This window comes from Onychostruthus taczanowskii, unplaced genomic scaffold, assembly GCF_017590055.1.
Source record: "Onychostruthus taczanowskii isolate IOZ18803 unplaced genomic scaffold, ASM1759005v1 scaffold138, whole genome shotgun sequence".
Lineage (NCBI taxonomy): Eukaryota > Metazoa > Chordata > Aves > Passeriformes > Passeridae > Onychostruthus > Onychostruthus taczanowskii.
Window position 1 is genome coordinate 791725 of NW_024498551.1, and position 68983 is coordinate 860707.

At 56.8% G+C, this 68983-nt stretch overlaps 3 protein-coding genes across 4 annotated transcripts in view; 2 read left to right on the forward strand and 1 right to left on the reverse strand.

The window, feature by feature from the left end:
* The first annotated feature begins 852 nt into the window (after window positions 1-852).
* Window positions 853-5439, forward strand: LOC121332156 (ras-related protein Rab-11A-like). The gene is made up of 5 exons (XM_041397292.1): window positions 853-880; window positions 4450-4645; window positions 4721-4914; window positions 4996-5076; window positions 5294-5439. Exons 1-5 carry the CDS (start codon window positions 853-855, stop codon window positions 5431-5433), a joined length of 639 nt encoding a protein of 212 aa, XP_041253226.1. The 3' UTR covers window positions 5434-5439.
* A 13483-nt stretch (window positions 5440-18922) lies between these two features.
* On the reverse strand, window positions 18923-32310 carry MEX3A (mex-3 RNA binding family member A). The gene is made up of 2 exons (XM_041397303.1): window positions 31872-32310; window positions 18923-20028 (listed from the first exon to the last, which is right to left on the reverse strand). Exons 1-2 carry the CDS (start codon window positions 32308-32310, stop codon window positions 18923-18925), a joined length of 1545 nt encoding a protein of 514 aa, XP_041253237.1.
* Window positions 32311-55548: 23238 nt separating this feature from the next.
* The window catches only part of LMNA (lamin A/C), a 22584-nt gene continuing 9149 nt past the window's right edge, over window positions 55549-68983 (forward strand). The window contains exon 1 of one of the 2 annotated variants that reach the window (XM_041397304.1): window positions 55549-56026. In XM_041397304.1, the coding sequence (XP_041253238.1) occupies window positions 55677-56026 (350 nt within the window). In that variant the 5' untranslated portion in view covers window positions 55549-55676. The remainder of the gene's footprint in view (window positions 56027-68983) is intronic. The other variant, XM_041397305.1, reaches the window with a different exon arrangement.

The following is a 68983-nucleotide window of genomic DNA, read 5'->3' on the forward strand; positions in this document are numbered from 1 at the left end:
AGCTGGGGCTGGGAGAGAACACTCAGCTCCCAGTTCACAGGACAGGAGCTGGGGCTGGGACTGGGATACAACACTCAGCTCCCAGTTCATGGGAAGGGGAGCTGGGTCTTGTACTGGGATAGAACACAGCTCCCAGCTCACGGAGGGGGCTTGTAGTGGGATAGAACACTCCATTCCCAGTTCTTGGGATGGGAGGTGGGGCTTGGACTGGGATAGAACACTCAGCTCCCAGTTCACGGTGCAGGGGGGGCTTGTTGTGGTATTCCACTGTGCTGGGAAGGAGGGTGGGTGCTGGTGAGGCTGGGGCTGAAGTGCTGCAGTGGTCAGAGGGTTTGCTAGAGCTGCTCCCGTGGTTTGTGCTCCCGTTGCTCATGACAGCCTCTCTTGACTCCTGTGGGAAGGGCTGCAGGCCCAGCCGGAGTGCACAGCGCCCTGGAGGGTGGCTGTGGCTGTGGCAGGGTGGCCCTGGCACGGTGGCTGTGGCCCTGGCTGGGTGGCTGTGGCTGTGGCAGGGTGGCTGTGGCAGGGTGGCCATGGCCGCGGCAGGGTGGCCATGGCAGGGTGGCCGTGGCTATGGCAGGGTGGCCCTGGCAGGGTGGCCGTGGCGTGGCAGGGTGGCCGTAGCTATGGCAGGGTGGCCCTGGCAGGGTGGCCGTGGCAGGGTGGCTGTGCCATGGCAGAGTGGCCATAGCTATGGCATGGTGGCCCTGGCATGGTGGCGGGCGGCAGTGGCCGTGGCAGGGTGGCCGTGGCTGTGGCAGGGGGGCTGTGCCATGGCAGAGGGGCCATAGCTATGGCACGGTGGCCGTCGCTGTGGCAGGGTGGCTGTGCCCTGACAGGGTGGCCATAGCTATGGCACGGTGGCCGTCGCTGTGGCAGGGTGGCTGTGCCCTGGCAGGGTGGCCGTAGCTATGGCAGGGTGGCCCTGGCAGGGTGGCCGTGGCAGGGTGGCTGTGCCATGGCAGAGTGGCCATAGCTATGGCATGGTGGCCCTGGCATGGTGGCTGTGGCTGTGGCAAGGTGGCCGTGGCCCTGGCAGGGTGCTGCTGGTCCCGGGAGTGCTGGGCAAGGCTGGTCCGTGGGACTCTGTGGGTGCTGTGTCAGATGGCAGGGTGGCTGTGCCCTGGCAGGGTGGCCATAGCTATGGCACGGTGGCCGTGGCTGTGGCAGGGTGGCTGTAGCCATGGTAGGGTGCTGGTCCCCGGGGTGATGGGCAAGGCTGGTCCGTGGGACTCTGTGGGTGCTGTGTCAGCCCCTGAGCACCCGTGGGTGCTCCACTCTGCGGCGCTGGGTGAAGGGAGCACAGCAGAGAGCTGAGTGATCTCCCCCAGGAGAGAAAGCCTCCTGCTGCTCCCCAGCTCCAGTGGAGGGAGAGGATCCAGGGATCTGGGCTTGTCCTTCCTGCTGCTGGACATGCTCTGACCTCACTGCTGTGCCCCGTGAGGGTGGGGGACAGGGACAGGCTCCTGGAGACACGACATTGGCATTTCTGCCCAGCACCCCCGTCCCTGCATGTGCCAGGCTTCCCCGCGCTCTGCTGTGGCCAGAGCAGGTGCTGGGGAGGCAAAGGGACATCTTGGCAGTGCCACAGCCTCCTGAGCCATAAAATCCAGGGTGTGAGCTCACCGGTGGGTGGCTGTGAGTCAGCCTACCCACACAGGCCTGCCCGCAAGGCCCCGAGTAATTCCAGCCTCCGACAGGACGTAATTCCAGCCAGCCGTGCACTGCTAGCCCCTGGCTCCCTGCACACCTCCCCTGGCTGCTGCCCAGGAAAATCCTTCTGCCTGGAGTTACTCTGGGACCTGCTGTGGGGAAACTCTGATGCTGAGTGGTGCCTGGAGTACGATGCCCAGGCAGGAGCTGTCCCAGCTGCTTTGTTTTGTGCTTCCCACCCGGTGCTGTGCCAGCTGCGTGGCTCTGAGCGGCCTCCAGTACCTGGTCCTCGTGTGTCTGTCCATCCCCTGTCGTTCTACAGGAGCCAGGGCTGGGAGCAGCTCACCACAGGCTCTTCATTCCCCTCCTGGGTCTCAGGGTGGTCTCTGGAGTCCTTAAAAACATATAGAAGAATTCAGTTTTCAATGCAAGGGCAGCTCATCCCTTCCAAAGCAGGAGCAAAGTTGAAGGGGAATGCAGTGTTCAGGGGCATGGAGCTGGGCTAGTGCTCCCAGGGTCCAGCAGCTCTCCCCCATGAGAAAAGGGAGATTGTCACAGCTGGAAGCAGCATTGTTGAGTTCCACTGAAATGGGAGCATCAGTTGTTGCCGAGCACAGTGCACATTCCAGCTGTGCAAGGCCCCCCTCCTGCACTGCTGGAGGGGCTCAGTATGGCTGAGGAGCAGCTCTGGGCATGGCTGCTCCTCAGACCCTTCCTTGGGGCCCTGTGAGGAGCTCCAGGCTGTTTCCATCCCTGCAGACGTGGAGGATGGCAGTGAGGACAGAAAGTGTCAAATGCTTTTGTGCCTGGGGTGGGGGGTGCTGCTCCAGCTCCTGGAGCCATTCAAGCTCAGGGACATGGGGGTCATCACCCCTGCAGGCTGCAGACCATGCAGCACCCACCCTGCATCCCTGGCGTGGCCCAAAGCCCTCTGGAGCCTGCCATGGAGCATGGCACTGCCAGGATGGGGATTGTGGCAGTTGAGCTGGGGAAGCAGCAATTTCCTGTTGGGAAAAAAACCGAGCTCAGATGAAAACTTTGAAGCTGGGAAAGTGCTAATGAACCTGGCCTGCATTTCCTACTGCCTTGTCCAGGGTAGTCCAGGTGGTCCTCTCACACCTCCCTGCAGTGGGCAGCAGCTGAGAAGTCTCCCCAGCAGCTGGGAAAAGGGTGAGGGGTGGGATTCTGCCCCTCTGCTCCACTTTGGTGAGGTCCCTCTGCAGAGCTGCCTCCAGCTTGGGGGCTCCCCAGCACAGGAAAGGTGTGGAGATGCTTGAAGAAGTCAAGGAGGACACAGAGATGCTCCAAGGGCTGGAGCCAGGCTGGGGGAGCTGGGGATATTCAGCCTGTAAAACAAAAGGCTCTGGGGAAATCTGAGAGCCCCTTCCAGTGCCTAAAGGGGCTCCAAGGGAGCTGGAGAGGGACTTTGGATGAGGGTCTGGAGGTACAGGACAAGCGGGAATGGCTTTCACTGGCAGAGGGCAGGGTTAGATGGGATATTGGGAAGGCCCTGTGAGGGTGGGGAGGCCCTGGCACAGGTGCCCAGGGAAGCTGAGAGTGCCCCATCCCTGGAATTTTTCAAGGCCAGGTTGGACAGAGCTTGGAGCAACCTGGGACAGTGAATCAAAGGAACAAGATGGGTCCCATCCCCCCCAGCCATTCTGTGATGCAGTGCAGGAGCTGCCCTTCCCTCATTCCCTGCCTGTCCTGACACAGTGATGGCCTGCAGTGCTCCTCCAGCTTCCCTCAGTGATCCCAGAGAGCTGCTCACTTCCCGCTGGGTTTCCTGGCACCAGGCTGTTTGGTGGCTGCCCTGCACTGAGGGTTTTGTCAGCGGGGTGGCTGCACTGGTGCAGGCTTTGCAGCATGCAGGGGAGCCACATCTACGAGCTGGAGCTGGAGGGAAGGAGTTACCCAGGACATGGAGCAGCATCCTTGCAGGAAGGTGGCTGCTGAGCCTTGGCTGAGGTAGCAATGCCTTGCTGAGGCTCCTGCAGTGTGTGGCATCCCAGTGGCCCCTTGCTGGTGCTGCTGTTCCTGTGTGCTCCCCAGCTGCTCACGGGATGGCTGTGACCTCAGCCCTGCTCTTGTCCAAGCCTGGTGGGGACACATGTCCCACAGGTGGGTGAAGTGTCTGAGTTCACCTGGGGAATGAACAGGATTGGCAGTGAAGGAATTAAAAATAACTTTAAAAATAAAACCAAAAACCTGTTGAGTCATAAACTCAACAAACTTGACTGGGGAGGTGTGTGATAAAGCTCCCCAGAGCCTGTTTCACCAGGTTTTACAGGAACCAGCCCGATCTGGGACAGGCACAAAATGCATTTAACCCACACCCAGGGACTTCCCAGCTCGTGGGCTGGACCAGCAGCAGCAGAGGAGGATGCTTCCTTTCAAACTGTGTCTTCAAGTCTTCCAGTGTGCCCTCAGGGCTGGAGGGCACTCAGGGTTGGCAAGAGGAGCCCCAGCTCTGCCTGGCCTGTGGCCTGCCTCTCCCTGCACAGGTCCTGACCCTGCTTTTCTGCCCGTTTTGGGTACATCAGTGCATATGGTGCTTTCCCATCTCCCGGGGACAGAAACTTCTGGTAACTTCCCAGTGATGGCAGGGATTTTCTCAAGGGGTATTTACAGGCAGCAGTGATGCTGCTGCGAGGAGTGGGGGCAGCTTCACCCCTCACCTGTCAGCTCCTCCTGGATGAGACGGAGCTGGGGTCTGGAAGGGGGGCAGATGGGGGGATTGCCATCCCTGCCAGGCTGCGGGATGGGGGAGCTGACCCTGTGTTTGTGCCCACCCAGTTGTGCTCATCGGGGACTCGGGGGTGGGCAAGAGCAACCTGCTCTCGCGCTTCACCCGCAACGAGTTCAACCTGGAGAGCAAGAGCACCATCGGGGTGGAGTTTGCCACGAGGAGCATCCAGGTGGACAACAAGACGGTGAAGGCTCAGATCTGGGACACGGCGGGGCAGGAGCGGTACCGCGCCATCACCTCCGCGTGAGTTTCCTCGCTGCCAGCCTGGGGTCCTTGCCTGGGGCCCTGCTGCGACCCTGTCCCCTCCCTGTCCCCCAGGTACTACCGAGGGGCAGTGGGAGCCCTGCTGGTCTATGACATCGCCAAGTACCTGACGTACGAGAACGCGGAGCGCTGGCTGAAGGAGCTGCAGGACCACGCTGATGCCAACATTGTCATCATGCTGGTGGGCAACAAGAGTGACCTGCGGCACCTGCGGGCTGTGCCCACCGACGAGGCCAGGAGCTTTGCAGGTATCTTCCCCAATCCTGTCCAGTCCCGTCCCATCTGGCTGGAGTTGCTGGCACCCACCTGAGCTGACGCTGTTCTTGCAGAGAAGAACGGGCTGTCCTTCCTTGAGACGTCTGCTCTGGATTCCACCAATGTGGAGACAGCTTTCCACAACATCCTCTCGGGTAAGGGGCAAGCAGGAAAGGGAGGGACAGGAGCAGAGATGGCTTTGGGCAGCCCTGGGGGCCTGGCTGTACTGGGTGGGATCTGGGTTGGAATCCTGCTCCCCTGCATGGGGAGAGGCGGGCATTTGCACCCCTGGAGCTGTGTGTTTGTGGAGGGAGCAGATCCCCCACTGAAATACTTACCTGAAGAATTCCTTCCCCCCCTGTCTGCTGGCAGAGATCTACCGCATCGTGTCTCAGAGGCAGATCACGGGACAGCCGGAGTCCGAGTTTGGCCCCTCCACCTCCATTGAACCCATCCAGGTGCTGCCCACGCAGCAGGAGGGCCGGCAGGCGCCCTGCTGCCAGAACATCTGAGCCCCTGGGCCGCCCCCACCGTGACCCCCCAGCGCACGGCGGCATCGTGGCTCTCACAGCCTGCACTCTGAGCAGTGCAGGGAGCTCTGGCTGCTGTTTGTGCACCATCACCCTGCCCACGTGCTGCTCCGCCTGTGTTTATGTAGGACCAACAGAACCTGGGGGAGGCAGCGCATCAGGGTCTCTCCCCTCTCTCCCCAAGGTCGGGGGCGTGCCATCCCCCGTGTCCCTGCTCCCTTTAGCCCTGCAGGCACAGTGGCTGGTGGCACTGAACATGGTGAGTCCCTGTTTGGTGACGCCCTGTGTGCAGCTCGTGGGGTGGGGGTGGAGTGGGACACTGGGTGCATCCTTCTCCTGCCTGGTGAAGCCAGCAGTGGTGTGGCCTGTCCCCCTGTCCCTGCAGCACCGAGAGCTGGGAGTGCCTCTGGGTGCTGCTGGGGCCATCTAGGGAGGGGTGTGGGAGTGACACTGTTCTTGTGTTGTGACCCCAGCAAAGAGAAAAGCTGTGACTCTTCCATGGAAAGGGACGGGAACAGGGGCTGGGGGCCCTGGCCTTTGGGAAGCCCTGAGGAGGGGACAGGGGAGCACCAGGGATTTGGGGGCTGAGGGCAGGGATGAGGTGTTGAGGGTAGGCAATGGTCCCTCTGCACAGCTCCCTGTGGGGGAGCCAGGATCAGCACTAGGGACCCCCTCAAGGTCCCCCTGGCATAGCTTGGCCCTTCCCTGCTCCAGTGTTGGCTACTGTGGCTGGTGGCTGCATGGCCCAGCCTGGGGACATGCCACCACTGGATGCTGCAGCAGCAGGATGACAGTGGCCTTGTCCCCTGCCTGGGGGACAGTGGCCACCCCCCAGGGTGGGCATCACCCAGGATGCTGGGACAGACTGTGCTGAGCCCTGTGCTGCTGTCAGGGTGATTGGCAGGTGTCAGTCAAGAGGGTGCAGGTGGGAAGGCCTGCATTGACCCAGTACTGGGAGTGTAGCCCCTGCCACGTGGGGTTTTGGGGGATTTTCTCTCCACAGCTGCCCCCAGTCTCTGCATCTCACTTGGCTGTGCCAGTAGGATCCGGGCCACGGTTCCCCCTTGGGGCATGATTTGTCAATGAAACAGAAATTGAGGCAAAATCCCCAAATAAAGCTGCTGCTGAAGCCTTTTCTGTCTCTGCCCGATCTCTCCTTGAGGCAAGAGCAGTGCCAGCCCCACGTGGGGCAGCTGGGAAGCATCCACAGGCAAGGAAGGGTGAGGAGGAGGAGGGCTGGGAGGAAGGTATGACTGCAGCCTGGGCAAGGGGGTGTCCTGCTGGGAGGCCAGAGGGGAAAACTTGAAATTCAGGATTGGAAGGGGTGGGATCCTGCTGCTGGCCCAGGGCAGTGCAGGGATGCACAAACGGGGTGCAGAAGCAGCCACAGTGTAGGGGTGCCCCTTTTTATCCACCCACTGCAGCCACCCCAGCCCTGGCAGCACCTTAACCTTGGCTCCAGCCCCCTGGCACTGTGTCCCTACACCATGGCACTGCCCCCTCCAGAGGCAGCCTCATCCTTGAGCAGGTCAGACCCATCCTTTGTAATCCCCTGACTGCAGCTGGGAGCTGTCCCCAGGTGGATGGTGGCCACTGCCCCACGGGCTGTGCTTTACCCCATGCCCACGTCAGCTGGAAAAGCCCTGGAAACGTGCAGGAAATGCCAAGCACCACCTCCTCCCACACCATCTGCCCACACCAAAACACGGTGCCAAGAGGTGATGTCAGCCCCACCGGCTGGAGAGGTGGGCATGTGGGGGATGGATGCTGCTCCACAAAGGGACAGGGCTCAGCCAAATGTCCCTGGGGCCTCACTGCCCTTGGATGTGCCATCAGCCAGGCACTGGCGTGGACACAGGCAGTGGTGAGTTCATTTAGACTCATGGGGGCACTTTTGGGCTCGGCAACTCAGTTTTGTTCCAGGCTTTTCAGTTTTGGGGTGTTTTCTGCCGGGATGAAGAAGTGGGAAGGGTGAAATGTGGCACAGGGGTGGCTCACAGACGTGGGACCTGCCAGCCCCAGCTCTGGGAGAAGCAGCTGCCTTGGAGGGTCATCATCTCCCAAGTGCTTTGATGAACCCCAAGAAGTGCTGCCAAAATCATGGGACTGGTGGGAGATGCAGGAGGGGTGGCAGAGGGAGGTGCAGCCCCACTGCCCTGGAACTCAGCCCCGCAGGGCCTTGTTCCCAACCACTGCTCCCTAAAGTGTGAACAGACACAAATCAAGAGCAGATACCAAGTTTCTTAAGTAATAATACTTTAATAAAATTAAGTTCTTAATGTAATTTAGCACATTTAATACATTAACCCTTTCCCTTCTTTGTTTTCTACAAGTTGTGCAACATCATTATTTTAATTTTATTTTATTTTAATTTTTTTTTTCCTTCTCCCATTATACTATATGCCTCAAAACTCAGACAACAAGCCTAACTCTACTTCTATGTTCGGTTATATCTCTCTCTCAGGCCTTTATTTTTGCGTAACGCCAGAGAGATGAAAATACCTGGATGGAACATGTGATCGGTTTCCAATAGTAACAATCCCGACTACAGGTTTCCTATGATGTTAAAAAAAAAAAAAAAAAGGAAAAAAAAAAAAAAAAAAAAAAAAAAAAAAAAAAAAAAGAAAAAGGAAATACAAAATACTAGGGAATGGACTTTCAATGGAAGGGCCACAGAGTCAGGGGGCTCCGTGGCCAGCTGGCTCAGCACGAGGTGGGAGAAGCGTGGGGCAGGAGCGTGTGCCAGCGCCCAGACCGAGGGACAGCGGGTACACAGCAACTTGTGCGTGTCCGAGGAGAGGAAGCCAACGTGGTGCTGTGCAAGCAAGGCCATGAAGGGCTGGGGAGGGCTGTGCTGCCCTGGGTGGGTGTGGGGGATCAGCTGCTGCAGGGAGCCCGTGGCCTGGGGTCATTCTAGCACATCTCCTGTGGGAAATCCCACCGGAGCTGCTCTGCCAGAGTCCCAAGGCAGCAGCTGGAGCCTGGGTGTCTTTGATAGCAGGGCAGAGCCAGAGGAAGTCCTCTGCAGCAGCAGAGGGATGCTCTGGGCATCCCTGGGGATTTCCTTGGCTTGCCTGGGGCTGGGATCAGAGCCGGCTCTGCAGCGCTGCCAGTCTGGGATCCGCCAGCCCTCGTGCCCATTGCCTTTCATGTTTGCTTAACACTGCTTTCTAACCAGGAGCAAATCCCGTGCTGCAGAACAGGATCCAGCCCCTGGTCCTTTCCCCCCCCCCCCTTTTTTTTTATGATTATCTTTAACAGAATTCATAAAGAAAAAGGAAAAAGGAATGCTGATGGTTTCACAGATAAGCAGAACAGCCTGTGACCATGTCTTGTGTCCCAGCTCCTGGGAGCCAAGAGCAGATCTCACTGGCCACACCACACTGCTACCTCTCACCGCTCCGTTTCTCTGCAAGTTGTTTCAAAAGCATCATCATAAGCCCAGAAAGCACATCCTGCTGTCAGCAACCCGGTGCCACCATTGGAGGGGGACTTCATTTTCGCACAGACAGTAGTGGAACTACTCCAGATTTTACATTAGTGTCACTTTACTGGGGGTGACTTTCAATTTGCTCCATTAGCAGCCCTGAAGCGATGCTGGAGCAGATCCAGCGGGGATGCTGCAGCCTGCCAGGGCTGCAGTGACTCCAGATTCCAGCAGAGTAACCCACTGGAACAGGGGAGTCACCGGGGAGGGAGGCAGGAGCTGCCCAACCTCTGCTGTCTCCTGCTGGCACGGCACGGGCAAACCAAAGTCTGCCTAGCTGAATTTTTCACTGGGTCAGCTGACAGCAGAACATGACTTCAAGTTTCTACAGGATGTGAAAACCCACACTAAAACACAGAGATTGCTCCCTAACGTCCTAGAAGGGGTTTTGGAAGAACCAGCCCATGCTGGCTCTGCTGCCACCAAGGACACCTTGCTGGGGCTCGCATGGGTGGGACGGGAGCCACTGTCCGCACACAAGTGACGATAAAGTGCATCCACTCTCCACTCCAGGGCACCACTGCACAATGTCCATCACTGACGCTTCTTCAAGTATCAAATAAAATAAAAAAAAAATGAGGTAAAACAAAACTGAAAGAGCAAACAGGCCGCCTCGCCACCCCGGCAGGGAAGGACCAGGCGCTTGATTCACCGAGCATGAACCCCCCCAGAAGAGCAGGAGCCGTCGTGCCCTGCTTCCCGAAACGCCCCAGCAACCAAGGAGGGTCCCGGGGAGGGATCTCAGATTCACAGTGCTATTTATATGCAGAAACCGAATGAGAACTGTCTTCATTCCTGTCCTGACCTATTGCATGGCTTTGCTGAGTGATGAATGCTGGTAGAGGCCACTCCAGCCCCCGAGGAAGGCAGGGAGCGAGGGGCGGCCGCCGCGCTCCTCGAAGGCATCTGTGTGGATGCTCCCAAGCTGCAGGAGATCCGTGGGTTTGCTACAGCTGAGCCACAACTCAGAGGAGAGGAGCAAAGGCCAAACCCAGAGGGAAGCAACTCCCAAGGGTGTTTTTTCTTTGCGGCACTCGGCTTTGCTAATGACAGCGTTGCCGCTTGGATGTTTCTGAGTTCTCTCCTTTAAGCAGAGATTTTGGTGCAGTGAAAAGCATCACCAGTACTCCAGAGAGAAGCGCTGGCCTCTCTGTGGAATGAGTGGAGCAGCTGGCAGGGGCATGGGCCTAGTTCCTGCCCCAGTGCTGGTGCCAGGGCTGTGTTGCCCTGCCCTGCAGTGGGTCTGCCACCGCAGCACCCTCTGCCTGCTGCCAGCTCCAGGAGCCCTTGCTCCTGCTCTCAGCACTGCAGGGACTCAGATCCATCCATAGCCAACGTGCTGCACTGGCTAGGAACAGCCTCCAGCCTCCTCTGTGCTCCTGCAGCCCAAAACCAGGCACGTGCCACGAGTGTCACTGTCCCCGAGCAGGACAGCGTCAGGGCAGCTGCCAGGGAGCAAAGCTGCGGGATCAGGGATGTCGTGGCCCATCAGGGCTGTGAGAAGGCCCTCTGGGGCCAGCAGGGGCTTTTCCAAACATCTCACCCGCAGCTCCGGCGCTCAAAGCCGATGTTTGGAGGCCAAGCAAAGAAACACCCAACGAACCAAATCTCCTGGAAGATGCCACGTGCTAAACAAGCGAGCTCACCTCGAGGTGCACAGCATCTCCCGGTGCAACGCCACCAGGGTGAGAGAGAACCAAGCAAAAGAAAGAAAACAAAGAGGGAACAAACCAACCCTAATGCCCTGGCACTGCCCGGTGCAAGGGCAGAGCCTCCTCCTGGCACCTCGCTGCCTTCCAGCTCTGTCTGTCACCTTACAGAGGGGAGATCACCCAATCTTCCTTTCCTTCTCCTTCCCACCTGGGGTGGTCCCACCTGCCCATCCCAGGATCTTCCCACACCTTTGGTGCTTGGAGAAGTTCAAAAACCAAGAACAGCCCAAGGAAAGTAACAGCAACTTTGAACGTTTTTCTGCAATTTCCTGCTCCAAGCCCAAGGCTGGAAGTCAGAATAAGGCAAAAATTAATGGCCTAAAACTTCCTTATTTTGTTCCATGACTAGCCAAATCTGTCTATTTTTATTAAAAAAGCAACATAAACCCCCAAACGTATCTTTTTAAAAAAATACATCTTATTAGATCCTTTTTTTTTTTTGTCTTTTTTTTTCCCCTCTATAAAAATAACTTCAGGACTTTGATTGACAGAAGGTACCAGTTGGTGGTTGTTATTTTGTTAGGCTTTCGGTCATTTATTTGTTTGCTTCAGAAAAATAGTACCAAAAAAAGATGGAATTCCTGGGGAAGTTAATAATGATCATGTTCACAAGTTTATTTTACATTCTGCTCTGTCTGGGATCACTTGGATCTACTATAGATTAAACAATATGGATAGTATCTACTATTTGAACTAGTTAATTTTTTTTTAATCTTTACTCTAGGATTATATGAAATAAATTTGAGTGTTTATTATTATTAACATTTTTTTAATACCCATCAACGCAAACCTTTTTTTCTTCTCATTTTTGGTTAAAAACAAACAAACAAACAGAAAAAAAATTCTTATTTTAAAATGCTTCTTTGAAAGGCAACAGAGCAGAAACATCACCCCATCACCCTGCTGCTTTGGGAGGGGAGCAGGGCTGGATTTGGGGTGTGAGGGGGACAGACTTCCCCCAGTCCCCAGCCCACAGGGAGGTGGTGGCTGCTCAGCACATCCCTAAAGGGACAAGATCCTGTGAAACACTTCAGGATGTGCTGGAGCCACGCTGAGGTGCTCTCCCGGATTCACGGAAGCTCAGCACCCAGCCAGGGGCACTCCCACTGCTCTGGCTGTCCCTGGATGGGTGTCCAGCAGCAGCCGTGCCCTCACTGCCTTGGGGAGCAGATGGGGGGGTCCTGTTCCCACCTAGGATGGGCTGGAGCTGGCTGGGAGCTCTGTGTGAGCTCAGCCCCCGGCTGTCAAAGCCCCACGATGAGCGCAGGGCTCTGGTGCGGCACCAGCTCCAAAGGAACGACCACGGATGTTCTCAGATCCTGCAGAGCAGGACTGGCACCAAACCCTCCACCCAGCACAGGAAGAGACAGAGACAAAGCCTAAAGGGGGGCACCAGAGACCACCCAGAGCCCCCAGGAGTGTGCCCAGCGGGTGTCTGTGCCAGCACGGCCATCAGTCCTGCCCAGCAAGGCTGTGGGAAGGACCACAAATCCTCACCTTGCACTGGGCTCTCTGCAACCAGACCGAGGACAAAACTGCTCTGGCTCCCCGGCGTGGGATCAGGCTGGCAGTGCTGGCAAGAGGAGGAGGAGGGCAGCAGCTGGGCAGTGCCAGCTTTGCCCTGCGAGCACCCAGCTCTCCACAAGCCCCTGTCCCAGGGAACCACAGCAGGAACAAAATCTGCTCCCCAGCCCGGGAGGTGGGGGCTTGGGTGGGGTGGGAGCCTGGCACGCTCAGGGTGCCCAGGAAGGGCTGTGCCACAGCAGGGCTGGGCTGGCCAGGGCCAGCGGGGGGTGGTGCTGCCCAAAGACTGCCCCAGAGCCAAAACCCACCCAGACCCCGACCCTTTCCAAGGGGATTCCCAGATGGAGCAGCCACAGGATGGGGGCACAGGCTTGGGTTTATAGTGGTTTATCTCTTCTACTTCTCTGTTTTTAATTACCTTTTTGTATCTTTTTTTTTTTTTTTTGTTTAAATACATCCAACTGTGTTAATTTCTTATTTGTGGAAAGGGCTATCTGCACCATAACTATCACCTTTACATACACACACGCACACACGAAAAATGAAACATATATTAAAAACACTTTTTAAGCAATACTCTGGATACAAATGTATTTTTTAACCTACATATATTCTAAACCTTCTAAACTTTTAAGGATCACTTTATCATAAAATAAAATATCCTTTTTTCTTATAATAAATTACCTAATAAAAAGTATTTTTATTAGCCCAGTTCCTTGCTACATTTACATGTAATAAATGCATTTATTAAAATAGAATATTAAATTATAAAGAAATGTTCTAATTTTAAAATCTTAATCTTTTTTTCCCTCCTCTCTCTCTCTTTAAAAAACACCAGGAAATGCATCAAAATAAACCCTTCAAACACCAAACAAAACAGGTTGGAGTATTTTGATTTCAGAGGTTAACAATATTAACAGTCTGAGCCTTTGTATGTATGAAGATTATTATTTTTTTTTTTAAGAAAGAAAGAAAAGAGAAAAAAATAATAGATATCCCTCCAGCTGAAAAATACTTTTGCAAATGGGAGCTAGGACAAGATATTTTTATAGTATCTCCTCATTAACTATAAATCCAATTTTGGTTCTTTTTTCTTTCTTTTGTTATGCATTATAATACACACTATTCTCTATATAATTCATGTCGATGAGGATGACATCACAGCATGATATTACTTTATCCCTCCGTTTCCCTTTGTTACGTTTTGTCACCCGCTGCCCCGCACCGTCCCTCGTCCAGCCGGCGCTGTCCCCCCGCGGCAGCTCACAGGAATGCAGATTGCAGTTTTGGGGACACGGCAGGACCCCGACACGGCATGGGGGGTCCCTCGCTCCCCCAGCCCTGTCACAGCTCGCTTCCACCCAGGAAAAGTCACAGGATGAGTCCCAAACCCATCACAGCCCCAAGCCCCCGCTCCTGGTTTGCAGCCGGTGCCGAAGTCAGCGGCAGTTTGGCAAAGCACGAGTGGAAATCCCAGCGCTGAACTGGGAGAACACCCCACTACAGTCCCTGTCCCCCTGTGGGGCTGAGCCTGCCTGGACCTGGACATGTCCTGAACAAACCTGGACCTATCCTGCCTGGACCTGGACACGTCCTGAACAAACCTGGACACATCCTGCCTGGACCTGGACATGTCCTGAACAAACCTGGACACATCCTGCCTGACCTGGACACGTCCTGCCTGACCTGGACACGTTCTGCCCAAACCTGGATCTATCCTGCCCAAACCTGGACACATCCTGAACAAACCTGGACATGTCCTGCCCAAACCGGGACATGTCCTGCCCAAACCTGGATCTATCCTGCCCAAACCTGGACACATCCTGCCTGGACCTGGACATGTCCTGAACAAACCTGGACACGTCCTGCCCAAACCTGGACACGTCCTGCCAGCAGCTCAGCGCCTTCCAGCGCAGCTCTGCTCTCTCTGCTCCCAGCCCTGGGTTTTGGGCACCTGCCCTTGGTGCCACTGCTTGTGCCCTCGTGTCGCTGCCTCACAAAGACCACCAGTATTCACACAGCACAGCATGGCACGGCATTGGACATGTCCTGCCAGCAGCTCAGCGCCTTCCAGCGCAGCTCTGCTCTCTCTGCTCCCAGCCCTGGGTTTTGGGCACCTGCCCTTGGTGCCACTGCTTGTGCCCTCGTGTCGCTGCCTCACAAAGACCACCAGTATTCACACAGCACAGCATGGCACGGCATGGCACGGGTCACCTCGGTCCCCACCCCGGCTCCAGCGGCCCCAGGGGCTGATGCCAACCCCGGGGATAGGGGAAACCAGCGGTGCCCGTTGGCACCAGCCCCCTCGGGGAGTGCCCGTGTCCTGTCATCGCTCCCAGGGACCCACCCTGCTTTGGTGGGATGGGATTTTGCAGGATGGAGGTCTCACAGTCCAGACTCCCACAAGGGTCTTGGTGCTCCTAACCCAGAGGGGTTAGGGGGTCCCAGTTCCACCTGCCTCCCTCCAGCCCAGGCCAAGTGGGGTGTCCCCATGGCTTCAGCACCCCGAGGGGGTTACCCCAAAAGCCTGGGAGGGATCGTGGGGGCAGCTGAAGCCAGCGAGGTTCAGGCCAGTTGGTTCACACTGCAAGAAGGGGTCACCAAGGGCATCCTCGTGGTGGGAAGGAAGGGGAGAAGTGCGAGGAGCCGGCTCGGTGGGCGCTGCAGAAAAGGGATGGGTGCAGGAGGAGGGGGCTGTATTTAGTTATCGTTATTGCTGGTGAATTAGACCAACAAGCCATTTTTAGTCACCTATCAAGGAAGATACAAGTCAGAGCAAATAGTTAAGGTCATGGGCATTTTTCTTGTTTTTTGTTTTTATTTTTTTTTTTTAAAGATTTTTATATATATACATATATTTAAAAAGAGGAAAAAAAATTACGCAAATTTGTTGTTTAAGCCCCGCAACCGGGCTCCCCATGGATGCCAACAGGCAGGGCCCAGGCTGCCCCTCTCCGGGTGCCCCACGGGGCCAGGGAGAGGCCCGAGCCCCCCGAGTTCCCTGCAGCCCCCACTCGAGGCAGAGGTAGCTCTCGGTGCATTTACAGCGCCTGTTTTTTCTTTCTTCCAAAGTTGCTACATCAAAATATGGAGTCGGTGGGGGGGGTACAGCGGGAAGCAGGGGACAGGGGAAAATCAAAATAAAACAGGGGCCGAAATACTTCTATTCATTTTAAACTAGAACTGCTACATCAAGCTTTTTTTTTTAATATATATGTATATGTATATATATATGTGTATATATATATATATATATAAAGGTTATTGCAACTGAAGATTTTATTAAAGGCCAACTTGGAGACTTGAGTAGGAACGTCATCTACAGAGAGGAGCAGCCCCCCCAGGACAGCCCCACTCTGGTTCCCAACAGCAAGCACTGGACGTTTGTTTGGGTCATGATTCTTTTTTTTTTTTCCCTTCTTTTTTTCTTTTTTTTCTTTTTTTTTTTTAAAGAAAGGGGTTTTGTCTTTTTCTCTAACATTTTTTCAGCATGCAGGAGGCTTTTACATCGTTTTCGCTTGTTAAGGTGAGGGAGGAGGTACAAGGAGCAGAGGAGAGCCCCCTGCACCTTCCCCATTCCCCACCCCCTACAGTCAGTGCTAGAACAGGTCCCCCCACCCCAGGTCCCCAACACAGGGGTCTCCTTCCCCCCTCCCCACTCCCACCCACCTCTTCACAACCTGGCATCAAATAAAGACATTGATCAAGAACTTGCTCACATTACCACGAACAGACTCCACTCAGCCAAGAACGACTACTCACTCACTAACACGGGGGGCTGCGGCCACCGCCTCCAGCTCAGCCCCTCCAGCCCCAACACCAACGTTTCTGAACGCCCCTCTGAAGGGTGGCTGATCCCCCTGCCCACCCCCCTGCCCACCCCCCGCCCCCCAGCTCTCTCTACATCAGCGGGAGAATTCTGCGCTGTGAACGGATAAAATACAACCCTGGGGTGGGGTGGGGTGGGGTGGGGAGGGCAGGACAGGATGGAGGAGGTGGCACTGGGGAGGGGAGAGGTTTCCAGAGAACAGCAGTGTCCCCCTCTCCCTTCCCTTCCCTTAACTGGGAGCAGACTGAGGCCAGATTTTGAGTGAGAATGGGTCAGTTTTAGGGAGGATGTGGCCAGCGCTGGCCAGAGCTCCTTTGCCAGTGCCACCCTGCCACGGGGAGGGACGGCTGTGCCGCAGGACAATTCGGGACGTGGGGGCTCTGGGGGTTCATCCAGAGCAGCCCAGCCCCCCATCATCCTACAGGCCCCACACGGGAGGGTGCAGAACACGGCGCCTTCCCCCAGGAAGTGCTCGCATCCCAACTCCTGGTGTGAAAGGCTCTGCTGCAGGGCCGGGACAACGCCTGGCCAGGGATTTCCTGGAGCTTTGGGGAGGAGGGGAGTACCAATCCTGCCTGACGGTGTCCCGTTAGCACGGCATCGTTACTTTTGTCTTTACTGTTTCCAAAACATCAGCATCTACTACAGCCCGGGAACATTGCCCACCCCTACGGAATAGATTACTGTCGATGCAAAACACTGGAGGCATCCCATCATCCCACCATCATTTCAAACCCTCCAACTGGTATCTGAAGATCAGAAGTGGATCTTTATCAGCACAGAGCACCAGCAGCACCTGCCCCAGCAGAGTGAGCTCAGCCCCGTCGGTGACCGCAGCCACGGCCGGCCTGAGCCCGCTGTGCCAGGGAGCAAGTGGCAGCAAACCAAGCAGGAGGGAGGATGTTCCCAGGAACACTACCACGATGAAAATAAAGTCTCCTGTAACTGAAGGGAATAAAAAATCTCAGGTGATTTTTCTTTTTTTGCTTGTTTGTTTGGGTTTGGTTTTTTTTTTTTTGATGTTAGAACTGTCTGTGCCAAGTTGTGAAACTTGTTGGTTCAGTTCTAAATCAGGGTCCAGGATCTGTGAGCAAAAGTTGAGGGGTAGGAAATGGGGAAGCGGTGGTAGTGGGAGAAAAATTATATATATGGGTTTATATACACACATATATATATATATAGGTGCTTGATTAATTAAGTGCCTATATATATATATACACACATATATTATAGCTGGGTGTACTGGTACTCAATAGGTCAATCCAACACATTTTTAACATCACAGCATTTTGGCATCCACAGACCAGCTGAACAAACCTGATGGAGTGAAGGTGCTGGCCTGCACCTTGCATGCGTTGGCACGGGAGCCAGATCTGAAGCCCATCCTCTCCCACTTCCCAATGGTTTTAAAGTATCTCATTTAACAAAACCAGGAGTCTTGAAATGATTAAAGGATGTTCAACAAGGCAATTTTTTTTCTGTTTTGTTTCGTTCTGAAAAAAATATAATATATAAAAGTGGCCAACCTCAGGAAGATCCAGGAAAAGGACAGCTGAAGAGGTTTTGGTCCATAAAGAAATACTTTTTCTTCTTTTTTGTTTTTTTTTTTTCCCCTACTTGGTTTGGGTAACAAAAGTTTTGGTCCAGTTTAAAAACGACGACAACAAAATTATCTCTATAAACTTGGGGTTTTTTTTGCTCTCTGTTGGGATGCATGTTGGTTTCATATGGGCTCATTTGCCTGTATTGCATGAACGTCTCTCTTAGGTTTTGGTGCAATAGGTATGTTTTTTAAGAAAAGAAAAGCACAATGTTCTGTGTGTGTGCGTGTGGTGTGTGTAGCTGCAGCTGGCATCACTTGGAGGAAAGAATGAAGAGTGACCTAAGGAAACGTGGAAGTCGATGCACTCCCCCCATGGACGGGAACTCGGGAATGCTTTGGAAATACCCTGTTAGTGACTCCTGATTGGACTGATGAACAAATCCCTGCTTGGATAAGGAAAAAAGAACAAAGTTCCAGACTCCACGGTGGCTCAGAATAACAAAATAAATGCTCGTCGCCTGGTGTGATCCCAGTAGGTTCTTCCAAACCTTCTTCAGTTTCACTGGCGTCGTTTTTATTTCTTCACCTTCTTTTTTTGATTTTCTTTTTTTTGTGTTTTTTGTTTGGGTTTTTTTTTAGAAAAAAAGGAAAACAATAAAAGTTCTTTAGCTGTGATTTTTTTTTTTTTTGTTTAAATCTTTGAGGTAATACAGTTGTGCCCTCGTTCTAACAGGTTCCCAGAGGTTGATGGTTTCTTTCTTGTCTTCTAAATCCCTGTCTTCCGTTTTCCTTTCTTTCTGTTGTTTCTTTCTGAGCTCCCAGTTGGGCCGACAACCCTGGGGGGAGGAGAGTGGGGGCTTCAGGCCAAGACAAAGGTGGAAGGTGGCTGGAGAAAGGCTGGCAGGGCCCTCCCTGCATCCCTGCTCCCTCCCCGCTCGATCCAGGTGGCCTGGCTTGGTCATCGCCAAGAAGTCCCAATCTCACCACCAAAAAAAACTGAACTAAACTGCTTCGCTTGCGAGATCCGAGTGTGCGTTCTGAGTACTTGGTTTACAAAAGACATTGCAGGCTGGAGCATTGTTCGCCCTTCAAAATTTCTGGCTTTGCTATTCATTTTAATTTTATTATTCACTTATTATTTTTTTTAAAAAATAACATACATTGCTTGTAAAATAATTTCTTTTCTTTTCTTCTTTTTCTTCTTTTTCTTCTTTAAATTAATTTATTCTTTCATTCATTTTTTTTTTTTTGTTCTTCAGATGTCATTATTATTATTATTATTATCATTATTATTATTATCATCATCATTTTTCTCTCACGGACCCCCCCCACTCTCCCTTCCTGCCCCCACCCCCCCAATGCCCTGCTCTGTCTCTTTAGGAAAATATTCTAATGGCCTGAGTGGCTGCCGCGTGGCAGACGGGGCACTCGGGATCAGTCCTCTCGCAGATCCTCACGGCACACTCCATGCAGAACAGGTTGTGGCCGCACGGCACCAGCGCGGCCGTGACCTCGCTCTCGAAGCACACCATGCACTCGCGGCTGCTGCCCACCGACGTCCGGGCAGCGGCGGGCGTTCCCAGCTTGGAAAAGCCCTGCAGCGGCTCCCCCTGCGACCGCCGCGGCAGCCCGGAGAGGCCGGGCTCCGGGATGGAGGAGGACGGCGAGCGGTGGGAGTTGGGGTGGATGGTGCCGGTGCTGCTGGAGCGCTGCTGCTTCGAGAAGAGCACCGAGACAGGGTTGGTGTTCTCCTGCCCAGCCCACATGGGGGCCCCTGACTCCGGCACCCCGTAGTACAAATCCTGCTTGTTCACACCGTAGTTGGGGAAGAGGTAACCGTAATTGAAGTCGTTTTGGTCGTTCAGCCGGGGGGTCTCGTAGACGGGGTCAACAGAGCAGTCGCCGATGCAGCCCAGGCTGTTCTGGCGGAAGGTGGAGAGGGGCTTGCAGCCCGGCGCTGGCGTGTGGACCCGCCAAGCCTCTGAGTAGCGGTTCTCCATGCCGGAGTCAGGGCTGCTGGAGAGGAAGTCGTTCTCGTTGTTGTACTCCAGAATCTTGCCCGTCCTCACCGCGATGTGCGTCTCGATCTCCTCGCGGGCGCGCTCCACGTTGCCCGGCGCGCCGGTGATCTCAAAGACGGGGTCCCGGTCTCGGCTGGGCGTGATGATGTAGGTGTTGGTCTGCTGCTGGATCCGCTTGATGGTGGCTCCCTTGGGGCCCACCACCAGCCCCACCACGCGGTAGGGCACGCGCACGCGGATGGTGACCTGCCCCGGCAGGGTGGGCGCGCTGCCGAAGGTGGTGCCCGCCTTGTTGCGGGAGGCCCTGATCATGGAGAAGTGCTCGGCCGCCGAGATGATCTCCCGCCGGGCCATGGCCACGTCCTCCCGCCGCCCTGTCACCATGAAGACCGGCTCCTCCCCCCTCACCGGGGTCTTGATGTAGGTGTTGGTCTTTGCCCGCAGGGCTTTGATCTTGCAGCCTTGGGAAGAGAGAGAAGAAGGCACAGCAGTTAATGAGGCTGTCCCACAGCTCGCCCTGCTCTGCAGGACACCGGGCTGAGTGGCCACAATCTCTTGTGCCACCTGGCAGCCACTGAGCAGGACGTGGAACAAGGAAAAGGCCCTATCCCCCTAACCCTGAGGGGAAATGCCAGAGGGAGGCCCAACCTCACCATTCCCAGAGACTCCCTCCCTCAGGAGTGCCATGCTCCCTCATTCCCCAAAATGGAGATCACCATTTTGTGTGCTGCAGCCCAGTACACCATCCCCCCCAACTGCTTTCCCTCAGCCATCATCCCTAAGATCTCCCTTCCACCCACCCCAACACCACGGAGTAATGGGGGATCCACCCCAGGTGTCAGTGCCTCTGTGACAAGGCCTGTCCCCAGAGCCCCAGGGTGGCCTCCCAGAGACAGTGGTCATCCTTGGGCTCTGGGGACAGGGCTGATGCATGGGGCAGCCTGGAGGTCACAGGAGAACAGAGGGATGCTGGTCCTGAAGGGCCAGTGTGGAAGCCCTTGGCCACCCTGTGCCAGCTCCCAAGGGGAGCTGCCTTGACTCCAGAGGATTTTGGTACTATTGGGAAAGAACAGAGGGATGCTTCCACAATGTGGAAGCCCTTGGCCACCCTGTGCCAGCTCCCAAGGGGAGCTGCCTTGACTCCAGAGGATTTTGGTACTACTGGGAGGTTTTGAGGTGAATACCATGAACTTCAGGGGGACAAGTTTGGAGGGGAGTTGCAGAGATGCAGCAGTTTGGGACTCCCCACTGCAGATATGGCAGGACTGCAAATGCCAGCAGAGCTAGATGACCAGGGGTAGCAGGAGGCCAGGATTTGCTTTGGGGCTGAAACAGCAAGAAATGGGGCAAGGCTGCCCTCCTGTGAACCCCAGTGCAAAGACTCCTGCTCCAGGTGCTCAGACCTTCTCCCGAGATCACTGGCCAAGTGGTGCTTTTGTGTACCAGTATCCACATCCCAGAGCACACCAAGCCCATTCCCCAAATCCTAGAACTGACCAAGCCCATTCCCCCAGCTCCTCGCAGCTCAGAAAACAGCCTTCTGCTTTCCCAAAAAGGGCAAAAGACTTTCCAGCGTGTTTTGGCTTCCAAATGATCTTTTGGAGGGTCTTGATCCAGCTGATTGGCTTCAGGTTCCCAGACGACACCAGGATGCCATCATGCAACTAAGAGTTTTTACAGATGTGGCACAGTTCTCTAAACTGCTCCTGGACCCCTCCTTGCTGCTGTCCTGCCCCTCAGACCCATCTCTCAAAAAGCTCACTTGGTGCCCCAAGGCTTTTCTGGCACCAAGCTCCAGGGCAGGCTGGGGGTTCCTCTGCAGGAGGTGTGCACTGAGCTCAGATCCCAAAGGAAAGGTAAAACCTGTGATTCTCCAGTGCAGATGAAGTGAGGTGAGCACTTTGCTGCGGTTTCCCAAGGATTTGGGTGTCTGACAGAACCAGAGGATGAGGACACAGCACTGGAACTTCTGTGAGATCCCCCAGCACCTCCTACCCCACCTTCTCTCCCCAGAAAAGACCATCTCCTGTACTTCTGACTACCTGACACCGGCAGGTTTTCCTCCACACACTCCACTGACATCACACTACAACAATGACCTGCAAACGATGCCTCTGCAACCACCAAACGCAGATTCCTCAGCTCCTGGGCTGGAGCATTATTATTTACACAGATCCTAATAAATAACAGCACCTCTCAGGCTGGGAGCTCAGTGCTGCCACTCACGCACAGCTCCCCTCGTGAGACACAGGCTGGTGACATCGGGGTGCTCCCCGGAAAGCAGCGATCCCAGCACCCTGTATCGTTGGCAAGGACTGAAGCCCACCCCTGTGGCGATGGAAAGAGCCCGGTGCCACGAGAGCTGGCACGAACGACTCCCTGGGCTCACACGCCGCGGCAGCCGCTGCATCCAGCGGTGCCCGGCGTGCAGCACGCTCAGCCCGGCTGGCCGCGCTCGCAGCACTGGCCCTGCAGGGGAACAGGCATGGCCAGGGCAACACAGGGGCACTGGGCATGGGCAGAGCAGGGGCACGGCACATGGGCAGGGCACCACAGGGGAACAGGCATGGGCAGAGCACTGCAGGGGCACTGGGCATGGGCAGGGCACCACAGGGGCACGGGACATGGGCAGGGTACCACAGGGGCACTGGGCACAGGCAGGGCACTGCAGGGGCACTGGGCACGGGCAGGGCAGTGCAGGGGCACAGGCAGGGCACCACAGGGGCACAGGCACAGCACCACAGGGCAGCGCAGGGGCATGGGCAAGGTACTGCAGGGGCATGGCACCGCAGGAGCATGGGGCATGGGCACAGCACAGCAAGGGCATGGGGCATGGGCAGAGCACCACAGGGGCACGGGGCACGGCACTGCAGGGGCATGGGCAGAGCACTGCAGGAGTTTGGGCAGGGCACCACAGGGGCATGGGGCACAGCACTGCAGGGGTATGGCACTGCACAAGTACCAGGCACAGCACTATGTGGGCACCAGGCATGGCATGGCATGGCATGGGCACTGGCACCGCACAAGCAACGGGCACAACACTGCGCAGGCACTGGGCATGGCACCACAGGGGCATGGCATCACACAGGCACGGCCCCACGTGGGCACCGGGTACGGCACTGCACAGGCACTGGGCATGGCACAGCATGGGCATGGCACCACATGGGCATGGCACCACACAGACACGGCCCCACGCGGGCACCGGGTACGGCACTGCACAGGCACTGGGCATGGCCGGCACCACACAAGCACCGGGCACAGCACCGCGCAGGCACTGAGCATGGCACCACAGGGGTATGGCACCACACAGGCACGGCCCCACGTGGGCACCGGGTACGGCACTGCACAGGCACTGGGCATGGCACAGCATGGGCATGGCACCACAGGGGCATGGCATCACACAGGCACGGCCCCACGTGGGCACCGGGTACGGCACTGCACAGGCACTGGGCATGGCACAGGCACCGGATGGCACAGGCACCCGGCACAGCACAGCACGGGCATGGCACTGCAGGGGCATGGGGCACAGCACCACACAGGTACCCGGCACAACGCCACACAGGCACTGGGCACGGCACCTCACGGGCATAGCACTGCACAAACACCAAGCACAGCACCACGTGGGCACCAGGCATGGCACTGCACGGGCACAGCACTGCACAAGCACCACGTACAGCACTGCACTGGCACTGGGCATGGCACCACATGGGCACCGGGCACGGCACTGCAGTGGCACTGGGCATGGCACCACATGGGCACCGGGCACAGCCATGAACCCACTGCCCCTTGGAGGGTCTTGGCAGCAGCACGGGACACGCGCTGGTAAATCAGAACTTCACTGTCAACTCTCACTGTGATTTTTAACTCCTCAGAGCTGCCTCAGCTCCCGAAGCCTCATTTCCTGTTTCTGGAGCAGGAATAGCTGTCTCCTGCCTTGTGCTCCTGCAAAATTTCCTCCGAGCGCTGCTGCACTCAACCCATCTCTGAAACAGGAATTCCAGGGTCCTGGGGAATGGAAATGCCAGACCTGGCACAAAGAAGGATCTGGGAAAATCCCCAAATCCAAACCCAATCCATCCCCTGCCAAATCCAGTGTTGCTCACGGGTTACTCCCCGGAGTTTGCACCGTGAGGTACATTTGTGATGCTTTGCTGAGTAAAGTTTCCAAACAGCCCATGTGGACCAGCGGTCACCCAGTGGTGTGCTATCAGCTCCCAGGAAACTCAAAGGACAGCAATTCATGGAGCCAAGCACAACTCAACTGTAGGATAAATCCACCCAGGCAAAATCCATAACAAAGGTGCACCCCAAGGAGGGCTGGATAAAACCCTGAAAGGTCAGCCATGCCCTCTGGCAGCCCTGGCAGGGTGGGCTGTCCCTGGCCCACCCCTGGCAGACATTTCCCTGCCCCGCTCCTGTGCTGCTCCCTCCCTCTCCAAAGAGGGAGATTCCATCTTAGGAAGATTAACCGAGATGCCACCATTTCCCCAGGGATATCACCAGAGCATCACATGGAAAGACAGGGGTGTTCCCAGCAAGCATCCAGCTGAAAATGCCTCCCCGTGCATCACCCCGGGCTGCAGGAGCTCCGTGGAATTCCGCAGTGACCCGCGCTCTGCCTCTGGAGCGCCAGGCTCGCTCTGCTGCGCGGAAAGGACCTCGGGCAGGCGTGTGGCACGGCTGGCACCGGGCTCCGCGCTGCTCTGAGCTGTGGGACAATGACGGCGTGTGGGGGAGAGGGATCTGAGCCCAGCAGGACAGGAAACAATCCCGGAGCCGACAGGGAGGGTCAGGCAGGCAGAGCGGTGACAAAGGACGGGGGCTCCATGCTGGGGACAGATGGAAGGGAGCAGTGGCAAGGAATACACATGAATGAGGGCAAATGTAAGCGCGTTACGCGAGCTGCAGGAGTGGGAGGGAGTTGGGGATGGAGCAAAGGTGGTGGAAATTGAGGGAGAGGCACACCCTGATCCCTCCAAGGGAGGAGGAGAATGAGGTGTGTGGGAGCAAAGCCAAGACACCCCAAAACGGCAAAGGGAAGGTGGGCAAGGAGAGAGCACGGCGAGAGGGAGGGGAAGGAGGATCTGGAACGGACAAAAGGACGCGTGGTGCAGTCGGTGGTGTGAGAAGGGGGGGAGGAGGGAGGGTCTCTGTGCAGGCCTGCAGACGGGAAAGCCAGCTTTGTGGAGACAGACAGATGGGGATCCTGTGCTTAAAAACTGGAGAAAATCACCTCCTAGGAAATTAGACCAACTCCAGCACGCCCAGCAGCCCTGACCTCCAGCAGCTCCGAACCGGCACAGACAATGGGCAAACCATCAGCAGCCCAAACCCAGAGAACTCCACAACTTCCAGGGGCGCTGCACTGCTTCACATCAGCTAAAACCAGGCTGGGCTCAAACGTGATTTACTCACTTAGTGCCAAGGCTCCGGGCCCATCCCAGCCCATCCCTGACGGCTCTGCACACTAAAAAGGGGCTGAGCCTCCTTTGAGATCACCCTGCTTCTGATGGAGCACAGCTGGATCAGGATGTGGCCCGTGACATCCCAGCCAGATGGGCAGCACACCCCAATGTGCTTATTCCAAGCAAAATTTGTCCTGCATGGGGTGTTTTTTTGACACTTTCCTTTCGTGCATAACTGAAATTTGAAAATACCGTGTAACAAAGCATTTTACTCGGGGGATTATTCAAAGGGGAGGGAGGTGGAAGGGAGGGAATGGCCTAGCAGGTGGTGTCAAGATGAAGCTAAGGGAAGAAAGGGACCTGTGAAAGCAGCACTAATACATAACTTGGTGTATGTTCTCCTCGTTCCAGCAGCACACAGACATCAGTGTGCCGATCCCTGGCAGACCCCTGCCACTTGCATTTTTATATTAAACAGAGAATTAAGCCCTTTCTCATTGTGTTTCCACAGCCTACCTTCTATTACCCTGGGTTTTGTCAATAATGCAGATCCCAAAGCATTTCCTGAAGGAGGCTATAAGCTCAGTTCCACCCCTCACCCTTTTTTCTCTTTAATTTCACTGATTACCAATTGACTCAAAGTAAACGTGTTTGCAAATTACCTGAGTACATCACAAACATTCCCACACAGGACCAAACCCTGGAGGAGTGGAGAGCCTCTGGTGCCCAGACCAGTCAGCTAACTGGAATTAATCCGCAGAGCAGCCATCTCTGGCTGAAAACATAGAAATAAATTGAGTCTAGACATTGCCAAGATGGGTGGTGGGGGTCAGGGGAAGATCTGGATGCACAGCCACCTTCTCTCTCTCTTTCCCCTGCACCAGGGCAACAAATCCATCACAATTAACAGAGAAGGCTCTAGGAGCTTGGTTCACCTCTCCAGCAAAGACAGCTGCTCACAAGGGACACCAGGGTGCTGGATGCATCTGATCTAGCTGTCGTTTCCTTGGCATGAGCCCATCCCAAATGTTCTCACTCTGAGCAGCCCCAAGCCAGTGTGTTTTCACAGGACCTCAGCAGGGTTTACCCCAAGGCTCCCAGGTGCTGCTCCATCAGTGGACAGAGGATGATCAGAGCATGGAAGGGACGTGGCCAGCACAGCACCACGGTGACAATGCCACCAGGACAGTGCGGTGGCACAAGTGGAGCAGATCCCTCAAATAATTTCACTTTGGTGTAAATTCAGAGTTAGACCTGCTGATGACCTTCTCCTAGGTGCAGCCACAAGGCCAGATCCTGCACAGGTATATTCTGCTACTGATGCAGTCTAGAGGCTCCCTCCTGGCACCAGCTGGCACCTCCAGCCCAGGAGCATGACCCCGACCCTGGAAGCACCAGAGGAGCTGTACCAGCCACAGCAAACAGCTCCGCAGCCAACCCCGAGGTGGATCTTTTTGTTTGATTGACTGCGTTGTGGTTTTATTTTGGAAAACACACCCCACAAATCACTCCAGGTCCTGGTATTTCTTGTTTTCATCAGATACAAAGTAATCTCTACAGACAAAAGCTTTTTAAGCCCTCTTCTCATTTATGGCAAGGCACTGCACAGATACAAATTACACCTGCAAATACCCCACGCAGTCCCTTCTGGCACTGCTAGTGGGGTGCAAGAGGGTCTAAGGGCAAATTAGAACTTGGTCTTTTTTTCTATTGTAGTCATAAAATTGAAGAGGATCATAAAATAAACAACCCTCAGCTACCTTGGGTAAGGTGGGGCATTCTTTTCCCCGTTAACATGAAAGCCTTGTTAAAAGACAAGCACACAAAGAACTTCACAAATAAACCCTCCTGACGGCCTGTGGGGTAAGGTTTTGCTGCATTGAAAACCTGATGAAAGTGGTGTCAAAAAACGCAAATGCACACAAAAGGACCACAACCAACCAACTAAATCTCTTTGCACGGAGGGTTTATTGTCCTGATGATGCAAGTTGTGTTTACAAGAAGGGCAAAAACACCACCCAACACACCACGCCAGGAAAACCAGCGACCGCCTTGTTCCAGCGCGGCGATTTTACGCTTTTTCGCATCGCGATGAAAGTTGTTTATGAAACAAAAAAAAAAAAAAAAAGAAAAAAAAAGGGGGGGGGGAAACCCCACGGAAACACCCAACAGAAACAAGCCCAGCACCACAGACAATCGGAGGAAAGTTGGGAAGCGAAGCCCCAGCGATGCGCGGCGGAGTGGGTGTGCCCGTGGCACCGCACCATCCTGCGCGGCCGCGGCACACGCCGGGCACAGCGGGGGAAGCGGGGCACGGCGGGCGGAGGGGACGCGGGGAGGGGGCTGCCAGACAAAGGCGGGGGCCCCCACCCAATGGCAGCACGCTCGCTTTCCCACTGCCCTAGATTCCGGGCGGCTGCGCTGCGGTTCACTCGGTCAGCGCGGCACCCGGCCCGAGCCGGGAGCGTGCGTGTCTCCCTAGAAAATTCCCTTTGTCTCTCTCCCAGACCCGTTTTCCTCCTCCCACCTCCAGTTCAAACGGCACGAAGTCGATCCCGCTCCGCACTTTTCCCCGGTGTAAATTCAGACCGATTCTCATTAACACTTTGTAACAACCCGGCACCCACTGCAATATCTCTCTCCTTTCGGGCCCATCCCGAGCTGCCGGAGCAGCGTACGGAGATTGCCTCCAGACCCCACCAGATCGGGTGGCTTTCGATCCAAGATTTGGGTGAAGGAGACAAGAAGATCTGCCCCCCCGGCTGCTCCTCGGATGCTGTACATACATCCACCTCCACAGGGTGGGTGGGGGAGCTGCCATCATCAGACTTCCTCAATGGAAAAGGCTTCCTCGGACTATTTTTAAATGCTGAAAGCACTGGAGCATGTTTGGAGCTACACAAAGAACCCAATCACCTGGGTTTAGTGGAGCTTCTTGTTATTTGACTTCACCTTGTCAAGAAAGAGCAATTTATGTTAAGATCCTCTCTCGCATAATCTCATTCCTGGTGACAACAGGCTGGTTGGAGCAGGCTGGGAGATGCTGCATCAAAGGGTGTCTGTGAGCACAGGTGACAATGGATGCTATTACTGTGACGAGACCAAGAACCCTTAGAAGGACCAAAAATCCTTAGAGAGTCAAAAAATCCTTATAGGGAAAGTCTTATCTGGGAGTGGGCGCAGCATGAAGCCAAAGCAACCCCACACCTTCTCCTGACACCTGCACACACCAGACACACAAAGAAGCAGCACCACATCTCCCTAACCACAACATCTGGCCTTAAATGTGCCCTTCAGCCTCTCCCCTGGCTCCACCGACAGCAGCCCAGCTTGTCTGTGGGAGCGGGCACAGAAGTTGGATACAAATCTTGATCTGGCTAATCCACACCCACCTCAGGTCACTTCTAGGGAAGAACTGCAGCGACTGACAATTTCTGCCCCTTCCTAATTTCACAGTCTGCACAACCAAAACATGATGCCCTTCAGACACTCTCCATTCCTCCCAGCACCCACACCCCATCTCATCCCTTGATGTCCCACCATCTCCTAAAAAACCTGCTGCAAACCCCTCCAGTGCTTTGTCTTTACAATTTCATCGGCGTGGCCGTGAGAGCCAGCACAGCCATGGACAGGCTCTTGCAGGCAGGACACCCACAACCCGAGCTGGCAGGAGAAATACAAGAGCCACCAAGCACCCTGATGTGCCACACAGGCCCCAGGGAGCACTGTGCCATGGCACACACCGGGAGGTTCGGTCACCCAAACTCAGCACAGCTGCAGTTCACACACATGCCAGGGGAAGGAAGGGGGGATGACCTGCAGGAGCCCTGACTCAGGCAGACTCGCCCCTGCCCCTCACTGCAACAGGAGCACAGGCGTGGAGGTCATGGCTCCACCTCCAACCAGGGAAGGGGTGTCACTACCACCCATGCCCAGGGGTCACAGGCACCAGTCAAAGGGATTCTTGTGACTTCATCCCCTCATTCTTCCTTTTCCAGTTTCCGGTCCTCCAGTTTGCAAAGCAGCCCTTGGCACATACCACCAGCCACCCAGCTCTTTGCCACAGACCCCGGGGCACCAGGTGGAGGAGCCAGTCTGGCCAGTTCCCCCCGATCCCCCTTTCCACAGCCCCCCACCTCACCCCGGGCAGTCCCCCACCCCAGCCAGCTCGTGGCTGTGCTGCTCGAATTCAGCACACAAAGCAGCCCCAGCACAAACTGGAGCAGGGCTTCCAGCAGGCCATTGGCTCCTCGAGGGCACGTTCACAGCTCCTGGGGAAAGCAGGAGCTGCCAAGCTCAGGTTGAGTTCCTGCAGCATCCTTGCTTGGAGTGAAGCCACCCCCTCTGCCACGATTACACCTCTTCACAAACCACCCTTACACACATTCCAATAGAAATACATCGGGCTTGAGCCTTATTTACACTTAAATGCCTTTTCACTCCTTTGGCAAAGTGAGGGGTGGCCTGATAGCAGGTGGAATTCCCGTGGCCAGGTGTGTGCACCAGGGCCCCTGTGCCCAGACCCAGGCCTCTCATATCCACGCCTGCCTGTGAGGAACACTTGAATAGACATTTGATATTATTATAAAATAATCTGAAGGGATAGTGTGTTTCTTCAGAAAATAATAACTTGAAGAAAAAACTAAACCCTGTTACCAAATAAAGCTGTGAAATAATTTTTATTTCATCATTACTTTTTTCCCCCTCCCTTTTTCAAGATGTTTATCACCCTGTTCACAGGCACCCATAAAAACAATTGTTTTCCTAGAAAACCATCTGCAACGGGAGCAGTACTACCAAGGGATGACAATCTGGCATTCTGGGATTCCTGGTCAGGCATCCATGAGAGTCCAGGAATCAATCCCCCTGGGAGCCCCACACCCAGCTCCAGACCCTCTTAATCCGGCCTTCTACACAAAAACAAGGCACAGGAGACAGTAGAGACATTCCTTCAGGCCTTTAGAAACAAGTGTGGGCCGTGATCTGTGCTGGAGTGCAGAGCCACAGCTACAAGGACTGTGCTGAAGGAACCCCCAGCACAGGATCCATCCCACCCACCTCCACGGTGGGGCACAGGCTGCACCATCTGCCCCAGCAGCCAAAGGAGCACAGCCACAGCTGCATCCCCACAGCTCCAGCACACTGACATTTCAGCTTCCCAGATGTGGGAAAACCCTCACACACGCAAAAAAAATGGTGGAAAAAATCCAGGTCTGCACGTTCCTCTCCATCGCTCTGGACACAACAGGCACGTGCTGCGTTCTGAACACAGAGAAACACACCCCCTTCTCAGGAGTCTGGGGCAGCAGTGAGATCCTGGAAGAAAACAGCCCTGGCACATCTCCCCTTGGTTCCGCCTGCCGAATCCTCTTTCCCAACTTTATTAAACAAAGGGGGCCTGATTCTCCATGGCCTCACACACACCAGTGCAGAGCTGGTGCTGAGCCCCACCGTGCCTGCCCGTGCTCCACTCCCGGCAATGTGAAGGCAGCACAGGAGGATCAGGATCGGGGCCAGTGGGATCTCCCGGGCCAGACCCTCACCCCTTCCTGCCCGTCTCCCCAAGTCCCCAGTGAGGGGCCCCCATCCCAGTGTGAACGCCAGAGCCAGAGCTGCTCCCTCGGCTGCAGACGCCCCAAGTTTTGGGGAGGTCAGCACCCCCGGACTCCTGCCCACTTTCCATCCCGGAGAACCGGGACCGGTCCGTGGGAACCGGACTCTGGCTCCAGGGCTGGGAGCAAGCAGAGCCTCCGCAGGCCCCATTGTTCCCACCGCACGCCCTAGCGTCAGAGATGTCCAGCACTGAGCCATTTGTGTCCCTCTCCCCGTGGCTTCCCCTTGTGCACCTCAGCCCTTCTCGGGGCACTGGGGGTCATCACCCCCCGGGTCCCGCCACAAACCCCCTGCTCAGGGCCCTTCGATCCCAACCCACAGGGGAGCATCTGCCCATGCAGCCGCAGGCTCTGCCCATCGCACTTCCAGAGCGTCAAGTTACTTGTTCAGAGAAAGAAAAAAAAGAAAAAAAAGCCCAACACTTAGCCGCACTATTATATTTTTTTTTTTCTCTGTAGCGACACAAAACTTCTCTCGGCAGCGCCGTGCCCCGACTCCCGCAGTGCCCACGGGAGGCGCGGGGCCCCGCACCGCACACCCGGGAGTGGTGGGGGTGGGCGAGGGGTGACTTAAGAGTGGGTGTGGTATGGAGATATATATATATATATACACACACAGATAGATATATATATGTAATTTTTTTTAAAGCCCTCCTCCATTCCACCTCGCTCCGAACGAAGCCGTGAGAACAAAAGCATCACTGTGGCGGCGCGCGGGCAGCGGCTGCGGGGGGCCCACGCGGGACGGCGGGTCCCGCTCCGGGGTCCCCCCGCTCCGGGGTCCCTCCGCTCCCGGGGGCGGCGGGAGGAGCTCGGCTCCCACCCGCTCACCGGCCGCTCGGAGCGAGCCCGGCACCACCACACCCCCTCCGCCCGGCCAACAAAGGGGGACTCCGAGGCGCGGGGCCGGGCTCAGCCTGCACCCCCGCCCTTCCCCCGCCTTATTCCCAGTTTTTTTTTTCTTAAGGAGAGCGCGGTCGAGCTCGGCTCTTTGGCAGAACCGGGGAGCGGCGCGCGGGGCTCCGGTGCCGGCGGCCGGACAAGCGCCGGCAGCATTCCCACAGACCCCCCATCCCAAAACCCCCGTGCCGGGAGCGCGGCCACCCGCCCACAGCCCGGGAGCCCCGGGCTTTGTCCCCGGCGGGGCCGAGCGGCCCCGGCCCCGAACAATGGGCGGGAGGGAGCGGCGGGGGCGGCGGCGGGGCCCCCCGGCCGCGGGGGAGTGTCCCGGGGCCGGCGAGCGGCGACACCGGCAGAGATCGGGGGTACAGGGGGCCCGGCGCTCACCTTGCCGTCCCACGATCTCGGCCACGTGCTCGGAGCTGGGCACCGGGACGCACTCGGTGGTGTTGGAGCTGCTCTTGAGCCGCAGCTCGGCCTCCTTGTAGAGCGCGCACAACTTGGGCTCCGCCGCCCCGGCGCTGGGCGCCGCCGAGCCCTTCGGGGCCGCCGGGGGCGGCGGCGGCGGCGGCGGCGGGGGCTGCTGCGGCGGCGGCGGCGGCGGGTTATTGTTGTTGTTGTTGCTGTCCTCCACCAGCACCACGGCCGAGGAGGAGGAGGAGGAGGAAGGCTCGCCTAGCCCCAGCAGGCAGAGCTGGTCCAGGGCGAGCTGCAGCGCCCGGTCATCCTCAAGCAGCGCTCTGTCTTTGCCGCTCCCACCGAAACAGCCTAAATCGCCGAAACCCCCGTTCCTTTCCATTATCCCTGGGACTACCAGGCTAGGCATGGCTAACAAAGGCTTGGGAGGGGGCTGGGGGGCGGCGGGGCCGGAGGTCGCGGGGGCAGGCGGTGTGGGGAGGGGGACCCGCTGTGACACTGGGAGGGGGATGTAGGGACGCGAGTGGATGGGTGACACGAGTGGATGTGGGATGTGGGTTGTGGGGGACCGTCTGGGACACGGTGAGGGGGCTGCAGGGGACCCGCGGGGACACGAGTGAAGAGGCTGCACGGGCACCCACGGTGACACGGGTGGAGGGTGGTGTGGGGACAGCCTGGGACACGGAGGGGGGGCTGCTGTGGGGAGACACATCGTGCAGAGGATGGAGGGGCTGTGGGGGCACACACTGTGCCATGGTGTAGGGGCTGCAGGGGGACCACAGGTTGCCACCAGGGGAGGGGGATGCAGGAGGATCCACCATGTCACCGGTGGAGGGGCTGCAGAGGGACATGCCATGGCATGGCTGGGGGGGTTAGGGAGGTGCGAGGCGACCAGCCGTGCAGGGAACCGGTGGAAGGGACTGCAGGGGAAGCCACTGTGACCAGGCTGGAGGGTGGTGCAAGGGGATCAGGCATGCCATACCATGGGTGGAAGGGTCTGTGGTGGGACCACTGTGCAATGCGTGGAGTGGGCTGCAGTGGGATTCCCTGTGTCACACGTGGAGGGGGCTCCCTGGGGACCCACCATGCAGTGGGTGGGTAGAGGGAGCTGCGTGGGCACCCACGGAGACACAGGTGGAGGGGCTGCGTGGGCACCCACTCTGGGCTCCATGAGTGTGCACACCCCTGGCAGAGAGGGATCACAGGAAAGAAGGGTCTGTGAGGGAACTCATTGGTTGCACCCAGCATGGAGGGGTCATGAGTGGAAGGGGTCTGTGTGGGGACCCGCCATGTGCCCCCCACTGTGGAGGGGTCTTGGGCGAAGGAGAGTTTGTGTGGGGACCTGTTGCTGCCCACACATGAGGGGTACTGCAGAGCTGTCCAGGGCTGGGATCCATCCAGAGACCCACAGGCACAACAGGGACCCCTGGGAGGGGTGATGGCTCGGCAGGGACACCTTGGGTACAGGCTAGCAGGGCACCAGGGTCAGCAGGGTGAGTGGTGGCACAATGGGGCAGGACCCCCCCCCTCCCATGGACAAGGAGCTCACTGCTTCGTCCTCCTTCCTTGCGAAGGAGGACATGGCCTTCCAGAAGGGTTCCCCAAAAACATGGAGACCTCAGTCTTGCAGTGGGAAGACCCCCAACACGGCCACAAGCATTTGAGGGACAATACTGCATGTTCACCCGGCCTGGGAATTATGCAAAACAAGAAGGGGGAGCCCCCCAGCCCCCCAAGGCCTTGTAGTGGCTCCAGGCACAGCCAGGCTTGGTGAGGCTGCTGGGGCTCAGCTCCCCACCCTTGGCTCTGTGCCCCAGCAAAGCCCCCTCCTGCAGACTGGGAATGCTGGGGGGGCCGTGGGACAGCCCTGCTCCCCGGGCTGGCCTTTCTCATTGAAATGAGGAGGATTCAGGCGGAGGGAAGCATTGACAATTGCTCCCCAGCTCCCAGCCAGCCGGGCTGGGCGGTGAGCGTGTGAGCGCGCGGTTCTCCCCTCGCCCCTTTCTTCTCTCTGAATCAAACCAGATGTCTCCCATGAAATGAGATTGCCGGAGCTCACACTGGAGAGGGACAATGCAGAGGGATGCGAGCTCCCGCCGAGCCACATCGCGCTGCAGCTCTGGCAATGGCCACGGCTGCGGCGAGGGCTGGGGGGTGGTGGCACCGGTGCCTTGTCACCGGGGCTGGACCTTTCCACCCCCCACTGTATCCTGTGTGATTTGCTCTCTCTGGCTCTGGGATCCTTGCGGGAAGGTTTTTTTTCTTTTCCCCCACCTCCCCTTTCTGGGTTTACCAGCAGAAGATCTCAGCTGCGGCTAAACTCGGCAGATGGGGCACCCAGCACAAGGAGATGGCTCATCCACTGACTCAGCCGGTAAGGTGCTGCTGGAGCTCTCCCTGTGAGTTTGCCCCGGCACTTTGGGAAGGGGAATTTCTGCTTTCGGTTTGGTTTTGGCATCCAGGTTTCCTGATGTGTAGTACAAACTCAGGGAGATGCTGGGACACGGCCGGAGGGGCAGCTCCCCTCTGCGCGGGACCCGGCGTGGAGCTGCTGTGGGTTAGAGCTTGTGGTGGCTGTGCTGTAGGTGTGCACAACAAAAAAAAGGGAAAAAAAGTAAAGCTAAGGGCAGGAGAACCCACCCACTGCTGTGTTTTGTGCAGCTCATTTTGGTCATGCTGTAGAGCACTGTCCTGAATTGGGCTTTATTTCTTTTTTCACCGTTGTGTGGTGATGGGAGTCCTGAGAGTGGCAGTTTGGGATATTCCTTCTTCTAAAAGGAATGTCTGTTTGTTTTGGGATGTGATGGATGGTGGCTCCATAAGGCACACACACATCCCGTGGCAAGTTTTAACACAGGCTGGGTGTGCCCCACTAAATGGCCAAAAATGTGCATTTAATGGACATGGAATTTCACACACGCACACACACTGCTGGTTCCCTTGCACACACCTGCTGGCTGTGGCTCACTCCACGCTTACAACCAGGTGAAACCCTTGTGTGTGTCTGTGTGAGCATGTGTTACAGGTGCAAACACAGAATTAGGTACACTGAAATATGCCCCAAAACCACGTGTGTGTGTGTGTGTGTGTACGAGGCAGGAGGTGGCACACACGTCTCCATGCAGGGGTGTTCCCAGCGTGGGTGAGGATCCTGTGTGTGCCCATGTGCTGGTGGTGGGAACTATGGTGTTCTGCCCTGTAAATTATGGACTTTTCACTTGTCCAAGTTGGATCTTGTGCATGGGGCTGGTAGCAATGCCTGCTCTGGAGGCAGCATGTCATTTTAGGGACATGGTTTTGCTTCCACCTCCATTTTAAGCTCTGTCACGGAGGTCTCAGGAGAAGAAAGTGGTCCTGGAAATCAGAAAGTGAAAGGAAAAAAGGGAAAAACTATGGACGTCCAGCTCTGAGCATTCCAGCAGCATGAGCCAGGCCCAGAAATCACCAAACTGACTAAAAAGTTTGTGTGACTCCAAAAAAAAAAAAAAAATTGAAAGTTGAGTTTCTTCTCATTTGCCTTCTTCTGGGGCTGTCGGATTTCACTCTGGTTACATCACCTTGCTTTTCTGCACAGCCACAGGGTCTAGAAACTTACTTTAAAAACCAAAAATTCATACTCACACAGATTCACATGACTCACAGAGCTGGGAATTTAAGGCAACCAGAAATGCTCCTAGAAAAATCACAGGAATTGGCAACATGGGCAGTGACTAATCCTGATGGGTCCCTGATAGCAGCATCTCTCAGTTCATACAATATTTTGGGGGCGTAGCTGGGCTACAACCAAGACTTTGATCCTCTTCCCAGTGATAGCAGCTGCTTGGGAATGATCTTACCTCCCGTCTGGCATCGCTGCCTCTGGGGAAGCTGGATTTCAGGAGTAATTCAGGTTAAAGTTAGCTCTGCCAGGTGGCTGGAGCCAGCTCCGTGAGCTGGAGTAGGTCAGAGGGGCTCACGTTGTGGAGCTGTTGGATCACTCACAGCTCCCTGGATAGGGGGGTAAAAGGTTATTTTTGGGGGGCAAGTAGTGCTGGATTGCAAGTGAGGATTTCACCACGGGTGTAGTCTCTGCACAGCTCTATCCACTCAGCGAACACCCTGCCGAGGTTTTGGCAGAAACGCGGTGTTTCTAGTTAAAAAGCGGGTATTTCCAAATGTTTGAAAATCCACATCCCCGAATTACTGTCGGGGGGGAAAAAAGTATTAATTAAAGCCAGGGATGGCAGCGGAGTCCTCGGAGCGGAGAGGTCGGGATCAGGCAGCGGCATCACGTGCCCCTTGCCGAGGCAGGAGGCTGCAGAACGATCAAAGAAAAGGGAGAAACTGCAAACTGCAGCTGCTGCCGGTGCCAGAGCCATCGGGGAGGGGTGGCCAGGCACCACGGCTGGTGACACAAAGTTCTGTGGGAGGCAGCAATAAAGCTGACATTGACTGAGGAGGTGCCAGCAGCCTGTCCTCAGGCAGAACAGCGACTTAGAGTCACCATCAAGAGCTAACGCAGGGAGAAACTTTCTGGATGAATTTGTGTCATCAATGCGAAGCCGAATTTGGCACTTCCCAGTGCTGCATCCCTCTGCCCACCGACATGACCCAAGTCTGGGGGAAAGGTGGCAGCTGCTAGGAAAGGTTTAATGCTGTGGAAGCATCCCACGTCCCACAGACTGAGGTGATGAGCTGGTGGTGGGGAGGACAGGGGGAGCAAACACCTGCTAGGAGCCAGGACACCTTTTTTAGGCTTTTCTTCATTTTCATCTTGCATAGAATCATCTAATATCCTGAGGTAGAAAGTTTAAGCTGGGATACCATCGCCACGAGTGCTTTGAGACATCATCTCCTTGTCCCTGGACAGCTCATTTCAAGAACTGCTCAGCTGCACATGAAACAGAAGTACCCCAAATTCTGGGAAGCTGTAAGGGCTCCCTTCCACTCTGAGCCCACGTGCTGGCCATTCCCTGTAGGCCATGGTTCAGGGGGGACTCCGTGGTGGCCGATCCACCCGGGATGTCCCTCCATCCCCGTCTGTGTCCATACAATTCATCTGCTGCCTGTTGACATTAAACCTCTTTGCTTTGTCAATGGGACTGGCAGCAAGAGGAGTCTCACTGTCCGTGGAAGGATCCTGAAGTGCTTTGCAAACATTTGTTAATTAAGCTGTTCTATGAGATAAGTAAATTAGCGCAAAGCCTGATCCAAAGCTCCTTGAAGTCCATTGGTTTTGGTGAGCCCAGGTCCATGGGATCAGGCCTGGGAGACCAGGTTTTAAAAGCCCTCAATTTTGTTAAGAGCTCAGCATATTGGCTGCAGATGGGTGCTAAGCTACAGGGACAATCTGGCGCTGGGATCGCGGGTGCCGCACCCTTGGCACACTTGGTTGTGTTCATAACGTGGAGGGTTTGGACTTTCTAGTCACCAGGGGCTTGTTTTTAAAAACTGAAGAATCTTCTGCTGGAATCTGGATAACTTTAGGCTGGAATCAAAAGGGGGTGTTCAATTTCAAGGTCACACTCTCCCCTTATTCTTGCTGTTTATACATGTAGCTCATTTTCCAAGGAACGCGTTTTCCTCCCATTGGAATCCCATCTTCTGCAAGCAGATAATTCCCAATTTCAACTTCCAGAACATCAGAATTACCATGACTTTCCTTGGGTATGTCCTCTTTTGAATTTTGTCCAGGGGCACATTGGGGTTTTGGCACTTACCTGTGTCTGAATCTCCAGAAATCAGCCCAGGAATGCCGGCGCAGCCGCGGATCAGCTCCGTGAGGATCACAGCCACCTCCACCGCGGTGCCAGTGGGGCTGGGTTCCTGCGTGTGCTCCCTCTGCCTGCCTGGTGCATCCACCATCAGTCAGATGCTTCCTGGACATGTCAAGCCCGAGGCCCATGTGTTGGCCAGATGGTCCATGTGTGCCCAGCAAATCCAACATGTCCAGGGTGTGTTGGATTCGCTGCACGTTCATTGTCAAGCTGTGCAGAGCATGTGCACGTATTTCTGTCCAGGAGATCTTGAAGGGAAACTCTTCTTCATCCAAGGGACTTATCTGTCTCCTGTTATCCTGACAAATGAACGTTCTCTGTAAGGGGCCACCTGAGAGAGAGGGATGGGCCATGTTCTGAGGACAAAGGGAAATGGTTTCAAACCAAAATTAGGGGAGATTTATGTTAGGTATAAGGAGGAAATTCTTCCCTGTGAGGGAGGTGAAGCACTGGCACAAGTTGCCCAGAGAAGCTGTGGCTGCCCCATCCCTGGAAGTGTTCAAGGCCAGGCTGGACAGGGCTTGGAGCAACCTGGGATAGTGGGAGGTGTCCCTGCCCATGGCAGGGGGATGGAACTGGATGATCTTGTCCAACACTAATCTTCCCATGGTTCTATTATTCCATGAATTCCAGTTTCACAACAGGAATGTGAGTCATGGAGTCAAACCAGCTTGTACTAGGTGCAACAAGAGTGGCACTGGCATTTCTGTGAGCCACACACGAGCTCCCCCAGCACAGTCACATCTTCCCACTTGGAGGCTCAGTGCACCCACTTTTAATGCCCTTTCTAGTTATGAGATATTTTAAATGAAAACAAGTTTACAGGAGGGGTGATGCCCAATGACATCCCATTCTTTCAGGAACATGGATGTGGGTGGTGTTGGCTATTTTTAGCCAAAGAAGGCCAACAAAGAGTTTTGAAGCATGGATTTGGTGCTGGAGAAGAGTGACACTGATTATTCACACTCATAACATATAAATACATGTAAAAAATTTTTCTTTACCTTTTATTTGGGTGTTTTCTTGCTGTTTATAAATCTTGGGTGGAGCTGGCATGCACAATCCTGAAGTCTTTTGTGTCTTTCTAAGCAATTTGATTGAAGTCATGCAGCAGGTCCAGGGCACAACCTTTCGGGTATGATTGTCACACAGGGTGTAGTCCAGAGAGCCAGCATCCTGTTTTTTCTCCTCTGGACAAATGCTCACTCCAATTTTGTGCAGAAGCACCTTCCCCCTGTCTCACTGCCTCACTTTTCCCCATCATATTCCACAACGGTCGTTGCACATTTTGACAGAGATGAGGAAAGTCATTACGTTGCAGGTGATGCCTCCTTTCCAGGGAGGCTCTAATCATCCTGTCGTGCTCCAGAGCTCTTCCTGTCGCTGCTAATTTTAGTCTCATGGTGGAAGTTGCTGCCGGGAGCTCGGGCTGGGATGGAGCCTGAGCCACGCAGGTGTTGCAATCCTAAAGCTGCACGGCAGTCTGGGTGTCAGACCTTGCTGGGGAAAGTCTAAGGAACACATCTCAGCACTTTTTTAGCTGTTTTGCACTTGCTTATGCCAGTCCAGGGATGGCTGATGCCTCTCCAGAAGCACAGCAGGGACAGTGGGGACCTGCTTTTCAAAGAGTTCAGGCTCATGCAGGCACCTAAACCAAGGGCCAGGTTTTCCCAGGTGTTCACATCCTGGCTCTGCCTGTCTGGGCAGGCTCCTGCGGGAAAGCTGAGTGATTCTGAGAGCAGGTCCTTGCTCTGCCGTGCAGAGAAGACCTTGTCAGCACAGGGACTTTGGGCACAAACAAGCGGGTGACGCTGTCAGGTCTTTGCATTGATTTTCTCTCCGCAGTTCAGATCCTTTTGGAAGCACCTCACAGCTTGAAAAGAGGGTGTTTTATAACGGCTCTGGGCTCTGCCTTGCGTGCTCTGCTCTGGACACTGCTTTTGGTGGTGTAGGCTGATGAGTGGGACACATGGACCCGAGGTGTGAGAGACAGAGCAGAGGGACCCAGGGAAGCTGTGGCTGCCCCATCCCCTTGGCTGCAACCAAGTTCTGAGGGAACTTAAAACTCATCTTGTCCCACCCCCTGCCATTGGCAGGGACACCTTCCACTATCCCAGGTTGCTCCAAGCCCTGTCCAGCCTGGCCTTGAACACTTCCAGGGATCCAGGGGCAGCAACAGCTTCTCTGAGTAACTTATGCCAGGACCTACCCACCCTCACAGGGAACAATTTCCTCCCAGTATCTCATCTAACCCTGCCCTCTGGCATTCCCCTTTGTCCTGTCCCTTCAGGCCCTTGTCCAAAGTCCTTCTCCAGCTCTGTTGGAGCCCCTTTAGGCACTGGAAGCAGATCTAAGGTGTCCCTGGAGCCTTCCCTTCTCCAGGCTGAATTCGAGCACATTAAAAGTTTCTTAGAGTTCTCTTCACCTCTGCCTCCCAGGGGTTAACAGTCCTGGAAGTACTCCGATTTCTAGGCTAAAAACTGGGAGGAACCAGGGCTTTGTCTAGCCTGGCGCAGACTCCTGCTCTCAACCCACCTCAGTTTTGCCCGGGCACCACCAAGCACACAGCAAGTCAGAATCAGGCCCTGAGCCAATTTACCCCTTCTTCTTATCAGTCTAGACATCCTCATTATCCAGATAAAAGTCTGATCCCTCACTGAATCCCACTAAGCCCCTGCCTGTACAGTACTGAAGGCAGAGGGCACTCGCCCTCACCCAGGGCTCCCCTGCGGGTGGGAGATGCCGCCCCCAGCTCCAGTTCCGAGCTGGGAGCAGGTCACAGGGTGAGTGTGCATTATTCCGAGTGCCTTACCAATTACAAGTCATTACTAATGCTTTTATTACCATTATTTAATAGATGGTGTTAATTATTATTATTAATTTGCTTTAAAAGCAGCGTTTCCATAGCAACAGGGAGATGTGTGCTGCTTTTCAGGCACATCAAGTGGACACTTTCCCATCTCTTCCCCAACGGGCTGGCAGCCTACCACAGGGCTGGGTGATGGAGGGGGCTGTGCTTTGGTCCCCGAGGGGATGGCACCAGCAGAGCCATCCAGGAAAGATGAGAGCACCATCTCTGTCACTGCAGAGTCCCTTGTGCCATTACAAAGTTCCTGTGGGATGCAAACTTTGTGCCTAAATGCTGCAGGTGCCCCAGGAGAGCAGAGCAGGTGTGGAAATGTTTGTGCCTCCGTGTGACCCAGGAGTGAAGGTGCTACTGTCAATTCCCACGTTGCTGATTCCCTGGGCTCCAGTGCTCCCTCAGAAAGTGCCTTGTCTCCTTTTATGTTTTCCAGTCAGCTGCAGAGGGAGCAGTTCTTGGAAGCCAGGCTGAAGTCCAGCAGACCTGGCTGCAGGAGGTCTGCAGTGAGCTGGGGGCTGCTGCTGGTGTGCAGGGAAGCTCTGAGCCTCGGCAGGTGCTGCAGCAGTTCCAGGGGCGATGGAAGGACCAGCCAGGATGCTCAGGTGCCACTTTCCTGTCTACAGGCTCTGGTCCAGGTATCCCTGTGGTCAGAGGGAAATGCTGGGGTTGGTGCTGGTTCCCCTGGGGTGTGGTGAAGGCTTTGCCACGGCTGGGAATTGCACACTGCTCTGTAGATTTACACACTAAAGGGGTTTAAACACTGAACCCATGTTTAAAGTTGGCCTCTGACCCTGTGCCCAGCTGGCCTTCACCCCACACTGCCACAGTCACTCCTCCCAGGAGGGATGTTCCTCGTACACAGCTTCTGGGGTGTCATTTGGTGAGGACTGTGTACCCTGTCCATGGTGGGGGTACCTGCGTGTCAGGCTGTGTCCTTGCAAGAGAAGTTCACAGCAGAGGAGGTGCAAGAGGCCAAGCTCAGCCAGGAGAGGTCTGTCAGGGCATGTTCTGAGCCCCAGCACTGCTCAGGGAGAGCCTGTACCCAGTGATCACTCCAAAACCAGCTGGAGCACTAATTGCTGCCAGCCAGAACACAAAGCCCAGCACTGGAGAGCCCATAGGGACCACGGCTCCATCTGCCCAACCTAAAGGAGTCCCTGGAGGGCTGGAGCCAGACATGCTGTCACCTTATCCTTGCTGGTCCAGGTGGCCCCAAGGGTTGCTCCAGGAGCAGACACACATCCCCACACGGGCGGGGTGCCCTGCCTCTGCCTCCTGCTGGCAGGTCATCACCAATTAACTTGCCCCCTGCTTTCTGTGTTGTCAGAGCAGTGGAAATCCATGGTCTTCATGAAGGTTCCAAAAGCCCAAGCCTCCATCCAGCAGCTCCTTAATGGGGGTTTGGAAGCTGCAGCCCTAAGGAGGTGACAGCAGTGACACCCGGGCAAGCAGCAGCACTCAAGGCACTGGCTGTAAAGCTGAAAGCACTTGCTCCACAGTAGCACATCCCACACCGTTCCAGTTCAGCCTGCTCTCCTGGGGCAGTGGGTTCTGTGGGGCTGGGACAGGGGATTACCCTCCTCACCCTGCGTGTCCCTGAGGAGAGCAGCTCCCGGCAGCGTTTTGGGGTCAAAAATAGGGGTGGCAGGCGTCTGGGACACAGCCATTGTCACTGTCACCCCCCGTGCCAGCTGTGGCATTCCCGGGGCTCGGGGGCTTCGGCTGCCCTGGTGTGGGTAGGGGGTGCAGGCATGTCCAGATGGGGACCCACCGGAGCGCGGTGACACTGCGGGGACACCCCTGCTGCCAGCTCCGAGCTGCACAAAAGCTGCCGAGGCGCCCGCGCCTCCCCCTGCTCCTCGAGAAGTGAAGAAACACAAAAGAGAGAGGCAGGAGGGCTGGGAGCGGTGGGAGAGAGGGAGGGAGGGAGAATCCCCCATGCCCGGAGCTAATCCCAGCTCCTCTAGGAGAGGGATCTCGAATAACAACCGTCCGTGGTCGAGGCCAGATGGATTTGATTTAATAACAAAGCAGGGGGGCTTGGGATCATTTCGGAGCCTGCCCGAGGGGCCGGATCCTGGGCAAGCAGCAAAGGGCCCTCCCTGCGGTGTAAATCCGAGCGGGAGCTGCAGACTGCTCTCACGCTTCCCGAAACGCCGGGATTGCCCCGGCTGTGGGGACACAGGAGTGTGGGGACACCTTCTGCTTCCCGGGAACTCCCCGAGTCCCGGCCACGCCTGGGGCACAGGGGCTCTGCGTTTGTCACGAGCAGGGACAGCCAGCAGGGAAAGGGGAAGGGGATGGGAGGCAATTCCTGAGCCTTGCACAGCCCCAGCAGGGGTGTCTCACCACTCAGCGCTGCCCGGGGCTCAGAGCCCTTTATGGAGCACAGGGCTGGTCCTGCTTTGGCAAGTCCAGGAGACCCCCAGTGCACCCCACAGTGGCTGAAGCCTCCCACTCCTTAACTTCAGCATCCCGGGGGCAGGGAGGTGGCTCAGGACAGTGCCACCCTGCCCCTGTGCCATGCCAAAGGAGGACACTGTGGGGTAGGAGAGGGGGTAGCACCCAGGGCAACAATGCTGATCCCAGGTGTTACCCTGCTCCTGCCTCAAATTCCACCTTGGGTTTGCCCTGGAGAGGGTGGGTGAGCACAGGGAGGAATTTCCTGCACATGGCAAGAATTCAGCATTTGGGCAAAGACCCCCCCCCCCCCCAGGCTGTTTGAGGCCCCTCCTGCCCTCCCAGGAGCATGGGGCCCTGTTCCTGACCCCCTTGTAGGGGATGCAGTGGGCACCTTGGGCCGTGCCTGGCCTCTTCCCTTCCTTGGAGCAGCACAGAGCCAGTACCAGCAGGCAGGTGCTGGGCACCATCTGGCTGAAGCAAAATCCCTGTATTCATTCCTGTCCCCCCCCCACCCCCCGGTCCTTTGGGATGCTCCAAAGGCGACAGCCCTGTGACTGGCAGCGTTGTGGTGCAGCAGAGCAGCACCTCGCTGCCGGGCCATCCCACCGCCCTGCTCGCCACGTCTGCCAGTTGGTGCTCGGGCCAGCAGCCTCCCTGGAGATCTTGTTTCTGGAAACCGGAGCAGCCCCGGCGCTGCCCCGCCAGCTCCCCGAGCAGCGGGAGGAGCTGCGGCCAGCCCAGCACCTGCAGCCCAGCCTGCCGCCGCTGCCACCGGAGCGCCTGGCGCTCTGCCGCGGCAGCAACGGGATCCCGGCGCCAGCGCTGTGCCGGCAGCAACACGAGGGCTCTTTTCTGCTCGGGGAGATGCCAGGGCTGTGCAGCTGGGCTGGAAGGGCACCGGGAGGCAGCAAGAACCGGGGGTCCAGCCCAGAAGCAGGGAGCCTGGCCGTGTGTCCGGCGCGCTCCGTGCAGGAGCTGTGTGCATCCCACCGTGTCCTGCTCAGCGGTCTCTGCCTCGGGGCGCTGTGCTCATCTCTGTCCCCGTCCCACAGCTCCGCGGTGGCACCGCCACCAGCTGGTTTCTGATTCCCGCTGCCACCCGGCAGTGCTGCTGGCAGCGTGTCCGTCTCCTGCCGGCTCACCGGGACTATCTGCTGGCCGGCAACCTTTCCCCCTCTCTTTGCTGTTGGCAAAAAGCCCGGAGGGAGAAGCGGCTCGGCGGGGGGGTTTGAGAGAGGCACAGGCTGTGCCGCCACTGCTGGGTCAAGGCGTGGTTGTTCATCAAGGGGGTGTTCCCCGATGTCCCCCCGACACGAGCTGTTCACAGCCTCAAGGACAAGTGCTGCCGGCAGTGCAGACCCCGGCGAGGGATGACTTCTCTCCTCATCCCCTAGGGAAAGCGCCAGCCTTGAATGGGAGCTCGGGAGCACTGACTCCCAGCTCTGCTTCCCTAATGAGAAGCAGTCTCTCAGGCTTGGCCCCGTGCCTGCAAAAATGAATCCGTGCTTGTGCTTTCGGTGCCACGTGCTCTGCGGCCCGAGCAGGGGGTCTGTGCTGAGGGGTGGCACGGGACAGAGGGGATGGCACGGGACAGCGAGGGGGTGGCATCCCCGCGGGCGAGCACCCCCGGGCTGCTGGAGCCGGAGGGCTCTGCACGGGGGCCGGACGATCTCCACGCCGCTCCGAGTCCCCAGGCTGGGACTTGTCAGAGCCCGGTGACACCTCTGTCCCCAGTCCCGGCCTCCCTCGGGGGCACGGGCCGAGGCTGGCCGTGCGTTCCGCCCGCCGGGACGCGGGGCGGGGAGCGCCGGGGGCAGCGCGCTCCGGGCTGGGCTGCCCGCTCTGTACTGCGGGGATCAGACACGAGATGGAGCTGCCGATCCCTCCTGTGCCCTGCCGGGCTCGGGCTGCGCTCCGCCGAGCCATGGCCCCGGCCGGCCGGGCCACGGAGTGACCTTGGCATCACCTCCGGGGCTGGAGGCTCCGCTTGGCCGGGTCTGGGGTGCGCGTGCGAGCCCGCGGTGACAGAGGGTTTGCTGCTGTCCTGTGCCCATGGGCACTGTGCCTGGGCTGGCCTCTCACTGCCCAGGGGAGGGATGAGCCCAGCTGTGTGTCACAGCAAAGCCACAGAACCGGGCAGACCCTGGGGATTCCAGAATCATTGAGGGGCTGGAAGAGACTTTGAAGCCCATCTCCTTCCACCATGCTGCCACGGGCAGGGACACCTTCCACCATCCCAGGTTACTCCAAGCCCAGTCCAGCCTGGCCTGGAACAATTCCAGGGATGGGGCAGCCACAGCTTCTCTGGGCACCCTGTGCCAGGGCCTCCCCACCCTCCTCCTTTAGAGGCTTGTGCAGATCCTGCAGTGTGGGTGATGCTGAATTATCATTAATAATACATTGCTTTATTTGCATTATGGTAATTTCCAGCGTCCTCATAGGAGAGCAGGTCTTGGCTTTGCAAGGGCCATGTATGGAAGCCCTACAGAGGGGACAGATATACCATGGGACCTGCTGGTCACCAACACACGTGAGCTCATCAGCAGCATCAGGATTGGAGGCAGCCTGGGCTGCAGTGACCACACCAGTGGAGTTCACAGCCCTGGGGGATGTGGGACAGGCAAAGATTCAAGTTAGGACAGGACCCTGAATTTTAGGAAAGCAAACTGCAAGCTGGTCAATGGGACCCCAAGAAACTGCCCTGAGGGACAAGGGGGCAGAACAGTTAGCAAGTCTTTAAGGACCCTTTCCATAGAGTGCAAGAACTCTCAATCCACGTGAGAAAGAAATCAGGAAAGGAAGATAAGAGACTGGCATGGCTGAGGGGAGAGCTGCTGGTCGACTGGAAGGGCAGGAAGGAATGGACAGGCAGTGGGAGCAGGGATCATGGAAAGAGGGCAAATGGCAACAGATTTAAACTTTAAAAGAGCAGGTTTAGTTTAGATATTGGGAAGAAATTCTTCCCTGTGAGAGTGGTGAGGCACCAGCACAGGGTGCCCAGAGAAGCTGTGGCTGTCCCATCCCTGGAGTGCTCAGGGCTGGACAGGGCTTGGAGCAACCTGGCCCAGTGGAAGGTGTGCTGCCCATGGCACGAGGGTGCAAGGAGATGGGCTCTAAAACTCCTCTACCCCAATCAGACTGTGACTCTGATGTTCTATATGCTTGGAGACACCACCCCTATGCAGACAAAGCCCCAGGTGTTAAGAGAGTCATGGAAGAATGGAAAAATGGCAGAATGTGCTGAACCCAGACTGGCAGATGGAGGCATGGACCCCTGCATCATTGACAGATGAGCTCTGAAGACCCCAGCCCTCAGTGCAGGGTGGAGGGGATGCTTTAGCACTTGGGCTAGGCACTGCAGACCAGGCAGATCTGAGCATCCAGTGAGTGGGGCCAGGCTCTGCACAGAGAAGGGCAGAAGGTAGAAGTGGAGGCAGTGGAAAGAAAAACTCACCTCCAGCACGGAACAGGAGGGCAGTTTGGTGCTCTCTGCCTTTGTCGTTGGAGCCAAGGGTGTTTTCTGATTGCCCGTGAGTCATTCCCAGAGGGATCTGTCCTCCAGCCCTCCTTGTGCAGTGGTTCTTGGGGCTGGTGTGTGTCACAGCACCCACTGCTTCTGCTGCCACTGGCCCCCACAGCCTCCATCCCTCTGCTCTCTGCAGCAGTTGGGGTCTCCAGCCAGCACAGCCCCCTTTCCTGGTACCACAAGCTCCATCCTGCCCAGTCCAACCCCACCCTGTGGTCTCAGCTGTGCCCTCAAATCACAGCAGGGATCCCCGGGCTTCCCCATCCCAAACCCTCTTGAAAGAGTGGCTGAACCACAGGGCTCACAGATCGCAGCCCACAGCCACGGGGCCCTTGGCAACAGGCAAACAAACAGCCCGGTGCTGCCTTCGTCAGCAGCGTGATTCATGGTGGGGCTGGGAGCCTGTTTGGCCACTGGGCCTCTCCTGCCTGGGACAAACCGGGATGAAACACTTTTTTATCACGGTTTTCCTTTGATGTTAATCTGCTCACCTCCAGCTTTGCTGCCTTTTACGTCCAAAGCCCATGAAGAGAACTCAAGAGAACTCGAGCTGCTGCTCCTCCCGCTGGCCTCAGAGTGCTGCAGGAGCAGCTCCAAGGGGCAGCACAGGTGAGCCTTGTTCCCGTGCTGCCAGCCCCGGATTCCCCCTGCAAACCACAACTCAGGGTCTCCCTGGGGACATTCTGGGGCTCCAGGCCCTTCCTCAGAGCCAACACACAGAGCTTTCTCCATGGGGCAGATTTGTTCACCCTGCTTTGGGAAAAGACTTCTACCTCCCAGCCTCAGGGCTGTTCTACCTGTGCAGGGGAGAGAGTGAGTCCCACACCCCCTCTGCACCATGCTCTGGCTCCAGCTTTGTGCAACCTCCTGCTCTAATTTCTACAACTGAGCCCAGTTTCGTTTTCTCATTTAAACTGAGGGACTCTCCCAGCACTTAGGTTTAGTACTATTTTGAGTGCAATTTTTTTTTTTTTTAATTTGGCTTTTCAGATCACTAAATGTGATAAAGCCAACCAGCCACACCATGCTGCCCTCCATCCCAGAGGCAGCACTGAGCAGGCCAGGAGGGAGAAGAGCAGTGACCAGCAGAAAACAGCCCTGCTGCAGAGAGCACTGGGGATGGAAAGGAATGGAAGTGGCTGTGGACACACCTGGCAGGGCTGGCAGGGTTTTCCCCATGCAGCTTTTCCTGCTAATGCAATATGGGCAGCAGATTTCTAGGAAATACAGGGAGTAAAGAGGGGGAAAGGTGCTCAGCACCCCCACGGCCCTGGGCTGGTGAAGGAGCATGAGCCTTGGGACAGGGAGAAAATTCCCCAAGGGAATGGCTGGAGCTGTGCCAGGGAGATTTAGGCTGGATATCAGGAAAAGGCTCTTCCCCCAGAGGGTGGCCAGGAGCTGCCCGGGCTCCCCAGGGAATGGCCACGGCTCCAAAGCTGCCAGAGCTCCAGGAGGGTTTGGACACTGCTCCCAAGCACAGGGATTGTTGGGGGTTCTGTGCAGGGCCAGGAGTCCTCGTGGGATTCATGATCCTTGTGGGTCCCTTCCAGCTCAGGATATTCCATAATTCTAGTTTTCCCATGGAATCCTGCTCTCTGAACTTGTCAATACTGCTCAGAGCTGCCTCCACAGCAGCTAAGGTGGCAGATTTGGAAGGAAGGAATGGAAGAGTGGACACTTCCATGTCGCTGTCATTCTGAGCTGAAATGAGCTAACACCATCTTTTGTATGAGAAAATGTCTGGGATGTTTCTGGCAGGATGTGCTGACACTGAGGTGCTCACTGCTGTCAGATCCAGGGTGGTCAAAGGACAAACAGGGACAGAATGCTGCCTTTGGAGGAGCAGTGAGTTTATAAAACATCTCTGGCATAAGAAGACCTCAGGATGCTGATGGCTGGATTTGCTGGGGCTTGATTCCCTTCTGCCAGTGTGGAATGCTCCATGTGCTCTGCTCCCAGCTGGCCACAGACATCTGCAGACATGGCCCCTTTCCTGAGGAGCTGCAGGGCCAGAGGAGGTGGCACCACCTGAGGAACAGGGACAGCATGAAGCTGCTGGGGACATGGGATGCTGTTTGGAAACAGGGAGTGAGTCTGCTCTGCCCCTCTGCACCAAGGATCCCAGGAGGGACATGCCAAGGCCTCTCTCCCTTTCTGCCTTTAAACAGCAGTGAAAAGGGATGTGAATATCTGCACAGGCAATGTGGGGCTGCAGGTGTCTCATGTGCCTTGTCCCTTCCCCAGGGCAGCAGGAACGAGGGAGCCAGGCCTGGGGGCTGCTCTCCACTACAGCCCCCAGCTGAAGGTGAGCTTTAATCCCTGCAGCTGGAGCAGAGGGGTAGAGCTGGACATTGTGCAAAGTGTAGGAGAGGAAAAGGTCACTCTAGAGGTGGGAATAGCTCATCCTGAAGCTGTTCCTGGAGATTATTTTTCTTGTGGGATCCTTAAAGCCCCAAGCAGTGGAGACCCTTGAGCACAAGGATGTTTTACTGCAGGTTTCTTACATCAGGACCCCCACCCTGGGGCTTCCCCAGGAGACAGTGAAGGTGCCAGGAGCCCTGCCAACCCAGGGACTTGGGCCCTCAGAGCAGGTTTGGGGCTGGGCTGGCACCCTGGAGGATGCTGGGCAGGTTCAGCAGGTTCAGGTGAGCCCTGGAGGCAGGAGGGCTTTTACCCACCTTCAGTGTGGCACTGGGGAGGGCTAAGCCCTGCCAATGGCCCGGATCCTGTGCAGCTCTGTTCTGCACAAACATCCCCTCGGCACCTCCAGTGCCCTGCAGGGAAAGGGGTGAGGATGGGGATTGCCCTGGCCTGGGAGGAGGGCAGGCAGAGCCACATCCTGCCCGTGGCACTGCCAGCCCTGCCGGGGCTCCGGTGCTCTGCGTGCCAGGGTGAGCTGGCACAGACTGCGGGAGGAAACCACCACAAATCACATCCCTGTCCTGGCATCCCTGCCACAGGCTGGAGAGGCAGTGCCACGGGACTGTCTGGGGGCTCCAGGGGGTTCCCAGCTCATCCCTACCTGGGAGAATCCCAAGGGACATCCCATCCCATCCATCCCATCCCATCCATCCATCCATCCATCCATCCATCCATCCATCCCATCCATCCCATCCATCCCATCCATCCATCCATCCATCCATCCATCCATCCATCCATCCCATCCATCCATCCATCCATCCATCCATCCCATCCATCCCATCCCATCCCATCCCATCCCATCCATCCCATCCCATCCCATCCCATCCCATCCCATCCCATCCCATCCCATCCCTGCCTGGCAATCCCTGCTTTGGAGCTTTTCTAGCACACACAGTGAGAGCAGGCAGGAGTGACCCCAGGCAGCTCTGCTGGGTTATTTGTGAAGCCCCTGGTCCCTGCTCTGCCTCAAGGCACTGTGTGCCCACGGAGAGCACCAACTGTGCAGATCCCCAGCTCTCTCCCAGGCTGAGATGACTCTGCTGCTGCAGTGTGGGAAGCAAAGATTAATTTCCAGCTGTGCTGAGGGTCCCCTAATCTGCCCCAGGTGTCTGGGCAAAGCACAAAGGGATTTTTCAACTCCTCTGAGTCCCCCTCAGGACTGATGGGGGTGAGCCAGGGTCCTGGCAGTCACTGCAGGTTTGGGGGCTGTTCCAAAGTGGCATTCAGTGGGGCACATCCCAGGCTGGTGTCTGTGTGTGTGAGCCTCCATCCCTCTGCCCCACGCTGGCCTGGTCTCGTGCCAGCCATTGTCTTTTGGGTTTTCCTGCAGGCACCAAGCTCACTGCTGGGGAAAGCTGGTCATGAGAACGTGAGTGTGACCCCAACCCTGTGGGGCTGGGGGCTGTGGGGAGCAGGAAACTGGCTTGTTTGGGACTTTATATCAGAAGCACTTTTTTCAGTGAAATGGGATATTTTGAGCAGATGTTCGTGTGGTCTACTGACTTTATGGAAAATAGGCTGATCCTGCTTGAGAGAAGGATCATCAGCAAGGCTGGAAAGGGGGAGGGAGGGCTCAGCACCTCATCCCTGATCCCCCATGTGCTTAACCCATGAACTGAATAACGAAGCCACAAAACAACATACGAGAACAGCTTTTCCTTTAAAGCCCTCCCCTTGGGAGGGCTCATGGGAAGCCATGAGATGCATTTTCCATTGGGTCACCACTTGCCACTTGGCAGTCTGACTGCAGCGCCCGTGCTCGGGGTTTGGGAGGGTCTGGCAGAGCTTGGAGCAAGCTGCACAGCCCTGAGAACACTCCCCTCTGCCTGGCAGGGTGGGTGGGCTTCCATCCTTGCACCCATGGGTGCCTGCTGTCTCCTAAAGAGAGATTCAGACCCTGGGTTATGGGGATGGCTTTTCTGCTGAAAGTGAAGCATGTGGATGAGGGGGGACATGGGCATCTCCACAGCCATTGCTGTGGGCAGACATCTGCCCCAGCACGAGCAGACAGAGCTCTTTCCATCTCAGGATCTCCCGAGGTGACTTGTTCCAGTGTCCCCAAGGGACATGACAGGGACACTGTGAGCCTGAGCCTGCACCTGCAGAACTCATATTCTCATTTGGCCTGTCTGTCCATCTGCTCTGGTCGTGGGGCAGTTTGTTGGTGCTGGTGGTCAGATTGTCCTGGGTGGAGGGGCAGGACCCACACCAGAGAGGCTTGGTAGCTGCTCTCCTTCCCCCTGTTGGATATCAGAGCAGAACCACCAGCACTGCCCTGGCTGCTGCACGCTGCCAGTCGCAGCTCCTCAATAAATACAACTGGTAAATCTATTAATTTTACAGCTCTAATTGATGTATTGCTGTAATTACCTTTTATAACAAGGCAATTAAGCCCTATTAAAGATTATTAGCTAATTAAAACTCCTCTGTGCACACACCACAACCCCCTTATATGCACAGATTGTTGGATGGGGGGAACTGGAAGCCCTTTGCAGCTGGGTCTCGAGGTCAGCGTGATGCACAGCATGATGTGATGGGGCAGGATGCTGCATGGGGAGATCATGGAACCACAGGCTCCTTTGGATTTAAAGGGGCCTTAAAGCTCATCTCATTCCACCCCCTGCCATGGGCAGGGACACCTCCCACTATCCCAGGTTGCTCCAAGCCCCGTCCAACCTGACGCTGAACACTTCCCAGGATCCAGGGGCAGCCACAGCTCCTCTGGGTAACCTGCGCTGACACCTCACCACAGGGAAGAATTTCTTCCCAACATCTCCTGTAAACCTTTTTCAATTTAAAGCCATTCACCCTTCCCCATGTCCCATTCTTGCCTGTACCATCACCTGTGTCCTGCTCAGGGACCAGGTTGCACATGGTGGATAATGCAAAAAGATGGAAGAACACAATGTGTACCTCAGGGAGATCTGATTGTTGGGTGAGAACTATTCATTCTGGGGTGTGTCACCTAGCCAGGGCTATCAGGGATCAGGATTGCTGCCTGCATCCAACCCAGAAATTCTCCACTTTGTGGGATCAGATGGGAAAAAATGTTGAGGCTGGGATCTTCTCCTCCTGGTAGTGAGGCAGATGGGGGTGTAAGGCTAAGGATGGACCAGAAGAATGGGTTTAAAGGGGAAAAATCCCACTTGGAGATGGGGTGTGTCTACCCTGGAAAGGAGAAATGGCCCTGTGCTGGGAACAGAATTCAGGGAAATATATTGGAAGAACTTGGAAGGTTCTGGGAGACAGGGGTGGCTCAGCCCTGGGTTGCTGTGCACCTGCAAAAGCGAGTGCCAAAAGCTGTACAGCCTAAAAATGAACCCCAGGCTCCTTGCAAGGATCCTAAAAGATCTGAAAAGCCACCAGCAAAGGAGCCCCCAGGGGTGCCCCCAGGGACACTGCCTGACCCCATGGCTCATCCCCTTCCTGTGCCCCTCCAGTGGAGCAGCCAGAGAGGGGGGTCCCTGGAGCTGCACCTCCTCTTGTCGATCCCAAACCCAGCTTCATCACTGCTCACATGTTGTTTGTATCACAAAATGGCATCAATTACAGGCCCCAAAACTGGGCTGGTTTTGGAGGCTAAAGAGCCGGAAGTGCGTTGAAATTCCAGGGATGTGGCTCCTTTCTGCCTTCTGAGTCATGTGAGTCAGAATGCAGCCTCTGCTGAGGGCCTCTCCTCAATCCCCAGCCTCCCATCCATGCCTTGTCCCTCAGTCCATTACTCTGTTGCAGCGTTCTGCACCCCGAGTTCCCTCAGTGCCCACAGAACCCGGAGAAATCCACGTCAGTGGATCCTGGGAAATCCACGGTAGTGGATCCTGGAGAAATCCTGTGTTGAAGCACAGCGCGTGCCTGTGCCAGAGCCGTGGAGCACAGCCAGTCCTCCTGGCTCATCTGGTTTGAGTTAAGCCCTCCTGCCTTGCTCGGGTGCCAAGCGCCTCTGCCAGAGCCAGTGACCAGCTCAGGGCTGTGCTAGCTCCCTGTCCCTGTGTGGGATTGGGATGCCCCTGCCCCTGGGGGCTGCTGGAGAAGGGCAGCAGCATCTCCATGTCCAGGAGAAGGGGGTTTGAAGAGCAGGAGCGTGGGGACAGCACTGTCCCCCCATCTCGGGGGAGCTGCGTGTGGAGCAGCTACTGCAAAGGAGCTGAAGCTGACCCTCCCTGGGGGCTTTTCACTCCGGGCTGCCAACAGCCCCCGCGGGCTCCGGAGCAAGCCGGCTCCCCCAGGTCCCCCCTCGATGCCCAGCCCGAGGGACCCCTCGGGTTTTGTCCCCCGGGCAGTGAAGGGTGGGATACTGAGCCGGGGTCCCGTCCACAGCAGCAGCTTTGGGGGGAGCATGAGGTGCCAGGAGTGCCAGATCAGCCACAGGCTGTGCCAGTGACCCTTAGCTGTGATTTCCAGCCGTTGCCCAAGCCGGTCCCTTCCCGCCTTTAGCCTGGATGCCGTTTCTCACATTAAAGCCATCAGCTTTCGCCCGCCGTTGGTGACCCTGGAAACGCTCCAAGGTCCGTGCCCCCGCGGATGCCCTGGACAGGCGGGCACCTCCTGCTGAGAGAGCACCCTGGGGCCAAACGGCCTTTGGCTTTCCCTCCACGGCCTTTGGCTTCGCTCCCACCCAGGCTCGGGGTTTGAAAGAAAACAGCGCGGAGGCGCAGGGCGGGCGGGCCGCGCGTCCCGGCAGCTTCCGAGCGCTCCGGGCCCGCCCTCCGCCCTGCCCGCCGGCCCCCGGGGCACCGTCCCTGCTGCCGTCCCTGCTGCCATCCCTGCCCCTTGGCCCGGCCGCAGCGTCCTGCCCGCCTGCTCTCGCCTGCCCTGGTGTGTGACACGCACGGCTGTCCCCAGGGCTCCGGTGTCCCCCCGCCCACCAGGGACGGGGCTGTGCGCCTGGGAGGGGGAAGGAAAGGTGTGGGGAAGGAGAGGCAGCCCGGGACAGGCAAGAAGGCAGGAAAGGAGGAATCTGTGTGGCACTGGGCAAAGGAATGGGGTGGAGGAGCGCAGACCCCCCCTGGAGATGCAGTAATGCCTGCAGCACTCGGGGGGCTTCTCCAGGCAGAGAGGGCTACCCTGCGAGCCAGGGTGGGCAAGGGGGTGTAGCGGGGGCGGGGGGAAGGAGGGGGAATCCCGACGCCCCCTGTGGCAGTGCCAGGAGGGCTCTGCCCAGCTGACCCCCCCGCCTTTTCTCCCCTTTCCCCTCCCGTCTTTGACGTGGCGCTGGGGCAGATTCCCGGCGCGGAACTGTTGCTTTTTCAAAGTTTGACCCTGGATTGTTGCCGGCTCCTCTCCCCAGCCCGCGGCTGCCAGCGGGTTAATCATTGCCGCGCAGCGCACACGCGTGTGTCCTGTGTGCGCCCCGCGTGTTTGCGTGTGTTGCTCCGTTGCTGTGTGAGTCATTCTCAGCCCGCCTGGGGCTCTGCTGCCCTCCCCGAGCGCAGAAGCAAATTGAGCTTGGATTGCAGCGCGGACGGGAGGAGCCGGGAGGCCGCGGCTCCGGGGGAGGCTCGGCTTGGCTGTGCCCTTGACCTTGGACCCCTCTGCTCGCAGGAATGGTTGGGGGAGGTTGTGCTTTAGGGTGCTCCGGCTCTCGCCAGCGTTCCCAGCTTCAAGGTGCAGCTGCCTTCTTTCTTTCCTTGCCGCAGAGCCCAACTTTCCAAGCAGGAGCTCACACGGAGGAAGCTGGATCCCACCAGGACCCCCACCCACCCCTCATTTCTAGGCTGTCAAAGGGTTGTTTTTCCATTCCCATTTCTCACACGCTGGAGGGTTTGGCTCCACAGCACAACGCAGGGAGGGGGATGAAGTCCGAGGAAGGGACATCCTCTCTCTCTGGTAGCACTGGGAGTGCCAGGAAGCATTTGGCAGATCTGGAAATCACGAGTCCCGAGTCTCGGCAGAGCTTCTAGGGAGACAAGAGCACCCCGCACCTGCTGGGAGGACTGGGAACCACCCCTGCTGGGAGCTGGCCATACTGGAAGGGTTGAGTGGGACTGGAGAGGGCCGGGAGGCAGGAGAACAGGAAACAGGGAGTTGGGGTGGGGATACAACTAGTGCTCAGAATCTGGGGAGCCACAAACTGGCACAGCTGGCACAGAGGAGAGCTGGGAAATGGGGAATCCCAGTGCTGAGAGAACTGGGCAAAACCAGTGCAGGGAAGTGGGTAGGTGGGTGGGGGCATTCTTTGGTGCCCCAGATCTCAGGGATGCCTCAGGATTCAGGGGAACCTAGACCCGGGTGTTTCAGGACTGTATTTGGGTCCCTGGACCCCACAGTTTTAGGTACTCCAGGGTCCTGCATTCGGGGTGTGCCAGGACCCCCACACCCCGGGGTAGCTGCTGAGATGCTGCCTGCCCTGTCCTGTGGGACAGCAGTGCCCTGGAGGTGCTCAGCCCAGGAGTCCTGGGGGTGCCTGGCTGCACCTCCTCACTGCAGCCCCCCTCAAGGTGCCCTTTTCCCTGGCCAGGTCCCCCCAGTCTGCAATGCAGCCTCTGTCGGAGGAATCGCCCTTTTCCAGCGTGTGGAAGGGGGTTTCCCCGGACCGTGTCCGCAGAGACACCCTCCCGCGGCCCCTTCACCCAGGGATATTTTCCCAGCCTTTCCTAAGGAAGGGCTGGGACTGATGCGAGTTGTCTCCACCCAGCTTTTGGATAACTCCACCCGCCGCCGCCTCTCAGCTCCTCCTCCCAGTGAACAGCCCAGCTGCGATATAAGCAAGTCACTCAGGCCCCGGGAGCTGCCGCGACAGCTGGGCGGGTGGCGTGGGACATCGCGCCGTGACCTGAGCCGTGCCCTTCGCCTCGACGCCGGACCCCATGGCGACGCCTTCGCAGAAAAGGAGCACCCGCAGCGGGGCTTCGGGGACCCCCTTGTCCCCCACACGCATCACCCGGCTACAGGAGAAGGAGGACCTGCAGGAGCTCAATGACCGCTTGGCCGTGTACATCGACAAGGTGCGCTCGCTGGAGCTGGAGAACGCCGGCCTGCGGCTCCGCATCACCGAGTCCGAGGAGGTGGTGAGCCGCGAGGTCTCGGGCATCAAGGCTGCCTACGAGTCGGAGCTGGCGGATGCCCGCAAGACCTTGGATTCGGTGGCTAAGGAGAGAGCTCGGCTGCAGCTGGAGCTCAGTAAAGTGCGGGAGGAGCACAAGGAGCTGAAAGCCCGGTGAGTGCCCTGGGGACGGCGGGGACCGCAGCGGGACGGGTGCTGTCGTCATGCTTGGCAGGGAGCCGGGAGGGAGGAAGGAGTGACCTGGAGGAGGCAGGGAGAGAGAGGAAAAATCCCCGGCCTGGCCGGGGCTGGAGTGTCTGTGGTAGGGACCAAAAGAGGAGAGAAGCTCTCTCGTCATTCCTGCTCTCCTTCCAAGCGCCATCTTTGGCCGGGATGCCCTTGGAGCGGGGATTTGGGAGCGGAGCTGGGGACGCTTGGGGCAGGGGCTGAGCAGACCTGCCCTGGGCCCCCGGCACGGTCGGTGTTATGCGGGCCACAAGCGCCGGGCTGGCGGCCCCTCCGCCTTCGTCATGCTGGAGCTATTCCTAAACACGCTCCGGCACAGCCCGGGAAGCCGTGCCAGCCAGCTGGCTCTGTCCTGCCTACAGATTTCGCCTGCTCGTCCTATTTTCCTTTGCTGTCTTTGGCACCGGTTAAAGAACCTGCTCCAGGTTTTGTTTGCCTTAACCCTCCCTGTGCCAAGCTGCTCCCACTCTGTGGGGTCCCCGGCTTTGGGGGTAGAAGTGTGCGGGCATTGCTCGCGTCCCCCTCCCACCAGCTGTCACCGGGCGGTGTGCTCCCGTTGAGGCACGAATTCCTCCAGCCGCTTCCCATCGGGCTCGCTTCTTTCCCTCCCTGCCGTCAGAAATGCCCCCCTCGTGGACCCCTCCCTGCTGCCCCTGGGTGCCTCTGCCCTCCTCGGGGCTGTCACCGGTTGCCGGCACAGGTCCCCTGAGGACACGGGGCTCCCTGGCCGGTGTCACTGCTGGCCGAGCAGGGGCTGGCGCTGGGCTTCCCCCGGGCTCTGCCAGCCCGTGCGGCGTCGGGACATGTCCCCGTGGCGCTCAGTTCCCCGAATGCCGCTCCAGGGAAGGAGCGAGCGGATCCCTTTCCGTCATCAGCTTTGGCTCGCAGCCGCGCTCGGGCTGGGCAGTGGCGGGACTGCCCCCTCTTACTCCATTTGATCTTTTGCCTCTTATTCTGGACGCCTCGTTTTGAGCCTGTACCAAATGAGGCTAAAATTAACTTCCTTAGCAGATGCCATAAATATTCTACCTGGGAGGGGGGGACTGTGCTGTTAGAGCCGTATCCGAAAGCTGTCTGCGGTTATATTTAGCTTTCTGTTTCCCGTGCGCCGCTGCAGCTCCGTCCTCGGATCAGGCGCTTTGCTGCTCGCCAGATCCCTGCTCCCGGATCCCAAGGATCCGGATGCTGCTGAGAGGAGGAGCTGAGCTGTCTAAAGACTTTTTTTCCTGCCTTATGCAAACCCAGAACTATCTTGGCCACGATCTTTCGAGGGCTGGAAAAAATGCCCGGCCCGCAGCCGTGGCTGGAGGGGAGCTGGAGCTGGCTGCGCTGTGGAGCCGGCCCTGTGGAAAACGGATGTGGAATTTTTCCCTGCGACGGGGCTGCGCTCCGGGAGCTGCGGTGCTTGTTCCCGGCTCTGACAAATCCCCTGAAAGAGTGCTGTGACTGGCGGGGGATCCCGGAGAGCAGCTTGTGCTCGAGAGATGGGTTTCGGTGGGTTTGGGAGAGCAGCAGGGGCGCGGGCTCCGGGGGCCAGGGGTGTTTCTGTGTTGAGTCATCTCTGAGTCACGGTGCGATGGGAGAGCGGAGATGCGGGGGAAGCCGCTGCTGTTCATTCCTGCCTCTGGCTTGTCCCCTCTTCCTAGGGCGCGGTATGAGAGCTGCTCTCCAGCCCCAAAACCCCTGCGAGGAGGCTGCAGCTCATCTTGTGTCCCTGGGCACCAGCTCGATGTGCCGGGGCTGCTCAGAGAGCAGCACAATCACCTGCTGAGCTGCGATGCTGCTCCTTGGGCTCACTTTGACTGGGCTGTCCCGAATCTTTGGGGCATGAGGGAATGGAGCAGCCACGAGGCCGAACCTGTTGAGGGTCAGAGCTGTGGGGGGGATCAGGAGGGCACTGACACTGCTCTGCTCCCTGCACCCACTTGGGCAGGGATGTGCCCGCTCTGCCGGCACTCTGAGCCCTTGGGTCAGCACCGGAGCCACTTCACTGTCCTTGACACGGTGAGACTTCGGCTAATAATTAACTGGCAGCTCCCTGCGCCCCTCGCTGTGCCCGTCAGCCCCGGAGAAACGCCGGGTATCTCCCGCAGGGCAGGCGCCCGGGGCGGTGTTATCAGCACCCACAGCATCGCCGCTGCCTGATGCAGGGGTTGTCTCGCCAGCACAGAGGGAGGGTGGGGGGCCGGGATGCCAGGGCATGATGTGACACGGCCCCGGGTGCTGGGTGCTCTGTCTGGGGTGGGGAAAGAGCTGCTGGCTGGAGGGGGACAAGCTGTGCAAACAGGAGACCAGTCTAACCAGTACCAGTGCAAGAGCTGCATGGGTGGAGGAGGGTCTGAGAAGAGCTGGGCTGCCTGCCCTCTGCCTCCTGCCACCCCTCTGCTCCTGGCCGACTGCTCTTCTCTTGGCAGAGTTTCCAGTGGGATCTTCCCACTGCCTGTTTGGCTGCTGCCAGAGGTGATCCAGGAGGGGTTTCCCAAAGTGCCCACCTGGCTCTTGGCATGGGAACCCTCGGCCCTGTGCAGCCTGGTACTGGTTGTGCCCCAGGACATGGGGCAGTCCTGCCTGTCCTGGTGCCACATGTGTCCCCAGCTCTGGATGGCCTCTGGCTGTGCTGTAGCCACGCTTCAGGCACATCAGAGGGTGTGGGGAGGGTGGCTGGTGACTCAGGGGTGCTGGCAACAGCAGCATCATCCCCTCCCAGGCCACGGGCAAAGGTAGGACTAGTCTGAAATGCCTCTGTCCCTGGTGTCCTCAAGCTTCTGTCCCCTCCTTGGAGAACACCTGGATTGCAGCATGGCACTGGGGGTTGGAGAGGTGCTCTGTGCTTGGTCCTGCCCATTGCCCCCTCTCTTTAAGCTGGCTTCTGACTCACAGGGTGAACAGAGCCACAGCCCTTGCCTTGCTCCATGGGAGTTAATCCCATCCCACAGTGCAAGCTCCAGCCTGGGCATGCAGGGGTGTAGAATGCAGCCCTTGGCACCTTCAGTCCCAGCAGAGACCCCTGAGGATTCAGTGCCCACCTCATGGGCAAGGAGTGGCCATGTGGTGGCCACACAGTGACCAGCTGCCCTCTCCAGGCAGGAACCAGCCCTCGTTAGTACCACGCTGATGAGCAATGCCTTCCTGAATTGCAGCCCCTAACCTGATTAAGGCAGTGTCTTGGCAGCGCCTCTTCCTCCCGGGGCCCAGATCTCATCCCTGGCCCTAATGAGGACAAATCTCCTTTTTCCCAAACGTTGTTGTGGAGGGGGGAGCTCGTCCAGGGGCAGAGCAAGGGAGGCAGCACTGGGGTGCCAGGAGGTGATCTCCACAAGCCTTCCCCAGTCCGAGGGGGTTTTGCCCCATGCTTTGTCATCCTCCAGGCAGGAGCAGGTAAACAAAACCTGTTTAGTTGAAAAAAGGGAGGAAAAAGAATTAAGGCTTAGTGCTCTGGGGGGGGAGGGGGCTTGCACTTCCTTCAGCAGCCGTGAGCTTGTGCTGGAACATTTTGCGTGGGGTGAAACCTCGGGCTCCTGGGTTTCTCCCCCGTCTGCCTCATGGAATCCCTGCCAGGGAGGGAATGCTTTGGCTGGGAGGAGGCTTTGCCCTTTTGGAGCAAACAAAGAGCAGCTTGTGCAGCTGGGGATACTTTGGGGGGAGTCATCAACACAGAGCTGGGCTGATCCAGACCTCCGTGGCCCTCTGGGACCCTCTTAAACAGGCCAGCCACCCTGAATCTCCAGCCCTGTGGACACACTGGCTGTCCCCTGACATCTGCAGCCAGCAGCTCAGGATGGCCGGGCATTCCAGCCCTCCTGGCACGCTGCAGGGCTGGAGGGCTCCGTGGCAAAACGTTTCTTCCAGGCGAAGGTTTTCATTAGCTGTTCCCAGTAGAGAGGAATTCTTGCCTGTGCAAACATCCAGCCCCTCTTTTTCCAAGAAAAATTGTGGCAGAGAAACGTGCTCCAGCACTTTTGGTTTGTGACCTCGCTCCCATCTCTGCATTTGCCAGTGTTTTCCAGCCACAGCTCACTTTTCCCAGGATTGAGGGGAGTCAGAGTTGCCTCATATATATTTAAGATGATAGGATCCACTCTGGAAAATGAAGGACCTTGTCTTTGGAGCTGGGGGCTAAAGAGAAGCGATTGCCAAGAGAGTCAGGGCTGAGTTTGGTGTGGGAAGGGATCCAGCCCCTCCCAGCCTGCCCGGTCCCACATGCTGCCACAAGTGTTTTCCAGCCTTGCACGTGTCACTTCACTTGCCTGAGTCCCATCAACACTGAAAGTCTGGAGCCCAGAGAACAGGGAGTTCCCCTGTGTGGTGCTCAGGGATGCAGACAGAGAAGGTGACACAGCCAGGGTGGGACATGTGGGGCGGCTGCCAGCTCCTTATTCGGCTGAATTCATGGCCTTTGGGAGGGGTAGTTTCCTTTTGTGCTGCTGGCAACCAGGAAAGGAGGAAGTCACCAGAGTTCTCCCTCTGGTCCTGGCCAAAATTAGAGCTGTCATGGAGGATTCCCCAGGAAGTGTCAGCCCAGTGGGTTCAGGGTGAGCTGGGAATCACCTCCCACTGTCCTGCTACTGGCTGCGTTACCTGTTTCACCATCCTGCTCTTTGTGAGGTTGTTTGCTGAGCCTGTTCCTTTGTGACCAGCTCAGCACGTTCCCAAACAGCTGAGGCTGGTGCCATGTAAAACCTGTCTCTGCTGACAGCTGCCACCAGACAGCATGGTGTCAGGGCTGGGTGCCCACCTGCCCCTGCTCCCTTCCCCTCCCTGCCAGGGCTGAATATCCCCAGTGTGGAGCTGAACAACTGTGGGGGCTGGCAGGGTCCCCCAGCCCTGCCTGCTGCAGTGGCAGCTGCAGCCCTGATGCAGAGACATCTGTGTGACAGCCAGACTCCCAGCTGCCCAGGAGAAGCCCAGTCCTTGCAGGGATGGGGCAGCCAGAGCTTCTCTGAGCAATGCCAGGGCCTCACCACCCTCACAGGGAAGAGTTTCTTCCCAACACCTCATCTAAATCTGCCCTCTCGCTTTAAAGCCATTCTGCTTTGCCCAGAGTCTTCACTCCACAACCTTGATAAGAGTATAATAAAATCCCCACATTTTTCCTTGTTCCTGTAGGTGAAGGATGTCTCAGCACGTCCATGAGCCATGGTGTGATATCCAGGGCTGTGGGTGTTGGGGAAAGCTAAAGGGTGTGGAAGTTGGTTAATGAGGCGCATTGAACTCAGCCCACAGAGATACCACAAAACCCAGCTGGGGTTGGGACACCTCTGTTCCTGGCGAGGCTGAGTCAACATTTCACATTCCCTGTCATAAACCAATTACCTTTTTCCAGTGAAGGTGCCCTTGGCTTGGGGTGTCTCCCAAGCTGCAGCCAACCCTCTATTTCTTCCTTCCATGGTTAGGAGAGCTAGGAATTACTAACAACAGCAGGGACAAAGTTCTCAGCACACAGGGTGGGTGCTGCTCTGCCTGTACTGTACCTTCTTTAATTATGGGGTTGCACCTTGCAGGCGTTGGTGCTGTGTCCCTGTGGAGAGGTGGCAGAGCCAGGGTAGGAACAAACATGGGCTCTCTGAAGCTGTTGAATTTTTGTGTCGGGGCTGTGAGTGGCTCAGAAGCACCTCTGTAGGAGCAAGGTTCTGATAGCAGAGGTCTCTCCTCTTGCACAAAAGCCACCTCCAGCCACTTGTTCTGGCTGCTGCTTTGCACACACACACGTCCTCCTGCCTGCCCTCCTGCCATCCAGTCCGGTGCCACCATCCTGGCCAGGCAGAGCTCGGCGTGGCCAAGCTAAGAGCTTTCAGTTTCTTGGGGTTATTTGTTAACAGCTTATGGACACAGTTTCTCCCTAAAACCCCCTCTGAGTCACCGGAGCCCATCCAAGCTGTTGGTGTGGATGTGCAAAGTGAGCTTCAAAAGGGGTGGAAGCCCAGAGGGAGCTCGGCCCCGGTGCCCGGGGGCACTGAGGGGTGTCCAGCTGCCTGTCCCCTCTCTGAAGAGCCGTGTGCCCTCCCTCGCAGGGCTGGCATCGGAGCAGGGAGATGAGTCAGGCTCAGCCTGCGTCCCTGGGCTGCAGCAGGGCGTGGCTCCGCGGGGCCGGGCTTTGGGGCCCCCCCGTCCCGCAGCCCTGCTCTGCCCCTTCCTTCCTGGCACCATGGCAGATAGCCCAGCAGCATCCGTGGGGTGCCAGGATGCTCCCCCCCGGACACCAGGCTACACTGGGAGAAACTGGGGGGGTTTCTGAGTTGAGCCTCCGTGTCGGGGGCTTTAGGAGGAAGGGGGGCACTGAGGAGAGCAGCCTCAGCCCTGGGCGTCGTGCTTGGCTGTTTGGGGGGCTACCAGGCCCCCTTTTCAGGGCAGAGACGCTGCTTTGTGAGACCCAGCCTCAGCTCTGCAGTTCCAGGGCAAAAAGGCACGGGTCTGGGGTTGGTTTGGGTGGTGAGAGTGCGCTGGGCAGGAGGGAGGTGATGGGGGGCTGGAGCATCTCATGGTGCTTCTGTTCACAGGCAGTTCTGTGCAAGCAGCAATTGGGGCTAAGCTGTGCTTTCTAGGGATGCCACATCTGCAGCCCTCTCTGGGGAAGTGCTGATTGCCTGCCCACATGCCAAGCAGGTCGGGCTCCATCCCTGCACAGTGCAGGCTGGCAGGGAAAGCGGGCAGGGGTGTTCTGGCAGCTCTGCACGTGGCACAGTGCACCAAAACACAGGCAGTCACCTTGGTCGCTGCTCATTCCTGTGCTGAGCTGCGTTTTCCTGCTGGAATCCCGTCCGTATCCATCCCCACAGCCGCTCCAGCAGCAGCTGGAGCTCCCTGTGCCGGCAGTGACTCAACAGTGCAGCCTGCCCCGGCCCCGCTGCCACCGCCACATGCAAACAGACCTTGTGGCAATGTAAACACCTTGTCTGCCTTTATCTGCTGCTGGAGCCGGGATAGCAAACCCTTTTGTTCCCAGGAGTATGTGTGGCATCTGGACCCAACAATCCCCTGCTTTGTTTCTCAAGCAAATGCTGCGGGCCAGAAGCTTTGCGTACCCAATTTATGAAAAGCTCGGTGAGCTACTGCTGCTTCTGAAGAGAAAAAGGAGGCCTTGAACTCGGCCCCTGTTTTGCCTCTCTTGCCTCCTTTCTGCCTTGTCCCACCTTGCACAGGGCCCCGGTTTCCGTTGTGGGTCAGGATGCAGCAGGTACAGAGCGACCTCCTCGTCCCTTCCCACCCCGCTTTGGGCTCAGGAGCTGCATGTGAGAGCAGAGGGAAGGGAGCTGCAGCCACATCTGCACAGTGGCAGCATGTTTCCTTGCTCCTGGGGCTGGGATTGCCTCCCTGGGACTGCATCCCTGCCGCACATCCTGGCTGTGTCGCCAGCTCCTAGCTAAACAGTTTACGGCTGTTTTCCCCCAGTGCTCGTGTCCCGAAGCATGACTAACACAGTGACTCAGCTCCCTGTTTTTAACCTCCTTTGTAAGGCTCCCACCATGCCCAGTCTCCCAGGGAAACACCGGGAATCTCTGCTTTGTCTCATCCTTTGAGGTGGTGGTTTATGGGCTCAGAGTTTCTCCTTCATCCAGGGAAGGATGTGCTGAAGTGAACGGAATGTTCTGGGGCTTCCATGGAGGGGCAACACTCAGAGCTGTTCTGGGTGGAAAAAAACACCAAACCCACAACTTTCCTATTAAGTTTTAGCCCAATTATTCAAAAGCTGGCTTTTGCTGTGTTGGAGTAAGATAATCAAGACTGGGCAAAACTCCTTCAATTTCATCCAGTCCAAAGCTTAATTAAGTTAATTTGTCATTACTTAACATGTAATTTAACTATATTAATGGTACAAACCTGACTTGTTAAAATGGTGAGTGTTCAGAGTAGTGGCACGAAGACTTGGGATTGCCTTCTTCTCTCCTCTTCCCAAAGGCTTTGGCTTTAGTCAGCAATAGACAGCACTGCAAACTGTTAGCAAATTCTGGATTGGGAAAAACAAGCTGACAACACCCTCAGGCACATGGTGGGATTTTTGGGGCTGTCCTGTGCAGGAAAAATCAATGATTCTTGTGGGTCCCTTCCAACTCAGGATATTCCATGACTTCAAAGCTTTTTTCTCATGTCTCCCCTACTGAAACCTTTCCCTCAGAAGGTGGAATTGAGCAGTGTGGAAGGTGGTGTATTGACATATTTGAGTTGTGTCTAAAAAAATTCTCTTTCCAGCTCAATTCCAGACTTTTGTTAGTAAGTTTCTTTTTCTTGGTAAAGGGCATTATTGTTTTAATCTATATTTAGGATGATTCAATCCCAGGCCATCAAGTGTGTTTTAGCTAACCCAATTCAAGATTTCATGGGAAGCTAGGAAAAGGCAGGCTGGCATGTTTGGAATGGATGGGTGTGGGTTGTGCTGAGCCTGGGCTGTGAGGGGGCTTGGCCAGTATTTGATCTTGGTGTTCTGAGAAGTTGAGATGTTCAGGTTTATAAGGAGATAAAATCACATAATAGTTTAGGTTGGCTCCAAGATCATCGAGTTCCCCCAGCCCTGCCAAGGCCACCACTAAGCTGTGTCCCCAAATACCACATCTACCTGTCTGTTAAATCTCTCCAGGAAGGGGGAAGCTCCACCACTGCCCTGGGCAGCCTGTTCAAGTGTTTGGTGACTTTTTTCAGTGGAAAACGCAGTTTTTTCAAGCAAGGAAATCCCAGGCTCACCCCCCCTCAGGACCTGCATGGACACTGGCCAGCTTTTCCCAGTGCCGTGTAATTCCCAAGCTCTTCAGGACCAGCTCTGGTAGCAGAGCTGGGACTGGGCCAGGTTTGCTAAATCAAGTTTGAACTGGTAGCACTTTGCATGTCACCCCAGGCTGGAGGCTCATTCCAGGTAAGCCAGGGCTTGGTGCAGGCATTCCCCACAGGGAAATCCTGCACTCGTTTTGCTGGGCTCCCTGTGCTGCCCCAGCACTGGGGACTGCAGTGGCTGATCCTCCTTGCACTTTGCATCCTCTTTGCCTCTGTCCCCTGGGGCTTGCTGCACCCTGGAAAAGCTTTGCCAGGCAGCTGGAAAAGGAGTTCTGGGGGTAACAGGGGGTCCTGCGGGCAGCAGATGGGGTCCCACAGCTGGCAGGGGGTCTCCCAGGCAGCCAGGCACTGGCAGACACAAAACTGGGGTGTTGTGGTGCATACTCCAAGCTGGGACACTTGTCCATGGAGGACAAGTCCTGCCCTTTGTCTGTGCAGAGACACAGATTTACGCCTGACACAAACCTCCCCCAAAAACACAACGTGGGCTGTGGAAAACCAAGTCCTTCCCATTTCCCCGACGATTCCCACGTGGCAAAAGGGCAAAACCCCCTTTTCCAGCTCTGAAAGCCCTCTGGTGAAGCCACCCACCCTCCAAAACCACGGGCTGTCCTGTTACTGTGGGGGACTCAGCCCAAACAGCGGCGTCAGTGGTGACTTGGGATTTCCATTCCGAGCTGCTGGTGAGTCACCAGCTGGCGTGACAGCCTGGACAGGGAGGGAGCCACACTGGGGCTCCCCAGCCAGCACTGAGCTGCAGCGTTGTTAATTCTGAACAATTAATACTCTATCTATTGTCAGAAATGTGCTTGGAGCTCTTAAGCAGCGCGTGGCTGTTGTGGTGCTGCTGAAGCTGAAGTGCTGCTCCTGTGGCAGGAAGGGAGGCTGAAGGGTGACAGGTCTTTGCTCTGGTGCATCCAGCAGGAGAAAAGCTTCTTCAGACGTTCAGAGGGATGTGTGTGGCTGATTCCTGGGGTATCAGTATGGTCAGGTGTGCACCTACAGCTCCCAGCAGTGTTCCTGGCGATGGGAGCTGTGGAGGGACAGGAACATCCTGGATTTGGGGAATCCAAGACAGGGGGGCCTGTTTGCCTCTTCATGAAAGGCTTTTTCCTGGTTCCCAACGAAGCTTTTTCCTGGTTCATTTTAAGGGTGCAAGGAGAAGCCAGATCCCAATGCCAGGAGGGGAAGCCCAGCTCTTGGGAGATGCCAGTGAGCTGTTTCTGCTCCACGTGCCAGTGAGCTGTTTGAGCTGTTTGGGGCCACGTGGGGCTGGACAAGCCCCTCAGCCCCATGGCTGAGCATGCCGTGGGTGTATCAGGAGCGTGTGGCAGGGCCAGCCCTGCCCCTGGCACCGGGAAGGGTCTTTGGCACCACTGATGCCAGATGTGGAAGCTGTTTCCGTGCATGTGTGCACACAGCTGGTGCTGGCAGCCCCAGCTGCCTCTGGTGCCCCACAGGATGCTGGCTCCGTGCAGACACTGTCCTTGCTGTACATCACGCTGGCTATTTCCAGCTCCCCTGCTAGGAGACCAGCCCGTGTTTATCCTGGTGATTTGGCAGAGCTGCTGCGGCACAGATGAGTCAGAAGCTGGGAGAAGCTGCTTTGCCACATTCCCATTGCCCCACTGCAGCGGTTTTCCAGGTCTGCCTCTCCTCATCCTGTGGGGCCCTGGTCCCTGGGGTGGGGGAGCAATCCTTGATGGAGAAACAACCCCTGGGACTGGGCAGCAGTGCCCGCAGTGGGGTGATGATCCCTGGGATGGGGGAGTGATCCCTGGGATACGTGTGGTGACCCTGGGACAGATCCCAGGCACTGGAGGCAGTGCCATGGAGAGCAGCCTGCCCAAGGTGGAGCCGAGCACATTTGCTGGGTCCTCCCAGCAATGTGAGACTGCCACGGGCACACACTGCCACTCCTGCCCCGGGTTTCCAAGCTGTAAATGTGTCAAAAGCCTTTTCTGGGATAGCCAGGAGCAGGCAGCTGTGGCCCCTGGCAGCCAGGTGGGACTGAGACCTGCAGGCTGGGGGGATTTTCAGAGCTCCGTAAGGATTAATGGATGGGGCAGGAGCCAGCAAGTTCCCTGAGTTGGCACCTTTTCCAGGGTGGGGCAGCTGCAGTTTGAGGCAGGGAAGGAGGGAACGCGCCTCTACGAGCTCCATCCCACTCCCTGGTCCTCTTCCAGTGCACGGAGCCCAGTGCTGCCCATGCTTCAGGAACACTTGTGGGGATTAACAGTAGAGAGGGAAACCAAAGAGTGTTTCCTAAAAATGCACTGAGTGGGCTCTGGCATCTCAGGGAGGGCTGGCATCTTTCCAGCAGCCTGGTGGGCTCAGCCTGGAGCTGTTCCAGCAAGCTCTGACGACTCTGTCCTGTCTTGACTTTTCCAGAGGGAGAGCCCAGGCCTGCCAGGTTTCCTGGCTGGGATTTTGGGGCAGACAGGGGGGAGCAGTAGCAGATGCTGCTCTGTGGGGCTGTCCCTGAGCCCGCTCTGACTTCACAGCCTCGCGTCTCTCTGTGCTGAGCGCAGCCAGAGCAGATCCAACTTTCCATTAACATTTGAATTTTCTGGCAGCTCAGCTGCAATTTTCAATCTTTTTTTTTTTTCCTTCTTCCTGCTTTTAAAAGCTAAAAATAAAATGTCTTGAGGCCCCTTTTCCCTCCATCTTTTCTCTTGAGACATTTGTTTCTTGAGGGTTTGATGCCTCTGTTGTTTTTTTTCCTCTTGGATTGTTTTCACCCGTGGCTCTCGCAGCACAGGGGATCAAATCCTGTGGGATTTGGAGGCACCCAGCCCTCCAGAATTCCTGCTTTCCTTTTCACTGGAGAATTTGGAATCTTGTAGGCTCTGTCAGGCAGCATGGAAAGGCCAGTGAAACCCTCTGGGGAGGAGGAGGAAGGTCTGTCTTCATCCTCCTCTCCAGGGGAGTGGGAGTGACACAGCTGCCATGGAAGTTTTTATTTTTAGCCCAGCGCCAGCTGGAGCCTGTGAGGCTTCCCGGGAATAAAAGCAGGACCTGAGGGCAGGAGAAGGGAAAACTCAAACCTTGGCTGGGCTGGAGCAGGGATCAACGGGGCTGGTGTGCAGCGGTGGGCTGGGGGTCCCCAAGGCCAGAGAGGACTCACCTGTGTGCTGCTACCTCATCCTGACATTTGGGTGTGTCTGGAAGGAACCTGGGGAAATGCTGAGGCCCCAGGGAGCCAAATTCTGCCGACCACTGAACCCCCAGAGCAGAGGACAGGAGAGGATTTGTCTCACCCCTCTCCCTCTGGCAGAACTACTCCCAGCTCGGGCTGGTGAGCTCCAAGCTTCTGGCTCTCCTCCTCCAGTGGAATCCAGGGCGCCCTTAGTGGGGCTTCTAAGCAAAAGGGATTTGTCCTTCAGTCGTCTGGGATTTACTGTGGGGCTTTCCAGCCATTGATGCCCAGAGCCCTGGATGCTTCTGGTCCCTGGAGAGGGCGAATCTGCTGCAGACACAAGTTTAACCCTCAGCATTTTTCACTCTGTTTGTCCCGGTCAGTGGAACTCCTGTCCCTTGGAAGAGCGATGCCATCCAGGTCATGCTGGAGCCCCATCCCAACGAACCAGTGCCCTCCAGCTGTACCCAAACCCCCACAGCAACACGGCAAGCAGAGAGCAGCAGCAACCCCCAGGGATGGGGAGAAGCCACATGGCACTGCACCGGGAAGGACAGGGCTGCACCCCGCCGGCAGAGCTGGGGTGGCCACGCTGGCCACGGGGCTGAGCCACGGCCAGATGGGAAAACTCAGCGAGCCTTGGAGCCTCGGACCCGCTCCCAGCTGGCATTCTTGTCCTGTGAGTCACTGGCACAAAGGAGTGGGTTGAACAGGAAGGAGCTCCAGCAGCAGCTCCGGCAAGTGAGACTGTGGTTCCCTGGAAAAAGGGGGGACCAGCAGCATTTCTTGGTCAGTTATTCCGCTGTGGGCTAAATTCCAAATTCTCTAGACTGCTCAAGTGCTGTTTAGACATAAAAGAGGCTATTTTATGGAATTTATGGTCTATGAAATCATACTCTATGCATAGCATTGAGACCCTCTTACCTGAGAGCCCCAAACATTAAAATATGAAAATCCGACCACAGATACGTTCTAGAATTCAT

Bases quoted from the DNA above. Each gene is read 5' to 3' on its own strand.
- MEX3A (XM_041397303.1), bottom strand. From the start codon at position 32,310: ATGCCTAGCCTGGTAGTCCCAGGGATAATGGAAAGGAACGGGGGTTTC. The intron at 20,029-31,871 runs GTGAGCGCCGGG...TCTCTTCCCAAG, and splicing joins CGAGATCGTGGGACGGCAAG to GCTGCAAGATCAAAGCCCTG.
- LOC121332156 (XM_041397292.1), top strand. From the start codon at position 853: ATGGCACGGTGGCCGTCGCTGTGGCAGG. The intron at 4,646-4,720 runs GTGAGTTTCCTC...CCTGTCCCCCAG, and splicing joins TACCGCGCCATCACCTCCGC to GTACTACCGAGGGGCAGTGG. The intron at 4,915-4,995 runs GTATCTTCCCCA...CTGTTCTTGCAG, and splicing joins CGAGGCCAGGAGCTTTGCAG to AGAAGAACGGGCTGTCCTTC.